Source organism: Triticum aestivum, chromosome 1A (assembly GCF_018294505.1).
Source record: "Triticum aestivum cultivar Chinese Spring chromosome 1A, IWGSC CS RefSeq v2.1, whole genome shotgun sequence".
NCBI classification, from domain to species: Eukaryota; Viridiplantae; Streptophyta; class Magnoliopsida; order Poales; family Poaceae; genus Triticum; species Triticum aestivum.
Genome location: NC_057794.1, coordinates 83,782,502 through 83,854,590, shown reverse-complemented (window position 1 = coordinate 83,854,590; position 72,089 = coordinate 83,782,502).

Sequence of the window (72,089 nt, the reverse complement as noted above, 5' to 3'; positions counted from 1 at the left end):
TCTGACTAGAAATTTCGGGATAAAAATATTTTGGATCCCATCAAAATGTGGGAAATTTTATTGAGTTCTGTTTTGAACGGTTGGTTGAAATGGGCTATACTTCTAACAAACTCTAAATGGGCTGTAGTAAATTCCATTAGAATTCAAAAATGGGCTACACATTCTTACAAATCTCAAATGGGCTATAAGTTCTACGCCACACACTTCTAGCCTTACTAAGTTGACGCGTCCCCTAAAAAAACAGAGTTGACGTGTATGCAAGGCTTTGTCAACTTATAGTCAACACACGGTTCTAGCAGCAGTGGCCGTTGGATGTCCATCCAACGGATGCTGTGCTTTTTCTTCAATCTCAGATATTCTAGCTTCACCCGCCCAAAAAATGATTCCTCCCCCTGACATCTGGGCGCACCGTTTCGGAAGCAGACCTATGGGCCTACTAAGTTGATGTACCAAGGGCTTTGTCAACTTAGTCAATATAAACGATTCTAGCTGTAGTGACCGTACGATGTCCATCTAACGGCCGTCGTGCTTCTTCAACCTCTGGTCTTCTTGCTCCAGCCGCCCAAAGCAGCGCTGGCCGTGCCGCCTGCTCCTGCCTCCCGTGGCCGGCTGTGCTGCCGCGGAGGCCTCACCGCCCCTACAACTCCCACCGCTGGCCAGGCCATCCCTCCACTCACCCACACCCCCTGTTATTCAACGGCGACGGCAGCGCAGCCGAACCAGTGAACCATCGTACTCCTCTCTGCGTGTGCATCCACTGCTGCATCTTCCCCGGCTCCGCGTCGTCCCCTTCCTAGGCCTTGCCGTCGTCCACCGCCCTGGTGCTCTCAGCGCGGCGTGGTCAACGCGGTCAAGGAACGACTTCCATCGGACGTGGACTATACGTGGAGAGGCTGACAGCTGGGTCCACGACAGCCGCAAGGAAGTGCCTCATTATTACACGCAAAATAATTATTCCTCCACTTGACAGCGGGGACCCACCGGACGGGCCACCGTATTTCGCAAAAAAATGATTTGCCCCCTCACTACTGGGACCCACGAGCTATATCTTCAAACGCAAGGAAGTGCGTCCGGAAAAAACGATTTGCCCCCCTGACTGTTGGGACCCACCAGCTACATCTTCGCACACAAGAAAGTGCGTCCAAAAAAAACGATTCGCCCCTCGACAGCTGGGACCCACCAGCTACACCTTCGCACGCAAGGAAGTGTTGTCTGGGCAAAATAACGATTCGCCCCCCTGACTGCTGGGACCCAACAGCCACACCTTCGCAAGCAAGGAAGTGCGTACGGGCAAAAAAAATGATTCGCCCCCTGACTACTGGGACCCACCAGCTACATCTTCGCAGGCAACGAAGTGCCTGACAGTCGGGACCCACCTGGTCGAAGCGTACGTAGCGTTGTCATTCTAGTCGCGAACGTGTACGTACATACTGGTCAATGTAGAGGCGCGCACGTGGCATGTACACGTACGTACACGTGCAAGAAAGAAAATACGGCCACGTATGTGTACATACGGGCAGGGTCTCGAACACCTACTCGCGCATACGTATAGCAAGGGCTCGTGTACATGGATGGGTTGGAACGGAGAAACAACATCGTCATTGTGTTCATGGGGAGACAACGGAATGCGTCGTGTTCATGGGGAGGCAATGGAATGCGTCGTGTTTATGGGGACGCAACAGAATGCCTCGTGTTCATCCGGAGGCAACGGATTGCGTCGTGTTCATCGAGAGGCAACGGAACGCGTGGGAGCCAACCGGCCGGGTCGGAACAAAATGTGTAGTTGTGTTCATCGGGAGGGCTTGGATGGAACAGGCGATGGAAACGAGGCCTGGCTGTCACAGCCCTAGATCTTTCTTCTAATTAATTGCATTTGTGAGCATCCATGCATCTTTTTAAATTCAAGGAATTTGAATTGAGGGAATTTTCAAAGCCTCAGAAATATTTTAAAAATGATCAACATTAAAATTTTCTCAAATAAGTCCAAGAAAATGTTCCTGTTATTCTGTGAAAATATTGGCAAGAGGTAAAATTCAAACCAGTATTTTTGGAATGTCAGAAATATTTATTTTGGAAATTTGAGTTAATCTAATAATTATTTGCATTGGACTTATATTTGTTATATATAAAATATGGGTCCAATAATTTCGAAAGTTTGTATGTGGCTCTAGACTAGTTCCCTAAGTCCACATATTGAATTTCAGAAGTTTATCAAGTGATTTGGTAGTTAAACCAAATCAAACAAATAGAACAAAATAGGAAACAAAACAGAAATAGGAAAAGAAAGGGAGAAAACCACCTGGGCCACTTACCTATAGTGGCAGCCCCACTTACCTAGCGCTCACCAGCCGGCCTGCTAATTTTGCTGGCGGCCCAGCCCATCAGCGCCGTCGTCCTCCTGGCGCTAGTCGGCCAGGCGTGTGGCCGGCATGCTTCCCCAGGCCACGTCGACGCCGCTTCGGCCTCCCCCGCTGTCATCTGGATTGGGCCGACATCGTCACTCCCCCCTGCTCTTCTCTGTCGCCTCTCCCCACCATGGCTGACGCACCCGCGTCGCCGTAAAGCCGCAGCCACCGTGCTTCCCTCGTCTCCCCGTACTGTCCACGGGCTCCGCCTCCATCTCCCGTGCCTCTCCGTCAACTCACGCGACGCCGGACGCCCTGCATCACCCTCTGCACCGCCATCTTCGCCGCCTCTGCCCCAAGATCGCCGGCAACCTTCCGACGTCACCAGCCCCTCCCCGAGCTCGCCGAGGCCCCTGTTGCAACCGCTGTGAGCCCCCGGTCATTTCCCCCTAACCCTGCCTCCGTTTGATTGTCGTAGCCGCCGCCCCCTTGCTAATAGCAGCCACCGCCGCACGGGCTCGTCGCCGACGAAGCCCTGGTGACCATTTGGTCACGGGCGTGCACCCGTTGTGCTTACCACGACCCGTAGAGCACCCCCAGCGCCTCAGCTCGCTCGTTTGTGAGCAGCAGCGCCGAACCAGAACGCACCCGAGCTCCGGCCGCCGCTCACGAGCTCGCCGTCGTCGGTTCCGGCAACCACAGGCCCGGCCACCACCACCATTCGACGCGCGCTAGTGAGGGCTCTCCAATGAGCCTAAGCACACCTCGAACCGAGCCCTGTGGGCGATTCCCGAGCACCTCCGTCGCGTCTGTCCATGGCCGGTGGCCTAACTCCAGCGAAAACGCCATTGGGCACTAACCTAATGACCCCTTGGGTCCATGACAGGTGGGGCCAGCCCCTGTTAAGTTTTGGATTAGTTTAAATCTAAACCTAATCAGCACCATGACATGGAATGTGGGACCCACGACTCAGGTTTGACCCCGGTCAGCTGTGTTGACCTGATGACGTCATCTTGACGTCATGCTGACGCTGTAAGTATTTTCTGAAATTTGAATAAATCAGAAAAGGTTTAGAAAATTCCCGAAAATAGTTAAAACTTCCAAAAATCATAGAAAAATCCAATCTATCCATCTGTACCATTTTCATGCATGTTAGAATATTTTATAGCTACTGTTTAGGAAAAATCAAATGAATGGCATTTAAATAACCATATGTGGAGTTTGAATTTGAACCTTGGGTTCTAACCAACTACACTTAATTGTGTTGCTACTTGCATTAGGCCAAATCACATCATATTGCCATGTCATGATCATGCATCATATTGTTGCATTGCATTGATTGTGTTCCCTCTTGTTTGTCGGTGGTCGTTCCCCCTCGGTAGGTGTATGTTTCGGCGATGAGTTTGATCACACCGATGAAGAGCTATATCATCTTCAGAAGTGCCAGGCAAGCAAAACCCCCATGGTAATTCCGATACAATCCCACCCTCTCACTCCTACTCTCTTTTACTGCATTAGGACAACAACGATTCAATTGTTACATGCTGCGGTAGTTGACCCCCTTTCCTTTGCATGACCTGTCATTGCCACAGTAAATAGATGAAACCCACTAGCATGAGTAGGAGTTGTTTGAGCCCTGGTGTGCCTACTCATTCATGCTTGTTTGTCGTGCCTGCTATTGCTTAGAGTTGAGTCAGGTCTGATTCATCGGGAATGAATTGGAATGGTGATGAACATGTCCTACTGTGTGTGAGCTAAGTGTGTGAACACGATTTGGTAAAGGCAGCGGTGAGAGGCCATGTAGGAGTACATGGTGGGTTGTCTCATTGTAGCCGTCCTCAGGAACCGAGTTTTGTGTTTGTGATCTGTGAACAGCTACTACCACGCATTGGAATGCTTAAGTGCCCCTCTCGACTTATTAATCAACATGATCTCTGTCCAGGAGTTGCAACTAGTTTCTGGTGTTTGTAGGTTGTGTTAGTAGTCTACCAAGTGGCACCCGGTACAGGTGGGCTTGGGACAGACTAGGCACAGTGGCATGGTGTACCAAGTGGCACCCGGATGGTGGGCTTGGGAACCCTGCACACATCGTTAGGGGCCGTGAGTGACACCCCGGCCGGATCTCCTTGCGGATGGAACCCGAATAGGCGATAAACCTGGACTAGAGACTTGTTGGTTAGTCAGGTCATGGCCGACTCCCTCGCTAGGCTTCCGCTTGAAGGTTGCCGAGATACACGATGTGTACATGGTGGTAAGTGGCGAGAGCGTGCATGAAGAAGTACACCCCTGCAGGGTTATCATTATCTATTCGAATAGCTGGATTCCTCGGATATGGAAACTTGGACCCCTTGCATAGTTCATAGACAAGTGAAAGTGGATACTCTAAAATGCGCAAGATAAGTGTGAGTGCTATGGATGGCATTCTCGCAGGGAGGCAGGAGCGGATCCATAGTGGAGTATTGATATAGTGAATATGTGGACTCGTGTGCGCCACCTCAAGAGTTACTTGCAGTCGTAGTTCAGGTTAGCCACTAAGTCAAAGTTGGCTTGCTGCAGTTAAACTCCACCACCCCTTTGTTGATACTGATGCATATGTAGATAGTTCTGATGTAAGTCTTGCTGGGTACATTTGTACTCACGTTTGCTTATTCTATGTTTTGCAGAGAGACGTCAGTCTCACTAATAGTTCTGTGTGGACTTTGACGTTTAGCTTGTTACCTCAGCTACGATCTTGTACCCTTCGGAGGGTCTTGTAGATAGTGAGGCTTCTGAGCCTTCTTCATTTGTAGTTGTCTATACTCAGACAAGTTAAGATTCCGCATGTGCTTGTTGGTTGTATGCTCTGAATGTTGGGTCATGAGACCCATGTTTGTAATATCTTGGTCCTCGGAGCCTAATGAATAAATACTGGAGTCATAGAGTTATGTTGTGATGCCATGTTGTATTTACACATATCGAGCATATTGAGTGTATATTGAAATGCTTGCTATGTGTGGGATCCGACAATCTAGTTGTTATCCTTGGCAGCCTCTCCTATGGGGAAATGTAGTCTAGTGCCTCCTTGAGCCATAGTAGTCCGCTACAGCCCGGTTCACCGGAGTCCTGCTAGCCCAGCACTACTACTCAGGATGCTTGACTGGCCGGCATGTGTTTCACTTCGTTCCTATGTCTGTCCCTTCGAGGAAATGTCACGCGGTGACATCTGGAGTCTTGCCTAGCCTGCTACAGCCCGGTTCACCGGAGTCCTGTTAGCCCGGTGCTACAACCCGGATTCACACGCTGCTGACCGACATGCTCGAGGTTGATTCATGTATGCATGTCCCCATAGGTTAGTGCCGCTTTGGGTTCACGACTAGCCATGTCGGCCCGGGTTCTCTATCATATGGATGCTAGCGACACTATCATACACGTGAGCCAAAAGGCGCAAACGGTCCCGGGCCATGGTAAGGCGACACCCGTGGGAATACCGTGCGTGAGGCCGGAAAGTGATATGAGGTGTTACTAGCTAGATCGATGTGACTTGGAATTGGGGTCCTGACAGCTTCGGTATCAGAGCCTGACTGCCTGTAGAATTACCAAGCCAAGCTGGTCGAAGTTGAGTATAGAAATGCTTAGTTATATAAGGGAATTGATTGTGGAAGGGAATGTAAGGCTCTTTTTACTTCTTATACCCTATGCCCTTCTCATCTGAGTCATCTTATCTTTTCTACGGGATTAAGAACTAGGTTTCTCTTCTATCTCTCAGGATGACGTGGTACTAAACCATAGTTGCCTAGGATTGTTGAGTTCAAGCCTCAGTTCAGTTTGTACTACCTCCATATGTTCATAGCTGGCCTCAGAACCTTGAGTTTGTGATGTTGAGTAGCTATGCCACCATTTTTGCAGGTTGTCTCAAATCGTTTTGAGCAATTACAGCCGTTATGCTGCCCGAGTCATCCCAGGTCTCTAAATAGTCTGATGCATCTGCAAATCCCTTCCTCCCGTTCCTGATGTCCTTTGGGCCAGATTAACCACACTGACCAGTGGGTTGAGGTACTCCGTTGCCTTGACATGTATGTTGGAGTTAGTATTATGACCCTAGGTGTCCTCGAGAATTTAGCAATGCTTCCGTATCCCCAGTGTGATGATTCTGGCCATCATTCTTGAAAGCATCCCGTGATGCCATTTAGTAGTAGGTATTCTATTCCTGGGTTCTTGAACCCGAGATTCACCCTACTTACTTCATGTTGATAGTGTTTGCTAGTTCCTTTAGGATATTAGTAACCTTTGCGATAGTCCTCGAGGTCTGTGGTATATCATTCTTCCAAATACCATGAACCATTCATGGCAGAAGTTCCTCGTTGAACCGAAAGATCACAACCAGAGTGCTCTTGACGAGCTCTTGATTCTATGCTGTGACTCTGCTAGTCCTACCTTTCTGCATGGATTATCTGGAAGAAATGTGTTGAACTTGGTTTGACATACTAATCTATGCATCCACAACTCAGAAGGTTATACATTTCTTGAGTTGACCCTCCTCAGCCTGTATTCCGACCCTAGTCTATCACTTGATAGTCAGGAATAGTTGTGCATTTGTGTTCATCGATGTCTATTATTCTTGTGGTCCGTCAAGCCATTATATTCCGGAATGACTAGGAGAAACAAACTCCAGTACCTCATCCATTTCTTAGACTGGTCAAAGTAGTTGTATTCCGCAGATCAAAATGCCAATCCTGCTTTTGTTGTGCTCTACCTCGGAGTATTATCCCTTTATGTCAAGATTGCCATTAGAATTGCACCACCTCTTATGAATTCTTGACGAAGTGATACTTCTCGCCATCATTATCCCTTCCTCGATCATGTGTTGTTGTAACCGGAATGCCGACAAGTGTACTGTGATGTGCGAAATCAATACTCCTGGCAACCCTGTTGCTTGGTAGTTAATGGACAAAACGCTCATTCTTAGTGTGCTGGTTACTAAATCATCATCCTAAGATTGATCGTGCTACCTAGTCCTTATTTCTGGTGCACTGGTCGATCAATGAGTTAGGATTTTGTCAAACCCTTGCTCTATTGATCATATCGTCTTGCCCTGAAAAGCAAGATTGTTCTCGAGCTTAGTAACATATCGGTGGTTCGTGATTTTCCGGATATCTTCTCGGAGGTATCACCAGGTTGTCACCTGACCGCTATGTTGAGTTCGGGATCAAGTTGGTTTCCTGTAGCCACCCTTTTCTCCAAGACTCTGTGTTGGATACCCTGAGCTAGTTGGTTAAGCTTAACAAACAACTTGGAGAGTTGGAAGATAAAAGCTTGTCCGACCATGCTCATCCCTAAAGGATATCTTGTATCAGTGTTGAAGAAACATGATATCTTCATCGATTGACCCACGTGATCAATTGTCGGTGCTATCATCTTATCCAATCTTTGATTCAAGTATGGGCTATCCTCAAATCAAATCAGAACCAACGATATTCATAATGTTGTCTTACTCGTGGTTGTTTCCTCGAGCATACATCATTATATCTTTTGGGTCTGACCAATGCTATAACCTTGTTCACATAGTTGTGGAACTCCATCTTCATGGAAATCTCGATGATTGTTGTTGAGCTCATCATCAACATTTCATCTTGTCCATGATTCATGTTGAACATCTAAGCTAGTGTTGGAAACTTTTGAAAGCATTTCTTCATCTCCCGTTCATGAAGTATATGTTTTGGTGAAAGAAGTGACTTTTTCTGAGTTCACGTGCATTAGGTGTAAGTTGCCGCCAAGAATTGAGAAAGGTTTGTTTTGTTTCCTCTAGAACCATCCCAAATCAGTCATGCATACATGCGAAGTATTACATGGTTTGGTAGATTAATTACCTCCACTCCATATGTATTCCCTAGTACACCAAGCCACTAATTGATTTGTTCAAGGAGAATAAGTTCCTTCCTAAGAGCTAATCCGGACTTGTGTAAGGACTTCGATATCCTCGATGATGGTTCCTCACCTGAACTTTGGTAGTGTTTTATTGTAAGACTACTCTGTGGTCATGCTTGTCTTGGACAACATGTTCACAAGTGTGTAGCAGAACCAGCTCATGTTTTGGAGCTTACTACCATAGTCCATTTCCCGAGAATCTCGCAACACCATCTTGTCGATTTGTGTTGCAAAATTTCTTTCCAGACACATTGTCTGAATTATCCTGTTACCAACCAGATTTGAATCTCAGGCAGATATGATGGTTGGAACTTCTTGCGAGAACTATGATATAGGTTCCAGTGGAGTGGACACACCTAGCTGGAAGCACTGTTGTTGTACTATCTTGATTAAGCCGTTTGGTCACCTCCCATGAGGATTTCGCATGACTTATTCTTGAAGTTGTTCCTTAAGGATCCTTCTGCTCTCAGTTTCTTCGATGACTCTATAACCATTGGAACGTTCGAAACACTCTCGACTGTTGAGTTCTTCTCCAGTTACCAGAATCATTCCCAACATTTGCATTTTGTTCCCAGCTTGCACCTCAGTAGTTGTTGTTCAGGATCATCTTCAAAAGTGGACTTACCATGGGTCCCATCCATTTTCGATGATAAGCAAAATCATCCATTGCGTTGTCTTCAACAAGGTAGTCCACATCATCCATTCTAGTCCGAGTATGTCATTCTTTTGAACTCCTTCGAATGGTCGGTTGTGATTTCCTTAGGCTGGTATGAAGAGTTTCAATGATCTATGGATCAAAAGTAATTCTTTTTGCACTTAAGGCAATAATTCTGTGAGTCACCTCCTCTAAGATGCCCTGTTATGGAATTGTGGTAATTATCTCCTTGCTACTTTGAACCCATCCGCCATCTTGTGGAATAGTTGCCTACCAAATCGAACTTCATCATCTGTTACTATCCATCCGTCTTGATGTATGTTTTGTGTCCCAACTCAAGAGATGTTTCTACGTCTCATTTCGTGAGTTGATCTTGTGATCATTGAGATGATCCTAAGTGGCTCGAACCTCAAGATGATCGTCCAAAATTCTCCCTTTCCTCTCGTTGCCGTGTTGGATGGAGTTCTCAGAGCAAGACATTGAGACAAAGATGGTGACGAATCAACGTTCTTATGAAGTGCAACATGGATCGTGAAGATTGTGTCAGTTCCATGTCCCCGCTGTCTTCTTACCTCACGTCTTGAATCTCGGGGCGAGATTCTTGTTTAGTGGGGGTGAGTTGTCACAGCCCTAGATATTTTTGGTAATTAATTGCATTTGTGAGCATTCATGCATCTTTTTAAATTCAAGGAATTTGAATTGAGGGAATTTAGAAAGCCTCAGAAACATTTTTAAAATGATCAACATTAAAATTTTCTCAAATAAGTCCAAGAAAATGTTCATGTTATTCTGTGAAAATATTGGCAAGAGGTAAAATTCAAACCAGTATTTTTGGAATGTCAGAAATATTTATTTCGGGAATTTGAGTTAATCTAATAATTATTTGCATTGGACATATTTGTTATATATTAAATATGGGTCCAATAATTTTGAAAGTTTGTATGTGGCTCTGGACTAGTTCCCTAAGTCCACATATTGAATTTCAGAAGTTTATAAAGTGATTTGGTAGTTAAACCAAACCAAAAAAACAGAACAAAATAGGAAACAAAACAGAAATAGGAAAAGAAAGGGAGAAAACCACCTGGGCCACTTACCTATAGCGGCAGCCCCACTTACCTGGCACTCACCAGCCGGCCTGCTAATTTTTCTGGCGGCCAAGCCCATCAGCGCCGTCGTCCTCCTGGCGCTAGTCGGCCAGGCGTGTGGCCGGCGCGCGCGCACTGCCGTGCCACCACGCCTCCTGCCTGCCTGCTTCCCCAGGCCACGTCAACGCCGCTTTGGCCTCCCCCGCTGCCGTCTGGATTGGGCCGACATCCTCACCCCCCTACTCCTCTCCCTCGCCTCTCCCCGCCATGGCTAACGTAGCCGCGCCGCCGTAAAGCCGCAACCACCGTGCTTCCCTCGTCTCCCCGTACTTTCCACGGACTCCGCCTCCATCTCTCGCGCCTCTCCGTCAACTCACGCGACACCGGACGCCCTGCATCACCCTCTGCACCGCCATCTTCGCCGCCTCTGCCCTGAGATCGTCGGCGACCTTCCGACGTCACCAGGCCCTCCCCGAGCTCGCCGAGGCCCCCGTTGCAACCGCTGTGAGCCCCCGGTCATTTCCCCCTAACCCCGCCTCCGTTTGATTGCCATAGCCGCCGCCCCCTTACTAATAGCAGCCACCGCCGCACGGCCTCGTCACCGGCGAAGCCCCGGTGACCATTTCGTCACGGGCGTGCACCCGTTGTGCTTGCCGCGACCTGTAGAGCACCCCCAGCGCCTCAGCTCGCTCGTTTGTGAGCAGCAGCGCCGATCCAGACCGCACCTGAGCTCCGGCCGCCGCTCACGAGCTCGCTGTCGTTGGTTCCGGCAACCACAGGCCCGGCCACCACCACCGTTCGACGCGCGCCAGCGAGGGCTCTCCAACGAGCCCAAGCACACCTCGACCAAGCCGTGTGGGCGATTCCCGAGCACCTCCGCCGCGTCTGTCCATGGCTGGCAGCCTAACTCCGGCGAAAACGCCATTAGGCACTAACCTAATGACCCCCTGGGTCCATGACAGGTGGGGCCAGCCCCTATTAAGTTTTGGATTAGTTTAAATCTAAACCTAATCAGTACAGTGACATGGAATGTGGGACCCACAACTCAGGTTTGACCCCGGTCAGCTGTGTTGACCTGAGGATGTCATCTTGATGTCATGCTGACTCTGTAACTATTTTATGAAATTTGAATAAATCAGAGAAGGTTTAGAAAATTCCAGAAAATAGTTAAAACTTCTAAAAATCATAGAAATTCAACTGTAACTCCAAATAAGATAAATTATATATAAAAATGATCAGAAAAATCCAATCTATCCATATGTACCATTTTCATGCATGTTAGAACAACTCATAGCTACTGTTTAGGACAAATCAAATGTATGTCATTTCAATAACCATATGTGGAGTTTGAATTTGAACCTTGGGTTCAAACCAACTACACTTAATTGTGTTGCCACTTGCATTAGGCCAAATCACATCATATTGCCATGTCATGATCATGCATCATATTGTTGTATTGCATTGATTGTGTTCCCTCTTGTTTGCCGGTGGTTGTTACCCCTCGGTAGGTGTATGTTTCGGCGATGAGTTCGATCACACCGATGAAGAGCTATATCATCTTCAGAAGTGCCAGGGAAGCAAAACCCCCTTGGTCATTCCGATACAATCCCACTCTCTCGCTCCTGCTCTCTTTTACTACATTAGGATAACAACGATTCAACTGTTACATGCTACGGTAGGTGAACCCCTTTCCTTTGCATGACCTGTCATTGCCATAGTAAATAGATGAAACCCACTAGCATGAGTAGGCATTGTTTGAGCCCTAGTGTGCCTACTCATTCAAGCTTGTTTGTCATGCCTACTATTGCTTAGAGTTGAGTCAGGTCTGATTCATCGGGAATGAATTGGAATGGTGATGAACATGTCCTACTGTGTCTGAGGTAAGTGTGTGAACACGATTTGGTAAAGGTAGCGGTGAGAGGCCATGTAGGAGTACATGGTGGGTTGTCTCATTGCAGCCGTCCTCCGGAACTGAGTTCTGTGTTTGTGATCCATGAACAACTACTACCATGCATTGGAATGCTTAAGTGCCCCTCTTGACTTATTAATCAACATGATCTTTGTCAGGAGTTGCAACTAGTTTCTGGTGTTTGTAGGTTGTGTTAGTAGTCTACCAAGTGGCACCCGGTACAGGTGGGCTTGGGACAGACTAGGCACAGTGGCACGGTGTACCAAGTGGCACCCGGATGGTGGGCTTGGGAACCCTGCACACATCGTTTGGGGCCGTGAGCGACACCCCGTTTGGTTAGTGAGGTCGTGGTCGACTCCCTCACCAGGCTTCTGCTTGAAGGTTGCCGAGATACACGATGTGTACATGGTGGTAAGTGGCGAGAGCGTGCATGAAGAAGTACACCCCTGCAGGGTTATCATTATCTATTCGAATAGTCGGATTCCTCGGATATGGAAACTTGGACCCCTTGCATAGTTCATAGACAAGTGAAATTGGATACTTTAAAATGCGCAAGATAAGTGTGAGTGCTATGGATGGCATTCTCGCAGGGAGGTGGGAGCGGATCCACAGTGGAGTATTGATATGGTGAATATGTGGACTCGTGTGTGCCACCTCAAGAGTTACTTACAGTCGTAGTTCAGGTTAGCCACCGAGTCAAAGCTGGATTGCTGCAGTTAAACTTCACCACCCCTTTGTTGATACTGATGCATATGTAGATAGTTCTGATGTAAGTCTTGCTGGGTACATTTGTACTCACATTTTCTTATTCTATGTTTTGCAGAGAGACGTCAGTCTCGCTAGTAGTTCCGTGTGGACTTCGACGTTTAGCTTGTTACCTCAGCTACGATCTTGTACCCTTGGGAGGGTCTTGTAGATAGTCAGGCTTCTAAGCCTTCTTCATTTGTAGTTGTCTGTACTCAGACAAGTTAAGCTTCCGCATGTGGTTGTTGCTTGTATGCTCTGAATGTTGGGTCATGAGACCCATGTTTGTAATATCTCACTCCTCGGAGCCTAATGAATAAATACTAGAGTCGTAGAGTTATGTTGTGATGCCATGTTGTATTTACACATATCGAGCATATTGTGTCTATGATTGAAATGCTTGCTATGTGTGGGATCCGACAATCTAGTTGTTATCCTTGGCAACCTCTCCTATGGGGAAATGTAGTCTAGTGCCTCCTTGAGCCATAGTAGTCCGCTACAGCCCGGTTCACCGGAGTCCTGCTAGCCCAGCACTACTGCTCAGGACACTTGACTGGCCGGCATGTGTTTCACTTTGTTCCTGTGTCTGTCCCTTCGGGGAAATGTCATGCGGTGACATCCGGAGTCCTGCCTAGCCTACTACAGCCCGGTTCACCGGAGTCCTGTTAGCCCAGTGCTACAGCCCGGATTCACACGCTGCTGACCGACATGCTCGAGGTTGATTCATGTATGCCTGTCCCCATAGGTTAGTGCCGCTTTGGGTTCACAACTAGCCATGTCGTCCTGGGTCCTCTGTCATATGGATGCTAGCGACACTATCATATACGTGAGCCAAAAGGCGCAAACGGTCCCGGGCCATGGTAAGGCGACACCCGTGGGAATACCGTGCGTGAGGACGCAAAGTGATATGGGGTGTTACCGGCAAGATCGATGTGACTTGGAATCGGGGTCCTGACACTGGCGTACCACAGAACAGAGGAAACGGACCTCATACGGTCGAAACTGGGGTCCTGTTGATCAGGAGGGGTGTGGCGTATCGTAAAAAGGAGGAAACGGACCTCCTATGGTCGAAACGGGGGTCCTGTTGATTGGGAAGGGTGTGGCGTACCGCAAAACAGACGAAACGGACCTCCTACGGTCGAAACGGGGGTCCTGTTCATCGGGAGGGGTGTGGCGTACTGCAAAACGGGACTCCACGGGATACTGTTCATCTCCACCGTCGACCTCCTCGAGCCTCCACGGGCTCCTGTTCATCCAGCCTCCACCGCGCGCTACTCCACCGGCTAGTGTTCAACCACCCCTCCACCATCTACTATTCATCCAGCCCTCCACACCACGGGGTCCTGTTCAACCACCCCTCCACGGGCACCCCTCCACCGTCTACTGTTCATCCAGCCCTCCACACCACGGGGTCCTGTTCATCCAAAGGCAACGCCACCGCTCACTGTTCATCCAAACCCCCCGCAGCGCTCACTGTTCATCCCAGAGGCAGCATCGATCGGCTTTAGTTAGCAGCAGTAGCGAAGGAATCACTCGATCGGATTCAGTTAACAACCATCGATTGATCGCTCGTGTTCAGTAATGCGTAGCCTGCAGTGCAATCGCTCGGGTTCAGTTAGATCCCAACGCCTCGCTCGGGTTCAGTTAGAGCCAACGCCTCGCACACACGCACGTACGTGTACGAGAGAAACACGCATCGCTCGGCCCCCGACCTCCCACCGTAACCGGGAACTATCAGGACCCCGATCCTAAGTCACACCGATCTAGCATGTAACACATCATATCACTTTGCGGCCTCACGCACGGTATTCCCACGGGTGCCACCTTACCTGGCCCGGGACCGTTTGCGCCTTTTGGCTCACGTATATGATAGTGTCGCTAGCATCCATATGACAAAGAACCCGGGCCGACATGGCTAGTCGTGAACCCAAGCGGCACTAACCCATGGGGACAGGCATACATGAATCAACTTCGAGCATGTCGGTCAACAGCGTGTGAATCCGGGCTGTAGCACTGGTCTAACAGGACTCCGGATGTCACCGCGTGACATTTCCCCGAAGGGGACAGACACAGGAACAAAGTGAAACACATGCCGGCCAGTCAAGTGTCCTTAGCAGTAGTGGTGGGCTAGCAGGACTCTGGTGAACCGGGCTGTAGCGGACTACTATGGATCAAGGAAGCACTAGACTACATTTCCCCGTAAGAGAGGCTGCCAAGGATAAACAACTAGATTGTCGGATCCCACACATACCCAGCATTTCAATCATCCACACAATATGCTCGATATGTGTAAATACAACATGGCATCACAACATAACTCTACGACTCAAAGTATTTATTCATTAGGCTCCGAGGAGCGAGTTATTACAAACATGGGTCTTATGACCCAACAATCATAGCATACAAATCAAGCACATGCGGAAGCTTAACATGTCTAAGTACAGACATCTACAAATGAAAAAGGCTAAGAAGCCTGACTATCTACCAGATCCTGCCGAGGGCACAAGATCGTAGCTGAGGAATCAAGCTAACGTCGAAGTCCACGCGAAACTACTAGCGAGACTGGAGTCTCTCTGCAAAACATAAATTAAGCAAACGTGAGTACAAAAGTACTCAGCAAGACTTACATCAGAACTAGCTACATATGCATCGGTATCAACAAAGGGGGGGTGGAGTTTAACTGCAGCAAGCCAGCTTTGACTCAGTGGCTAACCTGAACTACGACTGCAAGCAACTCTTTTGAGGTGGCGCACATGAGTCCACAGGTTCACCATTCAATACACCACTATGGATCCGCTCTCGTCTCCCTATGAGAAGGCCATCCATAGCACTCACACTTATCTTGCGAGTTTTAGAGTATCCACTTTCACTTGTCTATGAACTATTATAGGAAACCCAGAAGTCCATTACCATGGACATGGCTATTCGAATAGATGATGTTAACCCTGCAGGGGTGTACTTCTTCACACACGCTCTCACCACTTACCGCCGTTTACACGACATGTACTCGACAACCTTCAAGCGGAAGCCCAACGAGGGTGTCGGCCACAGCCTACCTAAACACTCAAGTCTCTAGTCCAGGTTTATCGCCTATCCAGGTTTCATCCACAGGGAGTCCGGCCGAGGTTTCCACATACGGCCCCGGACAATGTGTACAGGGTTCCGAGACACCAAACGGGCTCCCGGCATGCCCGGCCACGGTGTATCTACCGCATCATAGCCCACCCCTAGGATCAGCGCTACGCACGGCCGCCAACACATATCCTATAAACACCAGAAACTAGTTGCAACTCCTAGACAGAGGACAAGGGTGATCAAGAAGCCGAGAGGGTCCATTGGTTTCGGGCCCAATGCGTGGTAGTAACTGTTTCATGGATCACAAACACAGAACTCAGTTCCTAAGGACGGTTTCAATGAGACAACCCACCATGTACTCCTACATGGCCTCTCACCGATACCTTTACCAAATCGTGTTCACACACAGTAGGACATGTTCATCACTATTCCAATTCATCCCCGATGAATCAGACCTGACTCAACTCTAAGCAGTAGCAGGCATGACAAATAAGCATGAATGAGTAGGCACATCAGGGCTCAAACAACTCCTACTCATGCTAGTGGATTTCATCTATTTACTGTGGCAATGATAGGTCATGCAGAGGAAAGGGGTTCAGCTACCGCAACATGTAACAGTTGAATCATTGTTGTCCTAATGCAGTAAAAGAGAGCAGGAGCGAGAGAGTGGGATTGTATCGGAATGAACAAGGGGGTTTTGCTTGCCTGGCACTTGTGAAGATAACATTGAGTCTTCATCAGTGTCAATGATCACAGCGTCGGAGCAGCGTCTACGGAGAGGGGACAATTACCGGCAAACAGGGAAGAACACAATCAATGCGATGCAACAATATGATGCATGATGATGACATGGCAATATGCTGTTGATTGAGCTAATGCAACTAGCAACAAGTTAAATGGAGTTGGTTTGAACACTAGGTTCAAAATCAAATTCAAACTATGAATTCAAATAGTGCATTATCATGTTTTGGACTAAACAATGAGATTAAGTTGTTAAAACATGCATGAAAATGCCATAATCAGATTCCTTGGATTTTTCTAATAATTTTTCATATATAATTTATTGCATTTGGAGTTATAGATTATTTTCTATGATTTTTAGAAGTTTTAGCTATTTTCTGAAATAAATAAATCATTTCTGATTTATTTAAAATCCTAGAAAAGCTTTACTGCATCAGCATTGCGCAAGGGTGATGTCAGCGGTCAACTGGTCGGCCAGGTCAAACCTGACCAGTGGGACCCACTGGTCAGTGACCCAGTCAACTAACCAAGTTAGTTAGCCCTAACTAACTGGGTTGGGCCCACTGGTCAGCGACTAACCTAACTAACCTAAATAGGATTATCCCTAACTAACTTAGTTAGCCGGGCAGGGCCCGCATGTCAGTGGCTCATCTAATTAGCTAAGTTAATTAACACTAACTAAACCTAACACTAATTAAGTAGGCGCCTGGGCCCACACGTCAGGGGAGGTCAAACCCCTTGTCAACCGGGGCTAAACCACCGGCGTTTAGCTGCCGGCGATGACCAGACGCAGCGGAGGGCCGTGGGAACGGGCTCTGGGGCCCCGTTCGCAGCGTGGTTGGGCTCGTTCGAGAGCCCAAACCAGCGCGCGTCGGATGGTGGCGCCAGCCGGGCCTGGGACGGCCGGAGGCGATGGCGGGGAGCTCGGCCGCGGCGGCCGGAGCTCGAGCGTGCTCGGGTTCGGCGCTGGGATACACAACAGGAGCGTGGAGAGGGGCTACGGCCTCCTGGGAGTGTGGCAAACGCGGTGACACGCTCGGTTTCGACCCCGCGTGGCTGTGGCCATGACGACGGCGTCGCCGGCGGAGCCGAGTGCTCGGGCTCGGTGGAGATGGCGGCTAGGGGGCGCATCCGAGGCGTAGAGGAGGGGGGTTAGGGGCAGGGGCTTACGTTGAGTCTTCCGATGCAGACGGCGGGGCCGGGGAGGTGTCGGAGCGAGCGGGGCGGCGAGGCGAATCTCCGGCGACCCGAGGAGGATGAAGGGGTCGGGGATGGTGCTTCGAGGCGTCCGGCGTCATGTGGCTCGGCGGAAAGGACTGGGGCATCATGGTAGAGCTCGGGGACGCGTCGGAGAGGCTCGTAGGTGGCTCTGGCCGTGGGGGAGCTCGTCGGCGGCGACGGCTGCGTTTGGTCGCGCGCGTGAGAGAGAGACAGAGGAGGGGATGAGGGCGAGGGAGAGTGCGAGAGAGGTCGCGGGATGCGTGGGGTCGCGAGGGAGGGCCAGAGCGACAAGGAGGCAGGCAGGGAGGTAGGAGGTGGCCGGCGTGTGGCCGGCGCGCGGCGAGCACGCGCCCTTGCCTTCTGGCGCGAGGTAGGGGTGACTGGCGCTGGCCAGTCGGCTGGGCCGGCACAGTGTCGGGCCAGCAGTGGCCCAGGTAAGCTGTCTCTCTTCTCTGTTTTCTAAATTGTTTCTGTTTTCTATTTTTCTGCAATTGTTTTGGGTTTAGTTTTAACACCAAACCATTTTATGAAATCCTGAAAATAATTATGTGGCCAGAACTAAAATATCCAAAACCACATAAAATGTTCCCGAATTATTGGACATATATTAATTATATAAAGAATATATATCCAATGCAAATAGTTATTGAATTAATTCAAAGGACCAAAATAAATGTTTCTGAGATACCAAAAACATTGGTTTGAATTTTACCTCTTGCCAATATTTTCAGAGACTAAGAGGAACATTTTCTTGGACTTCTTTGAAGACATATTAATGTTGATTATTTTTGAACTTGTTTCTGAGGGTTTCAACAAACCTCAATTCAACTTTCAAAAAATTTAGACACGATGCATGAGTGCAGATGCAACAATTTCACTCAGGTACTCTAGGGCTGTGACAGGAACTCCCCGAAATTTTTCTCGCCCTCGCTTCTACCACGGTTTTTTCCATCATGGACGGCCCAAAGAATGTCATGCAGCTGTGTCTCCGGCCCGCCCAGGACAAAAAGCCCATTTTCTGTCATGATTTTTTGTCATAGAAGTAGGAGCCCACCACATCTATGATGATATCGGGTTTTGTCACAATTATCCTCATAGAAGTGTCATATGTATGATAGAAAATTTTTTCGTTCGGCCCAAATTGTCATGGATGTGTCTTTTTTTGTAGTGACTCATGCTTGCACTCAGTGTATAATAATTTCAATGCATGTTCATTATAGTTGTCGCTCTCTAGTTGGTCGCTTCACAGTCTTTTTCTAGCCTTCACTTGTACTAAGCGGGAATACTGCTTGTGCATCCAATTCCATAAACCCCAAAGTTATTCCATATGATTCCACCATACCTACCTATATGCGGTATTTACCTGTCGTTCCAAGTAAATTTGTATGTGCCAAACTATAAACCTTCAAATAAACATTTTGTTTTGTATGCTCGAATAGCTCATGTATCAACTAGGGCTGTCCCTATCTTCCATGTTAGGCGGGTTATTCTCAAGAGGAGTGGACTCCGGTCCTCACTCACGAGAAAATGGCTGGCCACCGGGATGCCCAGTCCCATGCTTTATGCAAATCAAATTAAAATAGTTGCAAACAAAACTCCCCCGAGACTGTTGTTAGTTGGAGGCACTCGTTGTTTCGAGCAAGCCATGGATTGATGCTTGTTGGTGGAGGGGGAGTATAACCTTTACCATTCTGTTTGGGAACCACCTATAATGTGTGTAGCATGGAAGATATTGCCATCTCTTGGTTGTTATGTTGACAATGGAAGTATACCACTCAAAATATTATTCATCTCTATTTCAAAATCGAGCTCTGGCACCTCTACAAATCCCTGCTTCCCTCTATGAAGGACCTATCTATTTACTTTTATGTTGAGTCATCACCCTCTTATTAAAAAGCACCAGCTGGAGAGCACCACAGTCGTTTGCATCCATTACTATTAATTTATATTGGGTATGACTATGGTTGGATCTCTTTTACCATGAATTACAATGTCTAGTCAGTCCTTGATCTTTAAAGGTGCTCTGCATTTATGTTTTGCGGTCTCAGAAAGGGCTAGCGAGATACCATCTTGTTATACCATATTATGATTGTTTTGAGAAAGTGTTTTCATCCGAGATTTATTATTATTGCTCGCTAGTTGATTATGCCATTGATATGAGTAAACATGAGACCTAAGAGTTATTGTGAATATGGTTAGTTCATAATCTTTGCTGAAAACTTGAATGTTGGCTTTACATATTTACAACAAGAACAGCAAACCGAGTTTGTAAAAGTTTTTCTTTATCACTAAGGACAAGCAAAGGTTTAAGCTTGGGGGAGTTGATACCTCTCCGTCGTATCTACTTTTCCAAACACATCTGCCCTTGTTTTGGACTCTAACTTGCATGATTTGAATGGAGCTAACCCGGACTGACGCTGTTTTCAACAGAATTGCCATGGTGTTATTTATGTGCAGAAACAAAAGTTCTCGGAATGACCTGAAACTCCACACAACTTATTTTTGGAAATAATAAAAAATACTGGCGAAAGAATCAAGGCCAGGGGGCCCACACCCTAGCCACGAGGGTGGGGGGCACGCCTGCCCCCCTAGGCGCGCCCCCTGCCTCGTGGGCCCCCTGGTGCTCCATCGGCCTCAACTCCACCTCCATATATTCGTGTTCAGGGAGAATAAAATCAGGGAGAAAGATTCATCATGTTTTGCGATACGGAGCCACCGCCAAGCCCTAAACTCTCTCGGGAGGGCTGATCCGGAGTCCGTTCGAGGCTCTGAAGAGGGGAATCCGTTGCTGTCGTCATCATCAACCATCCTCCATCACCAATTTCATGATGCTCACCATCGTGCGTGAGTAATTCCATCATAGGCTTGCTGGACGGTGATGGGTTGGATGAGACTTATCATGTAATCGAGTTAGTTTTGTTAAGGTTTGATCCCTAGTATCCACTATGTTCTGAGATTGATGTTGGTATGACTTTGCTATGCTTAATGCTTGTCACTTGGGACCGAGTGCCATGATTACAGATCTGAACCTATTATGTTTTCATGAATATATGTGAGTTCTTGATCCTATCTTACAATTCTATAGTCACCTACTATGTGTTATGATCCGGCTACCCCGAAGTGACAATAATCGACACCACTCCCGATGAGGACCATAGTTTGAGGAGTTCATGTATTCACCATGTGTTAATGCTTTGGTCCGGTACTCTATTAAAAGGATGCCTTAATATCCCTTATTTTCCGCTAGTACCCCGCTTCCACGGGAGGGTAGGACAAAAGATGTCATGCGAGTTCTTTTCCATAAGCACGTATGACTATATTCGGAATACATGCCTACACTATATTGATGAATTGGAGCTAGTTCTGTGTCACCCTATGTTATGATTGTTACATGATGAACCGCATTCGGCATAATTCTTCATCACCGATCCAATGCCTACGAGCTTTTCACATATTGTTCTCCACTTATTTACTTTTCCGTTGCTACTATTACAATTACTATAAAACCCAAAAATATTCCTTTTGTTATCATTAGCGTTACTTCCGTATTACTTTGCTACTAAATACTTTCCTGCAGATATTAAGTTACCCAGGTGTGGTTGAATTGACAACTCAACTGCTAATACTTGAGAATATTCTTTGGTTCCCCTTCTGTCGAATCAGTAAATTTGGGTTGAATACCCTACCCTCGAAAACTGTTGCGATCCCCTATACTTGTGGTTTATCAGGCACCAACATGTTGCAGTATATTTTTGGGACGAATTGGGACAAGCTTTGGTATAAGCTTCTTGCAAACCGGAACTTCCCTCAAGAAGACTGGTGGTTCCGAGAGGGAACGTGTCACCTCCGTGTGCGTAACAACATATGTACACTGCCTTCTCCTGCCTTAATTTTTTTACACAGGCAGATTAGACCAAATAGAAGTATCATGCTAACTTTTTGAATTATTATGAGTTCGTTTGGCCTTTTTTATACATTAATTGAGTTTCTAGGCATTTAATGTGCATAATTCAAATTTGAACTACAAGCACATGCTCCAGTGCACCAAAGTTGGTTGAAAAATTACAAGTGTGTCCTTGGGTGAATTTCTAGGTCCCGTGCGGGAAATGGGAATGAAATTCAAACAACAGGGCATCATGGCTCGGCCGGAAAGATTGTGAAACTTGGTTTTTTTAATTCATGTAAATCCAAAACAACCCTGAAAATCATGAAACTTGGCATGGTGTCATGACATGGCACCAACATGTTGTCGTAAATTTTTTGGCCGAATTGGGACAAACTTTGGTGTAAGCTTCTTGCAAACCGGAGCTTCCCTCAAGAAGGCTCATGGTTCTGAGAGGGAATGTGTCACCTTTGTGTGACAAACGACATACGTACACTGCCTTCTCCTGCCTTAATTTTTTTACAAAGGCAGAACAGACCAAATAGAAGTATCGTGCTAAATTTTGGAATTATTCCGGGTTCGTTTGGCCTTTTTCATAAAGTAATTGAATTTATGGGCATTTAATGTGCATAATTCAAAATTGAACTACAAACACATGCTCCAGTGCACCAAAGTTGGTCGAAAAATCACATGTGTGTCCTTGGGTGAGTATCTAGGTCCCATGCAAGAAATGGGAATGAAATTCAAACATCTGGGCATCGTGGCTCGGCCGGAAAGATTGAGAAACTTGGTTTTTTATTTCATGTAAATCCAAACCCCGCCTGAAAATCATGAAACTTGCCATGGTGTCATGACATGGCACCAACATGTTGCCGTAATTTTTTTGGCCGAATTGGTACACGCTTTGGTTTAAGCTTCTTGCAAGCCAGAGCTTCTCTCAGTAAGGCTTGTGGTTCCGAGTGGGAATGTGTCACCTCCGTATGCGAAACGACATGCATACACTACCTTCTCCCGCCTTAATTTTTTTCACATGCAGAGTATACCAAATAGAAGTATCGTGCAAAATTTTGGAATTATTCCGGGTTCGTTTGTCCTTTCTTATACGTTAATTGAATTTCTAGGCATTTAATGTGCATAATTCAAATTTGAACTACAAGCACATGCTCCAGTGCACCAAAGTTGGTTGAAAAATCACATGTGTGTCCGGGGGTGAAATTCTAGGTCCCATGCAACACATGGGAATGAAATTCAAAGATCTCAGTGTCGTGGCTCGGCCGGAAAGATTGAGAAACTTGGTTCTTTAATTCCTGTAAATCCAAAAAAAGCCTGAAAATCATGACACTTGGCATGGTGTCATGACATGGCACCAACATGCTGTGGTAATTTTTCTGTCAGATTTGCAAAGGTGCACACATTAACAATCAACACAGTCATTTTGGAACAAGGGTTGTCACGTTAAAAATCGTAAACACAAGTATTATTGAAACCGTGGGCGTTCTACTTACCAATTACGTGCGATCAGACCCCTGCGCGTGCTCATCGGGACGAGAGCCCTTTGACCTCTACCCGCCGCGCACCTCCCTCCCAACGTATCCATTAATGGCGCTTGAGCCCCTGTTCTACAGCGTGGCTATATGTCTCACTAGACTGTGATTTAAGAGAGAAAAATGAAAATCAGAAAAGAAAGTTTTGCACAAATCTTAATTTAAGATCTGACGGACCTATATAGCATCGACTGCGACTTATAGCAAGCATATATAAGGACGATGACAGTGGATAATAATTGTCTTGCATATTTAGGAACATAATTATAAAAAGCCACATGCAGCAACACCCGAAATACACATGGGCAAAAGAAGAAGGAAGATAATGATCTGGCTTGCTGATCTCTACTTTCTTGATGTGTTGCTGTAGGCCGCAGGAACTAGTCTCCATGGCGAGCTTCGATGAGCTCTTCCTTTTCCTCAAGATGCTGCTTGAGAGCATCCATGGATTCCTCCACCAGCCTTCTGTGCTTGATGCGCAGCATGGCATTCTTGTCCATAAGTTTCTCGCAATGACGCCGGTCCTCTTCAACAAGGCATTGGTCTCCTCCTGCTACTTCGAACTTCCAACAATCCTCGCCCTCAGCAGGTGATACGTCTCCAACGTATCTACTTTTCCAAACACTTTTACCCTTGTTTTGGACTCTAACTTGCATGATTTGAATAGAACTAACCCCGACTGACGCTGTTTTCAGTAGAATTACCATGGTGTTATTTATGTGCAGGAGCAAACGTTCTCAGAATGACCTGAAACTTCACGGAGCCACTTTTCAGAAAATATGAAAAATACCTGCAAAAGATGAAGGCTAGGGGGCCCACCACCTCTCCACGAGGGTGGAGGGCGCGCCCCCCTACCGCATGGACCCCCTGTTGCCTCTCCGACTCCAACTCCATATATTGAGTTTCGGGGAGAAAAAAATCAGAGAGAAGAAATCATCGCGTTTTACGATACGGAGCCGCCGCCAAGCCCTAAAACCTCTCGGGAGGGCTGATCTGGAGTCCGTTCGGGGCTCCGGAGAGGGAACCCGTCGCCATCGCCATCATCAACCATCCTCCATCACCAATTTCATGATGCTCACCGCCGTGCGTGAGTAATTCCATCGTAGGCTTGCTGGACTGTGATGGGTTGGATGGGATCTATCATGTAATCGAGTTAGTTTTGTTAGGGTTTGATCCCTAGTGTCCACTATGTTCTGAGATTGATGTTGCTATGACCTTGCTATGCTTAATGCTTGTCACTAGGGCCCAAGTGCCATGATTTCAGATCTGAACCTATTATGTTTTCATCAATATATGAGTGTTCTTGATCCTATATCGCAAGTCTATAGTCACCTATTATGTGTTATGATCCGTTAACCCCGAAGCGACAATAATCGGGATACTTACCAGTGACGACCGTAGTTTGAGGAGTTGATGTATTCACTATGTGTTAATGCTTTGTTCCGGTTCTCTATTAAAAGGAGGCCTTACTATCCCTTAGTTTCCGTAAGGACCCTGCTGCCACGGGAGGGTAGGACAAAAGATGTCATGCAAGTTCTTTTCCATAAGCACGTATGACTATATTCGGAATACATGCCCACATTATATCAATGAACTGGAGCTAGTTCTGTGTCACCCTAGGTTATCACTGTTACATGATGAACCGCATCCGGCATAATTCTACATCACCGATCCATTGCCTACGAGCTTTCCACATATTGTTCTTCACTTATTTACTTTCTCGTTGCTATTGTTATCATCACTGGAAAATACCAAAAACATTGCTTTTAATATCGTTACCTTTTGTTACCGTTATCACTACTATCATATTACTTTGCTACTAAATATTTTGCTGCAGATATTAGGTCTCCAGGTGTGGTTGAATTGACAACTTAGCTGCTAATACTTGAGAATATTCTTTGGCTCCCCTTGTGTCGAATCAACAAATTTGGGTTGAATACTCTACGCTCGAAAACTGTTGCGATCCCCTTTACTTGTGGGTTATCAAGACTATTTTCTGGCACCGTTGCCGGGGAGCATAGCTCTATTCTTTGAGTCACTTGGGATGTATATTTGCTTATCATTATGAAGAACTTGAGAGATCCAAAAACCAAGATCTATCCCTCAACTACGAGGGGAGGTAAGGAACTGCCATCTAGCTCTGCACTTGATTCACCTTCTGTTATGAGTAAGTTTGTGACACCTACACATGCTTCTGTTATTCATTCTGATATGTCGCATGTTATTGATGATGCCACTTCTGCTATGCATGATACTTATGATGAAAGTACCTCTATGCCTAGTACTACTGTGCCACTTAGTGATTTTCTTGATGAACAAATTGCTAGGGCTAGAGAAATTGAAAATATTGAATCTGATGATACTGATGAAAGTGATCATGAAGAATCACTTGTTATTGCTAACGGTTATGTTTTTGATCAAGAAGCTTCTTTCGCTATTTTAGCTTGAAAAAATAGAAATTAACTCAAAAGGTTATTAGCTAAATGGAGTAAGCAATCTCTAAATGCTAGAATGAAACATGACCCTGCTTTTGCTACTTCACCTATCTTTGTTATTGATAAGAATTATGAATTCTCTGTTGATCCTGATATAATTACTTTGGTTGAATCTGATCCTTTTCATGGTTATGAATCTGAAAATGTTGTGGCACATCTTACTAAGTTGAATGATATAGCCACCCTGTTCACTAAAGATGAGAGAACTCGTTACTTTTACATCCTTAAAATATTTCCGTTCTCACTAAAGGGTGATGCTAAGATATGGTTTAATTCTCTTGATCCTGGTTGTGTGTGTAGTCCCCAGGATATGATTTATTACTTTTTTGCTAAATATTTCCCTGCTCATAAGAAACAAGCTGCTTTAAGGGATATATATAATTTTGTGCAAATTGAAGAAGAGAGTCTCCCACAAGCTTGGGGGAGGCTTCTCCAATTACTTAATGCTTTGCATGATCATCCTCTTAAGAAAAATGAAATACTTGATATCTTATATAATGGACTAACCGATGCCTCCAGGGAAAGAACACCAGATGAAGTGAAATTCTATTGAACAATATGTTGACAAATGAAAATAATTGGACACCTCCGGAGCCAATTCATGAGCATATTCCTAAACCAACTCCGAAGAAGAGGGGCATTCTATTTCTCAGTCCTGAAGATATGCAAGAGGTAAAGAAATCTATGAAAGAAAAAGGTATTAAAGCTGAAGATGTTAAGAATTTACCTCCTATTGAAGAAATACATGGTCTTAATTTACCGCCTGTTGAAGAAAGATATAATCCAAATCCTTCTCCTATTGAAGAAACTCATGGTCTTGATAACCCGACATAGGTAGTAAAGGTAACTTCTCTCTATAGATATGATAAAGCTGAAATCCCATTTACTAAATTTGCTAGCCCATGCTTAGATGAGTTTGATAAATTTAAGGCTAAGCAAGAAGACTTTAATGCTTATTTTGGTAGACAATTGAAATACAATTCAAATATGCTTGAACACTTGGGTGATTATATGGCTAATCTTAAAGGTGAACTTAAACTTATTAGTAAACATGCTTCTATGGTTACCACTCAAGTAGAACAAGTACTTAAAGCTCAAAATGATTTTCTCAATGAATTGAATATTAAAGATAATTATAATGATGTTAGAGTGGCTACTAGAACTGGTAGAATGACTCAGGAACCTTTGTATCCTGAAGGCCATCCTAAGAGAATTGAGCAAGATTCTCAAAGAAATAATACAGATGTACCTAGTTCTTCTAAAAAGAAGAAAAAGAAAAATGATAGGACTTTGCATGCTTCTAGTGATCCTATTGTTGAAACACCCGAGAATCCCAATGATATTTCTATTTCTGATGCTGAAACTCAATCTGGTAATGAACCTAAAATTAATGATAATGTTAATGATAATGATAATAATGATGCTCAACCTAGTAATGATAATGATGTAGAAATTGAACCTGCTGTCGATCTTGATAACCCACAATCAAAAAATCACCGTTATCACTACTATCACATTACTTTGCTACTAAATACTTTGATGCAGATATTAAGTTTCCAGGTGTGGTTGAATTGACAACTCAGCTGCTAATACTTGAGAATATTCTTTGGCTCCCCTTGTGTCGAATCAACAAATTTGGGTTGAATACTTTACCCTCGAAAACTGTTGCGATCCCCTATACTTGTGGATTATCAGGAGGTCGCACTCGGCCTGTTGTTTTGCAATACTCTCATTTAGTTGCCGGATGACGCCAGTAGCCTGTTCAAAAGACGCTTTCATGTCGTCCTAAAACCTCGCCCAGCCAGAGATCTGATCCATCTGGCTATGGACGATCGCATGCATCTGCCTATAATAGCCCTCACCTGCCCGTGAGACATTGTCCTAGGCCGCCGCAGCGCGGGAGAACATCTCTGCTACATTCGCGGTCCGGTGGGACATCTCTTCTCCTTCTGCGGCGCGGCCAGACCAGTCTGCTGCATCGACGGTGCGGCGGGACCTCCGTGCTGCTTCGACGGTGCGGTGGGACCTCTGTGCTGCTATGGCCGCGCAGCGGGACATGCCAGCTGCTTTCGCGGCGAGGCGGGACATCTCTCGTGCTTCTGCTTCCATGCTCGCATCTCCCTAGTGGCAATCTCTCAACCCAGAACTCCCGTTCGCCATGGCAGACACAAAGGAACGATGATAAATGACTTGTTTGTTTTTGTGGATGAGGAGTTGAGGAGGAATGTGCAGTCATCTTGGAGTAGTAGTATTTATAAACGAGTACTAATACGCTCCTAAGTGTGAAACTGTTTAGGTTTTGATCGGTGTGAACAGGTTTGGAATTAAATATAGCATGACAGTAATTTGGAATGTGACGGGACGCAGGGTCAAAATTTATTGACGGTTATAAGTGCAACACTATTCTCGGAAGGCGTAATGTGGGCATGCCTTCTCGCCCGTGTACGTGGCGTTTGCACCATAGGGTGCATCCGCAATAGGCAATGTCAGCACAAGTCTTGTTCCAACAATCGTGCGCGCTCGTTATTACCCCCGCGCACGCTTCTTTTAATTAGAATGTGTGTGCCCGTCTAGAGCACACATGTTCATCGTGGGTTTGTGTGTCCCACCTTTCTGAAAATTTGTCTTGCTTCGGTGCCTGCGAGCAAGAGTAGTCTGGTCCCTTGTTCTCTTGCGGAAATCCTCCAAGCTGCGTCTCTCATTTTCCAAGGTAATGGCCTTATCCACTAGCGTTTTGAAATCTGAAAAAGTGTGCACAACCAGCTGGCATTTAAGCGCGGGCGCCAGACCGTCTAGGAATTTCTCCATCTTCTTGCTCTCAGTCATACGCTCTTCGTTGGTGTAGCGAGACAATAGAGTAAACTGACCGTTGTATTCTGACACCGTCATGGCCCTTTGTTTGAGGTCATCGAACTCTCTCTTCTCGATCTTCATAAGACTTTTAGGAATGTGTGCCCCGCGAAAACCTTCCTTGAAATCCTCCCAGGTTATATCATTTTCGTTGGGGTGCATGTGCATGAAATTCTCCCACCATGATGTAGCTGCTCCTGTGAGATAGTGCGGAGCATATAGTACTTTCTCGAGGTCTGAACATTGTGCAATAATTAATTTTCTTTCCATGTCTCGGAGCCAATCCTCGGCCTCAAGAGGTTTGTCAGTATGAGAAAATGTTTGGGGACGCGTCTTCTGTAGCTCAGATAACTTGGATTGCTGCTGATACTATCCACGGTGATTTCCCATATTAATGACTTGGTTCATCATTTCCTGGTGTTGTTGCTGACTTTGCTCATAAAGGCGGCACATTTGGGAAAATGCTGTTTCACTGTCCTGTTGACTCGACTGTCCCTGTGTGAAATTGTTGCCCGGTTGAGTGCCATAATTTTCCTCTGGCGGAGTTGGCATGGAGCGCATCCAAGGACGAGACATTTTTCACTCTGGGATATATTTTGTAAAACTCACAAGAAAGGGAAAAGAGTCACAAAAATCAATAAATGCACAAAGATGGGAAATAAATCAAATGCTCCAGGATGACTCAAGATAAAAGATCGATTGCGCATGGAGAAGGACTGCTCATTACATATCTTACACGCAGGCGGTAATTATACACTACATCACTCAGGATATGCGTACATATTCCTGACATGTTATTTAGGCTAGTGCACTTCTCTCAGTTCCTACATGATGCGCAAACAAGCTACTCCTCACAACCTATGTACATATAAACATATCGTACAAAGCGGTACATCGCATGGCGGCTAAGCGTACTCAGTCGGAGATGTTGACGATCTCCTTTGCCCTGCCGAGGGTGTGGCGCAGAGAGGCTGGGGACTCGACCTCCTCCTTACTAATAGGCTCCATATGTGAAGTGCTGCGCCGAGTAGATGGAGCGGGCGCCAGAGGTGGAGCAACACGAATTAGCTCTTATGCTAATAACCGATTAGCGATCGCACCTAGTGGCTTCCTACAGTCAGCCTGGCTCTGATACCAAGCTTGTCACAACCGGTTTTCCAATAAAAATGTTTATTGAGAAACCGACCTTTTGAGTCCAGTATGAGGAAAATCCTCCTTGCTGGTAGACAAAATCTTGATACAATAAGCCAGTAGCATATAATATATTACAAGGTCGAGCTAAGGCTGCTCAACAAATTATTACAAGCACGCCAATAATTATACATAATGGCGGATATGACACAATGGTGTGGTGGCATACTACTGACTCGAGATAAAAGTGGTGGTGGAATATCACAGTGGAGAGTGGATAATATGACTCCTAAACTGGCAGCTCATCGAGCATCGAGGTGAGGCTCGATGAATTTATTCGGGAAGCGGAAGCGGATATAATACAGTAACTAAATCCAGGATCACTCGAGACTGACTGGGACTCCTCTAGGCGTCGGACTCGCTATCGAACTCTTCATCCATGAGATCGCCTTCGTCAACATCTGGCCAAATCAACAAGCTAGGTGAGTACTTTGAAAGTACTCGCAAGACAGTTCGGACATAAGATATAACAAATGCATGCATGAATGCGTCATTAGTAATTGGTGTTGAACATTCAAATTAATAATTATTGGAACAACATGGTAAGTAAAAAAAAGGAGTTGGGCGGTAGTCTTCCCGAAATCCCAACAAATTAATTGAAAAGCCGATCGGGTGTTTGGAGCGACGCCTCGAAGGGTGAACAAATAAATAATCATGCCGCAGTCGGGCGTCTAAGCGACACCACGAAAAGGGCTTATATTGAGAAGAAAATGACATGCGTGCCACAGTCGGACGTCGGAGCGACATCGCAGAAAGGGCTTATATCGCAGGTAAATAACAAGCGTGCCACAGTCGGACGTCTGAGTGACATCACAGAAAGGGATTATAATGAAAAGTAAATAACAGGCGTGCCACAGTCGGACGTCTGAGTGACATCACAGAAAGGGCTTATACTGAAAAGTAAATAACAAGCGTGCCACAGTCAGACGTCTGAGCGACATCACAGAAAGGGCTTATATCAATAGTAAAGGACAATTGTGCCATAGTCGGACGTCTATGCGACATCACAGAAAGGGCTTAAATTTCATTATTCATAACTGTTAAGCTCACAACGATATAATACTCATAGGAAATATTCAACACATAATAATAAACGGGTTAGTCCATCCACAGGAATAAGCATTTAACCAGACTTAACACTCATGTGGTTCACCGGAGTTTCTGTCACTGAGACTGACACTGGACAAGATAAGTTGAACACAGTACTTGGACATGGATAAGATGATTCATGGATTTTTGACTCTGTAGAGTTTGTACTAAATTTCCCACAGCCAACGGATTTCCGTAGTCACGAAGGACTAGTTCCGTTTACGGTATTTCGGAAGAAACACATCTAACCAGTACACACGCATCCCACCTCACGATGCTAGGAATCACCCTAGACCGTGTTCAAGAAAAACTTTGAGACGGGGAGATCACAATCTCGAATAGCATGGGATCAAATTTATATACGCACGCTCTAAGGGGTGCCCCCCTCTCGGTCCCAACCGGAAACACCCATGCCCCCTGACCGGATTACTGGCTTTAATCCAGGGCCATGGAACCATCATCACGGCCTCTCGATTTAGTGTGTACCAGGAAAGCGGTTTGCAACTTACTAATCCATATCCCTTGCGGAAAACATGTGGTAGTACAGGAAGGGAAAACGGATGGGAACTGGACTGATTCATGTTGACACTGGAGTCAAATAGTCTGGCGTAAGACTGGCATGCAACAACACTGCCATCTTACCCATCCCCATGCCATCACATGGCCATGCAAACTCATATCCAACAACTTATGGATTTCCAAAACTCACTTGCCTCAACTTTGCATGTAATATGATATTCATTTATACACTCATAAATATGCCATGAAACTACTTAATGCAATCATGCCAAAGACACTCATCATATCAAAAGTTCAAACATGCTTGCCTGGTTCAGAGTAGTCGGAGCCTAGCTCGGTGAAGTTCGCGGTTCCGTCACCTCCTTTGGTATCAACGTGTTCACCGTGTCCTTCCGCACCTGTGGGTGGTGGAGTTGGTCGTCGGTGAGCACCACGTCGACGGCGGCCTCAACTCCGGCGGATGGTGGTTCGGGCGTTGATGGATCTCGCTGAGGAGGTCTGCAAGGATCGAATTGAAGCTCGGGTTAGCTCACTGGGTGCTCGAGGAGGTTACTGACGAGGCTTGGGCGCCAGGGATGGCCTCACCGGAGTGGATCAAGTTGGAGGCCGAGGCTGAGCGGTGTCTGGTGAGGTGGTGGAGATGTGCGGGGTTGAGAGCGAGCTCGGGGGCGCTATTTATAGCCGGCCCGAGGCGGTTGTCGTGAACGGGATAAGTCCGACGAGTGATTACGGCGGCGCAGTGGCTGGACGGTTGGTTTAGGGCTTGAGCAACGTCTAGACCGAGCACTTACTCCATCCTGGTGCCTAACTCCGCAAGGCAGGGGCGGTTATGGCCTGTCCCCAACGGAACGGCCGTGCGGCACGTCGGCGGCAGAGAGCGCGCCCTGTGCGTGCGAGGCCACAGCGACGGTGCAGTGAGGTGTGCTGGTGTGCATGAGGCCACGCGGAGGGCAGGGGTGCGTTGGGCGGCGCCGAACGGCGTTGCGAGCTGGCGCTGTATTCTGTTGGCCGCCACGGGTGGTGCTGCCACCGCAGAAGCCGCCAACTCCGGCGATGCTTGCCGCCACCGACGCCTGGAACCAGCCAAGTGCGCGTGCGGCGCTCTGGACAGGGAGGAGGGGCCGTGCACAACGTGCCAGGCGCACAGTTGACAGGTGACCGAACACTGACGAAGAAACGACACTGAAATCTTCTGAAACTCTGAATTTTTTTGAAAGTGCATAGTAACAGTGCTGGCCAGGTGTTCGACAGAATGATTTTGGTATGTGGGAGGCTCTCCTTGAGCTGAATTTTGGTGGGGTGGCTCTCCTGGGGGCTGCCTGAATTTTGGTGGAATTTTTGGAGAAGAGAAGATATGAATTTCATCAAATTTGACAAATCTGGTCCAAACTTGCAAAGGCTGAAATTTGAAAAATTCGAAAAGAAGAAGAGTGGATCTTGATGGTTCTAGGTTGTGGGTGCTAAGGATTATCCAGAGGAGTTGTTTTGAGATCAAAACTCAACGGCAATTAGGTACTTGCTTTGAAAATCACCTAGGCTCAAAATAAATGACAGAATTGATTTGGGAGATAAAATAAATGAAATAAAATCCAAAAAATGGTTTGGACTTGTTGGAACAGAAAGTTTTGATTGCCCGAAAATGGAGGGAGGGGTTTTGGGACGTTTTATCACATGAGGCATGGTAAAACCATGGGTGGTTTCAAAATGAGAGAAGTCCCAAAACTCCTAGGGTTTCTTTTTGAAGAAATAAATAAATCCCAAGAATTTATTTGAGAAGGGAATAATTAGAAGGAAGTTTTCATAATTCAAACACCAGAGTTGAAGAAGATACAAAGTAAAAAAAATAAAATCCTTGCCAAGGAAAATAAAAAGTTTTGAGAGAGAGGTTTTAGGAAGAATTTAAATGACCTTCTTCAAATCCAACAAGGTTTTTGCTGAAAACCAAATGAAAATTTTTGGAGTGTCACAACAACTTGTAACGCCCTAGACACAGCCACGGGTGGTCGTTACTCCTGGCGGGATCTAGACTGGCCCCACAGATCAATACTAGTCTTTTCTGCGCAGTTTGTCCTCACTCGTGCGCACCCGGGAGCAACTTCCCGGTCGGTCACCCATCCTGACACTACTCCAAGCTGAGCACGCTTAACTTTGGAGTTCTATCCGAATGGGCTCCCGGAAAAGAAGGAATTCCTTATTGATATGAGTAGTCTATCATCCCTAATAAGCCAGGTCATCACATACACCCCCACTCAAAGGAACCGACGTCCTTGTTGGGCCATAGGAACGTTCCCTCTTGGCACATACGTCTGTGCATCCAGTCCGGTACATGTACCATGCCGTGTGCCATGACGGGTCATAAACGTCATGAGCAACATGACCACGCACCTTTCCACAAACATCCATGTAACTGCGAGGGTCGGCTCTGATACCAACTTGTAATGCCCCAGACACACCCGCCGGTGGTCGTTACTCCTGGCGGGATCTAGACTGGCCCCACAGATCAATAGTAGTCTTTTCTGCGCACTTTGTCCTCACTCGTGCGCACCCGGGAGCAACTTCCCGGTCGGTCACCCATCCTGACACTACTCCAAGCTGAGCATGCTTAACTTTGGAGTTCTATCCGAATGGGCTCCCGAAAAAGAAGGAATTCCTTATTGATATGAGTAGTCTATCATCCCTAATAATCCAGGTCATCACAGTGTTTTTGTTTGTTGTGGCTAACCGCAAACAGTTCATCCATGTGAAGTGTATGCCATCACTCGCAGACACTTTGATCTGGCTGACCCGTTTCTGTTCTGTTGCCTAATGTAGCGACCAGACCTCAAACGGTCGAGTCTCTATGCATCAGTGTCATCCCTGGATCGGTAATGCTGACACGCACAATACTTGAGGATTTATAACAGAGTAGCAATCGCACACTTATTACATCGAATGTCTCAAAAGAGAACTTATTACAATAAATATGGCTTAAGGCCATCTAATACGATAACAGCAGAAGGCCTGGTACATAAAGTGAGTCCATCAACTCCAGTGTCATCACTGAGTGAAGGACCACGACCTAAGGCTCCTTACTCATCGTCTGAAAAGTCTGCAACATGATACGTTGCAGCCCGAAAACGGGTCAGCACATGGAATATGCTGGCAATCTAACACAAGAGAGTATTGAACAGAATAATGCAATCACTACATGCATATATGGCTGGTGGAGGCTATATGGTTAATAGCTTTTGCGAAAAGCCAATTTTTCCCTACTGCAAAGGAATATATTTTATTTAACTACAAAGTTGGTTGAAAACATTGAGAATGGTAAACCCCATCTCAATCCCAATTAAAGTTAATTAATAACCCAACAAAATTAATTTGGAGTGATGATATCAACATGATAATCCAAGAACCAGATACTCAAGATGTCCATAAACGGGGACACGGCTAACCATGATTAGTTTGTACAATCCGCAGAGGTTTGTGCACTTTTCCCCACAAGACTCGATCTCCTCCGTTGGATTTCTCGCACTACATGATTTTTGAGAAACGGAATACCGAGACATAGTCTTTCAGAAGCGTTAGCACCTTACGATGGGTAGACAGTACTACCTACATCCCCTACATCTTCTAGTCTACCACTATAAGAGTTCACACTACTTAATCAACTATGCCAGAGCCCATAATGGCATGTGGCTGCACACGGAAGTTTCTAGTATGAATAATGTCATGATCCCTTTGAGCCTGGGTGGCGGTCCATAGGAAAAATCACACGGTACCCCGGGATTTCCAAAAAAATACAGGCAATCACTGGATACCCCAGGTGCCTCAATCCACCCAGATGTGTATTTAAGTTTCCATCTTACGTTAAACCATTAATTAACAATTTCACATCTATCATGGATACACTCAAACCCAAACCACGTCTACGAGCATAGCACGGCAATATAAGCAACATAGAAGTAACTCCCAAAGGTTTGATAATAAATAGGACAATAGGTTCTACCTCATAAACTACTTCCCAACCCACAATTTATCAATCCTACTCATGCAATGTGTGAGGGTTGAAGCTAATGCATAAAAACTGGGTAATGAAAAGCATGATCAAAGTGTTACTTGCCTTGCTGATGACCCATGAAACCTAAAGACTCGATGTAGCATGCTGCGCACTCCGGGTACTCTATCGCAAACAAGCAAACATACAATAAGCAATCAAGCAAGAGCATGGGCAAAACTCAATAAGAGATCTAACCAAAAATTTCAACTTAAGAACTCCGGTTGGTAAAAAGAATCAAATCAAACGAAGCAACAAAACTTAAACGGCGAAAGAAAACAAGCTCCGATTACTAATCTGGACTAAAGTCAAATTTTACAGTAGCAAAATCTTGTTCAAGTTGATTAAACAGAAAGAGGGTTTTGAGATGAAACTCTAGGCGCTTAAATCACCTGATTTCGATAAACGAGCGGAAATTTATACTAGAACGAATATCGGATCAGAAATCGCGATCGAAAATAATCGTGGAAAATCCGAGAAAAAGAAAAACTGACGAACAGGCTAACGAATGAACGTTCATTGTCTGCGACTAAACGGTGAAAACTGTTCGTTAAAACGAACGTACGGACGGGAGTTCACTAAATAAATAAACCAGAAAAAAATATAAACCGAACCGGATCTAAAAAACGGATCTAGGGTTTTCTAAAAAAGCCGACGGTTTTCTAATGAAAACCGCGGCGACAGCGGCTACCTCGACGACTCCGGCGAGGGCGGCGGCGGGTCCGGCAGTGGTGGTCGGCGGCGATGGGCGGCGGGGCGATGGCGGGCGGCGGCTAGGGCTAGGGTTTGGGGCGGGGCATAGCTGGTGGGCTCGGGGTGCGGGGCGGCGGCTTATAAGAGGGCCGGCCCGAAGTCGGTTTGACTTTATTTTAAATAATTCTGACGTGCAGACAAAGAAAGAAAAGAAATACTAAACGGACACTAAAAATCCCTAAATAAATTTTCTCCGTCCTCGAAAAATAGGCCGGACAAGGCGAACATTTATTTGGGCCTAAAATGCAATTTTGAAAAATGCATATTTTTCCTAATTCAAATAAAATAGCAATAAAACTCCGAATAAAAATCTTATTTGATTTTAATATTAAATCTCCAATATTTCTTTATTTTGAGGAAGTCATTTTATCCTCTCTCTTTTATTTTTATAGAAGAAATACTTGAATATAAAATAATTAAAATCAAATGATCCTCTTTTCAAAATTTGAGAAAAACTCAAATATGAAAATAACGAAATTCCCAACTCTCTCTGTGGGTCCTTGAGTTGCGTAGAATTTCTAGGATCTAGCCAAAATGCAATAAAATATGATATGCAATGATGATCTAATGTATAACATTCCAAATTGAAAATTTGGGATGTTACACCTAATAGCAAACAGTTGATTCTTCTGAATCGTATGCCCTCAATCGCACACACCTTTATCTAGCTGCCCGTTTCTATTGTTCCTCCTCATCATGAACAGTTCATCCGAGTGAACCGTATGCTGTATATCGCACACACCTTCATCTGGCTGCCCATTTATTTTGTTTCGTATCATTGCAAATAGTTCATTGAACTGAACCGTATGCCCTGCATCGCACACACAATTAAAATCAGAACCGTGTTTGATGCATCCAGCATCGCAAACATTTTGCACCTTTTTTGACGGTTCTTTTACACGACCGTTTGCAATTATTGCATCGCACATAGTTTCGTCGGAGGGTCTCTGATCGTAGTGTCGCGTCAGCAGCAACCTGCAGTAGTGCACATATATGAGGAAATCGTCTACATACGCCACTACAAGGCTAGTGAGGACAGAAAGATGTTGGCCTTATTCTAGCTTTTGGAATCTTTGGAAGCGTTTAGAAGCACATCAACCTGCCCACGAAAGCCACTGCTACTTAGCCGCTATTTGGTTGGCCGGTGCCCTGGGTCGAGGAGGTCGACGTCGTCGATGGATGCATCTCTCTTCTTGCCTCTTGTAAGCAGCACTACATCGCCCCATGGCCTTAATGTTTTATTAGTGTATGGCATTTTTATTCCAGTCGTAGCATTTTTACTGTGAGGTGGGGCCACAGTTGAGCAAACCAACCATGACCAAATCCCGACCCCGCCCATCGTACATCGGTTGAATTTAGAATTAGAAGATAGAAATGAGGGAGAAGAGCTAGCTTTAGCACAGACGCTGTCGTCAGATGGGACCCGTGTTGATAGAATAGGAGAACTAAGCACTCATACCTCTTTTTTAGTGGAAATGTAGTCGTACGTCTAGTACCACTAGTTGGGTGCGTGCGACCTATTTGGGTCATCACTTTAGGTCTCCTTTTCGAACCGTAGCTACACTTCATAGTACATATTTTTCACACATTTATCCTCCTATATGTACTCCTAGGCTATTTCCACGTGCTCTCTTTCACCGACAGGTGGGACATAGAGCATCTGGGTCGTAGTCCATGCTCGACTCGAAGCATACGCAACCATGCAGGCATACTTTACATTTCAGACCTCACGAATTACATGCAAACCCCCGCAAAAGAATAAACAAATAAATGAATTAGTACATGAAACCGAATTATTTTCGTAAAAACCGGAGCACGTTCATTATATTTTGGACATAACACGTTTATAAAAACAACCAGGCCTAAACCAGTCTAAGGGCCTCTTTGATTCCCAGGATACTGAAAACACAGGAATGGGGAAAGTATGATGGCGATGAACCGAGATGAGGAGTAGTACTGTACATGCTACAGACTGGACTGTAGCACTTTGTTTTTTATGGCCATATCACCACATTGTTTTCTATGGCCTATCGCCTGCCGGTTCACTGGGCTGACGTGGTTCGCACTCCTCTGATGTGAGTAGTAGTACTAGTATATACAGTATATATACCGCATGATTCTTTGCTCCTTCTTACGTACTTCACCGACATGTGGGAGAGCCTGCATCCGGGTCGACGTGTCATGCACCAGATTAGAGTGGGGAATGGAAGGGGGGCATCACCCTGGTCGTAGCGCCAGTAATTCATGACTATAGTGAGTAGTCATATCACAAGACCCCGTCTCTCTAGCAGTAACACGCCGTCAAATCACACAGCCCTACCTTTCCAGCAGTAAGTTGAATCCGCTACTCCTTCACCCTCCTCGCCTCTCTGTCAAAGCACCTACACGAAAACTGCCACACATACCGCCCGGGAAAAGCCCCGCCCTCAAATTTTAACTACACGAAAATAGTTCGAGCTTGTTCGTTCTATATAAATACTAGTACTGTATGTTTATTCACCCGTGGGGTTGTTCAATGAATGGAGGGCCGGGGAGCACACGTGAACAATACTACTACTAGTAAGTAGGAGTCGTACAGTTAGTCACGTTAAATACTCCCTCCTTTCCGGTTTATAGGGCTGAAATCTGAAATCTCATCAACCAAGGCATTTTGTGAATGGAGGAATGTATCTTGTACTTTACAAAACTACTCAAATTAAACTCATGCATTAATTTGGATTAATTGAAGTGCATGCATGCTTGGCCACTAGACGAGTAGGAACATTACATGCATTGGTGTTTTCCTGTTTAATTTTTCCATGCAAAGATTTAATGTGCCTCGAAAACAAAAAATGAGATGAGGATGAGCCCTTTAAATTGGAAAAACAAAAAAGTTGACGTAAGCCCTATAAACTGAAAATGGAGGGAGTAGATAGTTTCTTTTCTTTAATGCCACATACACAAATTGAAACACTTTTTGTGGAGAGAAAAAGATAATCAATCCACTATATATATAGGTAGGGGCGTGAGCGCTTGCTTTACTAGGGTCGCTCTCTTCATTCTCTCATCCTCATCAGATCTAAACAAGACAGCGGTAGCGACATTTTCTGTTTGCTCACCGCTCATCACAGATCCGGCCAGATCCCTTCGGGCGGTGTGTGTAGAGGACTAGGTGCCACTACAAAAAAAAGACACATCTATGACATTTTGGGCCGAACGAATTTTTTCCTATCATGCTTATGACACTTCTATGATGATAATTATGACAAAACCTGGTATCATCATAGATGTGGTGGGCTCCTACTTCTATGACAAAAAATCATGACAAAAATGGGCCTTTTTCATCCTGGGCGGGCCGGAGACGCAGCTGCATGACATTCTTTTGGCCATGCATGACGGAAAAAACCATGGTAGAAGCGAGGGCGAGGAATATAGGGGTGTTCCCGGTTACAGTGGGTGGTCTGGGGCCGAGCGATGCACATTTCTCTCATACACATACGCGCGTGGGTGCGAGGCATTGGGCTTTAACTGAACCCGAGCGAGGCGTTCGCCTACTGAACCCGAGCGATTGCACTGTAGGCTACGCGTTACTGAACCTGAGCGGTCGATCGATCCGGCTGTTACCTGAACCCGATCGAGTGGTTCTTTCGCTACTGCTGCTAACTAAGGCCGATCGAAACCTGCTGCCTCTTGATGAACAGTGAGAGTTGTTGCGGGTGGGGGGGGGGGTTGGATGAACAGTTCCCAGTGGGGGTTGGATGAACAGGACCTCTTGGTAGTAGAGGTCATTGCTGCTGGATAAACAGGAGCCCAATCGATCGAGCCGGTTGGGGTGGATGAACAGTACCCCATGGAGGGCTGCGTGAATAGGGCGACCCTGTGGAGGGCTGGTTGATCAATAGCTGGTGGAGGGCTGGGTGAATAGTAGCCCGTGGAGGGGTTGTTGAATAGGACCCGATGGAGAGGGTTGGTTGAATAGTAGCCGGTGGAGGAGCGGTGGAGGCTGGATGAACATGAGCTCGTGGATGAACAGTCATAGGTGGAGGCTGGAGGAGGTCGACGGTGGATGAACAATAGCCCGTGGAGGCTAGTGGAGGTCGACGGTGGAGATGAACAGTAGCCTGTGGAGTCCCGTTTTGCGGTACGCCACACCCCTCCCGATGAATAGGACCCCCATTTTGACCGTAGCGCCTCCAACAGAAGTCCGTTTCCTCCGTTTTGCGGTACGCCACACCCCTTCCGATCAATAGGACCCCGTTTCAATCGTAGGAGGAAGAAGAAAAGTTTGTTTCCTCCATTTTCCGGTATGCCACACCCGTCCCAATGAAAAGGATCCCATTTCGATCATGGGCGGTCGAACACAAGGCCATTTCCTCCGTTCAGCGGTATGCCAGGCCTCGTTTCGATCGGCTGTTCCGCCCAAGCCGGTTGGCTCCCGATGAACACGACGCATTCCGTTGCCTCCCGATGAACACGATGACCCAGTTTCTCCATTCCGACCCAGCTGGTTGGCTGCCGATGAATAGGACACCATCGCTGCCTCTCCATGTACAAGAGCCCTCCTTACGTATGCGCGAGTAGGCATTCCAGAACGCCCGTATGTATGTACGTGTCCGTATTTACTTTCTTGCACCCTGGTCGTATGTACGTGTACATGCTATGTCTGCGCCTCTACTACAACATGTGCCCTTCCTTACTTGGCCACGTTTCATCACTTCAGCCTACAGACAGACCGATCGACCAGTATGTACATACACGTACGCGACCAGAATGACAACGCTATGTATGCTTCGACCAGGTGGGTCCAGACTGTCAGGGAGGATAAGGAGGCACTTCCTTACATGCGAAGATGTAGCTGGTCGGTCCTAGCAGTCATGGGGGAAATGTTTTTTTATGAAATACGGTGGCGCATCCGGTGGGTCCTTGCTGTCAGGTGGAGGAATCATTATTTTGCGCGTAACAAGGAGGCACTTCCTTGCTGCGGTCGAGGACCCAGCTGTCAGCCTCTCCATGTATAGTACTCTTCCGATGGAAGTCGTTCCTTGACCACATTAACCACGCCGCACCGAGAGCACCAAGGCGGTGGACGACGGCGAGGCCTAGGAAGGGGATGACATAGAGCCGGGGAAGACGCGACAGTGGATGCCCGCACGGAGAGGAGTACGAGGGTTCACTGGTCCGGCTGCGGTGTGAGGTTGTCGTCACCGCAGAATAACAGGGGGTGTGGGTGAGTAGAGGGATAGCCTGGCCAGCGGTGGGAGTAATAGGGGGCAGTGAAGCCTCTGCGGTAGCACAGCCGTCCATGGGAGGCAGGAGCAAGCGGCACGACTGGCGCTGGTTTGGGCGGCTGGAGCAAGAAGACCAGTGGTTGAAGAAGCACTACGGCCATTGGATGTACATCATACGGTCACTGGAGCTAGAATCGTTCATATTGACTAAGTAGACAAAGCCCTCCGTCTACGTCAGTAGGCCCACAAGTCAGCCTCCAACTACGGTGGGTCCTAGCTAGCAGGGGAGTATTCATATTTTTGTGTGTAATAAGGAGGCACTTCCTTGCGTGCGAAGATATAGCTGGTGGGTCCGAGCTGTCAGTTGGGGCAATGTTTTTTTGCGAAATACAGAGGCCCTTCTGGTGGGTCCTAGTTTTCAGGTGGAGGAATCATTATTTTGCGCGTAATAATGAGGCATTTCCTTGCGTGCGGTCGTGGACCCAGCTGATAGCCTCTCCACATATAGTCCACTTCCGATCGATGTCATTCATTAACCATGTTGACCATGCCACGCCGAGAGCACTATGGCGGTGGACGGAGATGCCTAGGAAGGGAACGACATGGAGCCAGCGAAGACTCGACAGTTGTTTCCCACGCGGAGGGGAGTACGAGGGTTTACTGGTTCGCCTGCCGTCGCCGGAGAATAATAGGAGGTGTGGGTGAGTAGAGGGATGACTAGGCCAGCGATGGGAGTACGGTGGGGCGGGGAGGCCCGCACGGCAGCACAGTCGATCATGGGAAGAGGGAGCAGGCAGTCTCGCAGGCGCTTGTTTGAGTGGCGGGAGCAGGAAGAGCAGAGATTGAAGAAGCACGGTGGCCGTTGGATGGACATCCAATAGTCACTGCTCTCGTGTGTTGACTATGTTGACACGGCGTTGCATGTGCATCAACCTATAGTAGGCGCACAAGTCAGCCTCAAATGTGTGGGAAACAACATACATCTCATCCGCCATTATTTCTAATAATTTACAACCCATTTGCTAATTCGTAAGGATTTTTTTGGATCCCATCTTCTTTTTGTTAGCATTACAGTCCATATTGTGGCCATGGATAAAAAATTTACAATTTTTTTCATATTTCGATGCGTTCAACTGTTTTTAATCTCGAAATTTTGAGTCACATTCAATATAATTTGAAATATAAATTCATATCAATATAAAATCCAAATAATAGTCCATGCATAAAAATCTATGGAATTTAAAATCTCGAAATGAAAAAAAAGAAATTTGAAACTAATTGCGGGTTTGATTTGTATTAAAAATGTACAACCCATTTCTCATTACTAATAGCCCATTTTCTCATCTTGAAAGACTTCCAGCCCAGCAGGACTAACAAAGCAAGTATGCCTCGGTTGGTTATTCGGCATAAGAACAAAAAAACTAGGCTAGCCATTTTCAGAAAGAAAAAAACTAATGGGTTGGTCTTGTGGTAAACATAAAACAAAAGGTTGGCTAGACAGGCTAAAGTGCCTAGCACAGCCCAGTTCACACCCTGCTTCCATCTCAAAAACAAAGATAACTGGGCAAGCTACTTTCATAAAAAAACTAGGCAAGCTACTGGGTCCCTCGTGTTAGCCGCTTGTTGTTTAATTCTCTCGTTTATTGACTACATTGACAATGGCATGGGTCCCAGATGTTAGAAATCCATTAGGAGGAACCATTTTCCAGATTGAAATAAGGAGGCACTTGCTTGTGTGCTGCCATGACCCTGGTGGGTCCCTACTGTCATCCTCTCAACGTATAATCATCTCCTGATTGTGTACGCGTCAACCTAGTAGGCTCAGAAGTCAGCCTCTAAACCCGTGGCGGACAAATACAGCCCATTTTAAAAAAATAACAGCCCATTCCATATGTTCACATGGAAAGTTCAACATACAGAGCAAAGTAATAGGTCTGACCAGATATAGAGTACTGAATTTCCACGTTGACAACCATCGTAGCCAAGTTAACTATCTACTCCCACTAATACTCTAGTGAAAAGTACTAACTTACTCCTAGCTAACTAGACGATGTCGGCCGCCATCTGCGGTACACGCTAAATGCCGGCACCGACGTCCTCCTCCTCGCCTTGAACTTGCCGGATGTGCGATATAGGGCACGTTGCTCGCGTGCGTTGTCCCTTTCCATGCCGGCGTGGTCCACTGAAGCTTCGGCTTCTAAGAAGGAAACCCACTTGACGAGGTGGTAGTAAAATTCGGCGTCACACACGCGTGCGTGCCCTTCAGCCTCTAGGGCTATTTACCGGGCTCCGGCCTCCACGTAGTCGGCCCAGTGGAGGGCACTCTGCTCGTGACTCAAAGCGGCGGTGCGCTGCTGCTCCATGCCGCGTTGGCGGCGCAAAGCGGTGATATGCTACACCTCCACCAGGCGGCTGATGAACCACAAATATAGGGGATCTATCATAGTCGTCTCGATAAGTAAGAGTGTCGAACCAAACGAGGAGCAGAAGGAAATGACAAGCGGTTTTCAGTAAGGTATTCTCTGGAAGCACTGAAATTATTAGTAACAGATAGTTTTGTGATAAGGTAATTTGTAACGGGTAGCAAGTAAAAAAAGTAAACTAGGTGCAACAAGGTGGCCCAATCCTTTGAGTAGCAAAGGACAAGCCTGGACAAACTCTTATATAAAGGAAAGTGCTCCCGAGGACACATGGGAATTATCGTCAAGCTCGTTTTCATCATGCTCATATGATTCACGTTCGTTACTTTGATAAGTTGATATGTGGGTGGACAGCTCCTTGGGTACTGCCCTTCCTTGGACAAGCATCCCACTTATGATTAACCCCTCTCACAAGCATCCGCAACTACGAAAGAAGAATTAAGCTAAACCTAAGCATAGCATGAAACATATGGATCCAAACCAGCCCCTTACGAAGCAATGCATAAACTAGGGTTTAAGCTTCTGTCACTCTAGCAACCCATCATCTACTTATTACTTCTCAATGCCTTCCCCTAGGCCCAAACAATGGTGAAGTGTCATGTAGTCGACATTCACATAACACCACTAGAAGAAAGACAATATACATCTCATCAAAATGTCGAACGAATACCAAATTCCCATGACTACACATAGCAAGAATTCTCCCGTGTCCTCAGGAACAAATGTAACTACTCACAAATCATATTCATGTTCATCATCTGAGGGGTATTAATATGCATAAAGGATCTGAACATATAATCTTCCACCGAATAAACCAACTAGCATCAACTACAAGGAGTAATCAACACTACTAGCAACCCACAGGTACCAATCTGAGGTTTTGAGACAAAGATCCGATACAAGAGATGAACTAGGGTTTGAGAGGAGATGGTTCTGGTGAAGATGTTGATGGAGATTGACCCCCTCCCAATGAGAGGATTAATGGTGATGATGATGGTGGTGATTTCCCCCTCCCGGAGGGATGTTTCCCCGGCAGAACAGCTCCACCAGAGCCCTAGATTGCTTCCGCCAAGGTTCCGCCTCGAGACGGCAACGCTTCATCCCGAAAGCTTCCTTCTGATTTTTTCCAGGGAAAAAGACACCTTATACCAGAAGATGGGCATCGGAGGCCTGCCAGGTGGCCCACGAGGCAGGGGGCGCGCCCCCACCCTCGTGGACGGTGGCTGGCCCGCCTCTAGTGCTTTATTCACCCAATATTTTTAATATATTCCAAAACTGACTTTCGTGGAGTTTTGGGACTTTTTGAGTTGTGCAGAATAGGTCTCTAATATTTTCTCCTTTTCCAGCCCAGAATTCCAGCTGCCGGCATTCTCCCTCTTTATGTAAACCTTGTAAAATAAGAGAGAAAAAGCATAAGTATTGTGACATAATGTGTAATAATATCCCATAATGCAATAAATATCGATATAAAAGCATGATGCAAAATGGAAGTATCAACTCCCCCAAGCTTAGACCTTGCTTGTCCTCAAGCGCAGGCCGATATCGAAAAATATGTCCACAAGTTTAGAGATAGAGGTGTCGATAAAATAAAATACGGACATGAGGGCATCATGACCATTCTTAGAATATATAGTCATATGGTTTCTTATGCTAAGTAACAATCTATTCACAATGTAAAGTATGAATCAGAAACTTCACTGAAAAACTAACAAATTATAATCTCAGTCATTGAAGCAATTGCAATTTATCATAACATCGGAAAGAGTCAATATAAGAGATTTTCAGCAAGTCCACATACTCAACTATCATTTAGTCTTTCTCAATTGCTAACACTCACGCAATACTTATGGGTATGAAGTTTTAATCGGACATCGAGAAAGATAGGGGCTTATAGTTTTGCCTCCCAACCCTTTACCTCAAGGGTAACATCAACAATAATGCTTTACGAAAACCCACATCCAATTTGATCTTTCCAACACATAGACTCTTGTATAAGGTATATATATCAGGATCTTTCCAACACATAGTTCTTGCCAAAGGATAAAGTGTAAAAAGGAAATGTGAAGTTCACCATGACTCTTGTATAAGGTATAAGACAAAAAATAAAAGATAGGCCCTTCGCGGAGGGAAGCAGTGGTTGCCATGTGCTTTTATGGTTGGATGCACAAAATCTTAATACAAAAAACGTCACTTTATATTGCCACTTGTGATAAGGACCTTTATTATGCAGTCTGTCGCTTTTATTTCTTCCATATCACAAGCTCCTATAAAGCTTATTTTCTCCACACTAATAGATCATACATATTTAGAGATCAATTTTTATTGCTTGCAACAATGACAACTTACTTGAAGGATCTTATTCAATCCATAGGTAGATATGGTGTACTCTCATGGCAAAACTGGGTTTAAGGATATTTGGAAGCATAAGTAGTATCTCTACTTGGTGCAAAGAATTTGACTAGCATGAGGGGGAAAGGCAAGCTCAACATGTTGGATGATCCATGACAATATAATTTATTTCAGATATAAGAAAACATAACCCATTATGTTGTCTTCCTTGTGCAACATCAACTTTTTAGCATGTCATATTTTAATGAGTGCTCACAATCATAAAATATGTCCAAGATAGTATATTTATATGTGAAAACCTCTCTTTCTTTATTACTTCCTATTAATTGCAACATGACCAAAACTATGTTTGTCAACTCTCAACAACTTTTATTCATCATACTCTTTATATGTGACGTCATTACTCTCCATAAGATCAATATGATCTCTTTATTTATTTTTATTCTTTCTCCCCCTTTTTTATTTTATTCCCCCAAGATCATAGCAAGATAACCAAGCCCTTGACTCAACACTAATCTTTATTATATATAGCTCACGGACTCGATTACATAGATAAGGATCAACACAAAACTCAAAGCTAGATCATACTAAACTTTGTTCTACTAGATCAAGATATAACCAAAAGGATTGAACTAAGAAAAGTGGTAAAGATAGAAGTGTGATGGTGATACGATACCAGGGCACTCTCCCAAGCTTAGCAGTTGGCAAGGGGAGTGCCCATACCCATGTGTTTATGTATCTTTCTTCGGAGGTGGTGATGATGGAGTTGCTGATGATGTAGGCTTGTCATCCATCTTCCAAGGCATAGGCTCACCATCATAGAAAGATGATCAAGTCTCAGGGATCCTCAAATCTGCAGCCAAACTCATCATCTTGAATCTATATTCATACTCACAGTTTTGGTTTTGAAGGTCATAGATGTGGGCTTGGAGGTACTCAATTTTCTCATGAAGCTTGAGGATGGTCTCCCCAATGTTCTTGGCATCCAGCTTGTGGTTGTTGGTCAACTCTGCGATCATCATGTGGTTGGTGTCGAGTCCGCGTTCCACCATCCCTAGCACTTGAAAACTTGTTGCTCCATTGCTTCGAGTCTTGTCTCCATGCTTCCGGTCCTCCTTGGTCCCTCAACATCGCAGATGTGCAGCACCCCCTAACGCATCTCAATGGTTTGAGGGTGTTGCAGAACCTCCACGAGGTAGGGGTTGATGACACTCTCAAAAAACTTGTCCTTGGAGGCGCTTGAAGATGTCATGGTGATCTAGATCTGTGAGAAAAATAGCTCGGAACAAAAACAGGAGATATTTGTGTGGTACGATGGTCAAGACCTTCGGGAGATTATATAATGAATTTTTACCAACCAAAAGAAGTATCGTGCAAGAAATCGGGGTCCGGAGGGCCCACGAGGTGCTCACGAGGCAGGGGGCACGCCCAGGGGGTAGGGCGTGCCCGCCACCCTCATGGATGCCTCGTGTCCTTTCCGGACTACTACTTATTTTCCTATTTTCTTAAATATTCCAAAACATAGAGAAATTGCCATTAGAACTGTTTTGGAGTCGGTTTACTTACTGTACCACATACCTATTCCCTTTCGGAGTCTGAAATGTTCTAGAGAGTGTCTGTTATGTACTCCTCCGGGGTTACGGTGTCAATAACATTGGTTTCAACATTTATGGGGTTACCTGAGATATAATGTTTCATTCTTTGACCGTTCACCACCCTCGGATTTGTGCCTTCGAAGTTGTTGATTTTTATGGCACCAGAACGATAGACCTCCTCAATAACATAAGGACCTTCCCATTTAGAGAGGAGTTTTCCTGCAAAAAATCTTAAACGAGAGTTGTATAACAGAACATAATCACCTACATTAAACTCACGCTTTTGTATCCTTTTGTCATGCCATCTTTTAACTTTTTCTTTAAATAGTTTGGCATTCTCATAGGCTTGGGTGCTCCACTCATCAAGCGAGCTAATCTCAAATAGTCTCTTTTCACCGGCAAGTTTGAAATCATAATTGAGCTCTTTAATGTTCCAATATGCCATATGTTCTAGTTTGAGAGGTAAGTGACATGCTTTTCCATAAACCATTTTATATAGAGACATACCCATAGGATTTTTTTATATGCAGTTCTATAGGCCCATAATGTGTCATCAAGTTTCTTGGAACAATTCTTTCTAGATCTATTAACAGTCTTTTGCAAAATTAATTTAATCTCCATGTTACTCAGTTCTACTTGACCACTAGACTGTGGGTGGTATGGAGATGCAATTCTATGATTAACATCAAACTTAGCAAGCATTTTATGACAAGCACCATGAATAAAATGTGAATCACCATCAGTCATTAAATATCTAGGGACTCCAAACCTCGGAAAAATAATTTCTTTAAGCATCTTAATATAGGTGTTATGATCAGCACTACTAGTTGGAATAGCTTCTACCCACTTAGTAACGTAATCAACAACAACTAAAATATGTGTATACCCATTAGAGGAAGGAAACGGTCCCATATAATCAAAGCCCCAAACATGAAATGGTTCAATAATGAGTGAATAATTCATAGGCATTTCTTGACGTCTACTAATATTACCAATTCTTTGACATTCATCACAAGACAAGAAAAACTTACAGGCATCTTTGAAAAGAGTAGGCCAATAAAAACTGGATTGCAATACCTTATGTGCAGTTCTATCTCTAGTGTGGTGTCCTCCATAAGCCTCGGAGTGACACTGCATAGGATATGTTCCTGTTCATGCTTAGGTACACAACATCTAATAACACCATCTACTCCTTCTTATAAAGGTGCGGGTCATCCCAGAAGTAATGTCTTAAATCATAGAAAAACTTTTTCTTTTGCTGGTATGTGAAACTAGGTGGTATAAATTTAGCAACAATGTAATTAGCATAATCAGCATACCATGGAGCCGTACAAGAAGCATTTATGACAGCTAATTGTTCATCAGGAAAGCTATCATCTATAGGTAGCGGGTCATCAAGAGCATTTTCTAACCTAGACAAGTTGTTTGCAACGGGGTTCTCAGCTCCCTTTCTACCAATAATATGCAAATCAAATACTTGTAGCAAGAGAACCCATCTAAGAAGTCTAGGTTTAGCATCTTTCTTTTTCCATAAGGTATTTAATAGCAGCATGATCAGTGTGAACAGTTACTTTAGAATCAACAATATAAGGTCTGAACTTATCACAAGCAAATACAACTGCTAAAAATTCCATTTCAGTAGTAGCATAGTTTCTCTAGGCACTGTCTAGAGTTTTACTAGCATATTGGATAACATTTAATTTCCTATCAACTCTTTGTCCTAGAACAGCACCTACAGCATAATCACTAGCATCACACATAATTTCAACGGGTAAATTCCAATCAGGTGGCTGAACAATAGGTGCAGAAATCAAGGCTTTCTTAAGTATTTCAAATGCTTCTACACAATCATCATCAAAGACAAAAGGAACATCTTTTTGTAAGAGATTAGTCAGAGGCCTAGAATTTTTTGAGAAGTCTATAATGAACCTCCTATAAAAACCGGCATGACCAAGGAAACTTCTTATACCTTTAATGTCCTTTGGACATGACATCTTTTCAATAGCATCACTTTAGCTTTATAAACTTCAATACCTCTTTTAGAAACTTTATGCCCCAAGACAATACCTTCATTAGCCATAAAGTGGCACTTCTCCCAATTCAAGACAACATCAGTTTCTTCACATCTCAGCAAAACTCGATCAAGGTTGCTTAAGAAATCATCAAAAGAAGTTCCATACATGGAGAAATCGTCCATGAATACCTCAACAATATTTTCACAAAAGTCAGAGAATATAGCAGCCATACATCTTTGAAAGGTAGCAGGTGCATTACATAAACCAAAAGGCATACGTCTATAAGAAAAGGTACTGAAAGGGCAAGTAAAAGTTGTCTTTACCTGATCCTCTTTCGACACAAGTATTTGAGAGAAACCAGAATAACCGTCTAGAAAGCAAAAATGTGTATGTTTGGATAATCTTTCTAGCATTTGATCAATAAAAGGTAAAGGGTAATGATCCTTTCAAATAGCCTTATTTAATTTGCGGAAATCAATTACCATTCTATAACCTATAACAATTCTTTGTGGGATCAATTCATCTTTATCATTAGGAACAACAGTAATACCTCCCTTCTTGGGGACACAATGGACAGGACTTACCCACTGACTGTCAGCAACATGATAAATTATACCTGCCTCTAGAAGCTTTAGTATTTCATTTCTTACCACTTCTTTCATCTTAGGATTTAAATGTTGTTGGTGATCAACAACCGGTTTAGCGTCTTTCTCCAATTTTATTTTGTGCTGGCATAGAGTGGGACTAATGCCCTTAAGATCATCAAGAGTATATCCAATAGCAGCATGGTGCTTCTTTAGAGTTTTCAATAATTTCTCTTCTTCCTGCTCTGAAAGGTTACCACTAATAATAACATGATATATCTTATTTTCATCAATATAAGCATATTTAAGAGTATCAGGTAATGGTTTAAGCTCAAACACAGGATCACCCTTGGGTGGAGGAGGATCCCCTAGCATTACAACAGGCAAGTTGTGCTTCAAAATAGGTCCCTGTTTAAAGAATACTTCATCTATTTCCCTTCTTTCATTCATAAACATATCATTTTCATGGTCTAGCAAATATTGTTCTAAAGGATCATTAGGAGGCACAACAATAGAAGAAAGACCAATAATTTCATATTTACGAGGAAATTCTTTATCAAGGGCTTGTCTACAAAATTTAGAAAAAATAAAACCATGAGACATATGCTCTAAACCGATTGAAACAATATCCTTTTTGCAGTCTATCTTGGCATTAACAGTATTCAAGAAGGGTCTACCAAATATAATGGGACAAAAGTCATCTTGTGGGGAACCAAGAACAAGAAAATCAGCAGGATATTTAATTTTCCCACACAAGACTTCAACATCTCTAACAATCCCAACTGGTGAAATAGTATCTCTATTGGCAAGCTTAATTGTAACATTAATACCTTCTATCTCAGCAGGTGCAATATCATGCATAATTTCTTCATATAAAGACTGAGGTATTGCACTCGCACTAGCACCCATGTCACATAAGCCATGATAACAATGATCCCCTGTTTTAACAGAAACAACAGGCATGCCTACAACAGGTCTATGTTTATTTTTAGTATCGGGTCTAGCAATTCTAGCAGCTTCATCACAGAAGTAAATAACATGCCCATCAATATTATTGACCATGAGATCTTTAACCATAGCAATACTAGGTTCAGCTTTAATTTGCTCAGAGAGTGTAGGTGTTCTAGCATTACTCTTACGAACCACAGTTGAAGGTTTAGCATGATCCTTTATTCTAACAGGGAAAGGTGGTTTCTCAATATAAGCGGTAGGAACAATAGGATCAACATTATAAGTGATAGTGTTTTCTTCAACTTTAATAGGTTCAACTACATTTACTTCAATGGGAGGATGATATTTAAACCAATTCTCCTTAGGGAGATCAACATGAGTAGCAAATGATTCACAGAAAGAAGCTACTATCTCAGAGTCAAGTCCATATTTAGTGCTAAATTCACGAAAAGCATCGGTATTCATAAAATATTTAACACAATCAAACTTAGGTGTTATACCTGACTCCTTACCTTCATCGAGTTCCCAATCTTCAGAGTTGCGTTTAATTCTTTCGAATAAATCCCATCTGAATTCAATAGTCTTCATCATAAAATAACTAGTGCAAGAAGTATCGAGCATGGAGCGATTATTGAGAGAAAGCCGAGCATAAAAATTTTGAATAATAATTTCTCTAGAGAGCTCATGATTGGGTCATAAATATAACATTGACTTAAGCCTCCCCCAAGCTTGAGCGATACTTTCTCCTTCGCGAGGCCAAAAATTATGTATATATAATTACAATCATGATGAACCAGATGCATAGGATAAAACTTCTGATGAAATTCCAATTTCAATCGGTTGTAGTTCCAAGATCCAATATCATCACATAGCCCAAACCATGTCAATGCCTTTCCCTTCAAAGATAAAGTGAAGACCTTCTTTTTGATAACATCGTCGCGCATACCTGCAAGCTTAAATAATCCACAAACTTCATCCACATAGATTAGGTGCATATTGGGATGTAATGTTCCATCTCTTGTAAAAGGATTAGCTAGCAGTTTCTCTATCATACCCGACGGAATTTCGAAGTAAACATTTTCAGTAGGTTCAGTAGGTTGAGGAGAAACCCTTTGCTCTACTGTTCGGGGTGAAGATACCCCGAACAAGACCCTCAAAGGATTATTTTCCAGAGTAACAAGTGATAGTAAATTTCAGCACACTATATAAATTTTTCCTTACCAAATTCCACTTACCAAAGGCGCTTCACTCCTTGGCAACGACGCCAGAAAAGAGTCTTGATGACCCACAAGTATAGGGGATCTATCGTAGTCCTTTCGATAAGTAAGAGTGTCAAACCCAACGAGGAGCAGAGGGAAATGACAATCGGTTTTCAGTAAGGTATTCTCTGCAAGCACTGAAATTATCGGTAACAGATAGTTTTCTGATAAGGTAATTCATAACGGGTAGCAAGTAACAAAAGTAAACAAGGTGCCGCAAGGTGGCCTAATCCTTTTTGTAGCAAAGGACAAGCCTGGACAAACTCTTATATAAAGGAAAGCGCTCCCGAGGACACATCAGAATTATTGTCAAGCTAGTTTACATCATGCTCATATGATTCGCGTTCGTTACTTTGATAATTTGATATGTAGGTGGACCGGTGCTTTGGTACTTCCCTTCCTTGGACAAGCATCCCACTTATTATTAATCCCTCTCGCAAGCATCCGCAACTATGAAAGAAGAATTAAGGTAAACCTAACCATAGCATGAAACATATGGATCCAAATCAACCCCTTACGAAGCAACGCATAAACTAGGATTTAAGCTTCTGTCACTCTAGCAACCCATCATCTACTTATTAGTTCCCAATGCCTTGCCCTAGGCCCAAAAAATGATGAAGTGTCATGTAGTCGACGTTCACATAACACCACTAGAGGAAAGACAACATACATCTCATCAAAATATCGAAACAATACCAAATTCACATGACTACTCATAGCAAGACTTCTCCCATGTCCTCAGGAACAAATGTAACTACTCACAAGTCTTATTCATGTTGGATCTGAACATATACTCTTCCACCAAATAAACAACCTAGCATCAACCACAAGGAGTAATCAACAGTAATTGCAACCCACAGGTACCAATCTGAGATTTTGAGACAAACATCAGATACAAAAGATGAACTAGCATTTGAGAGGTGATGGTGCTGCTGAAGATGTTGATGGAGATTGACCCCCTCCCGATAAGAGGATTGATGGTGATGCCGATGGTGACGATTCCCCCTCCTGGAGGGATGTTTCCCCGGCAGAACAGCTCCGCCGGAGCCCTAGATTGCTTCCGCCAAGGTTCCGCCTCGAGACGGCGAACGTTCTTCCCGAAAGCTACCTTTTGTTTTTTTCCAGGGCAAAAGACAACTTATACCATAAGATGGGCATCGGGGGCCTGCCAGGTGGCCCACAAGGCAGGGGGTGCCCAGAGGGGTAGGGCGCGCCCCCACCCTCGTGCATGGTGGCTGGCCCCCCTCTGGTGCTTTCTTCGCCCAATATTTTTAATATATTCCAAAACCGACTTTCGTGGAGTTTCAGGGCTTTTGGAGTTGTGTAGAACAGGTCTCTATTATTTGCTCCTTTTCCAGCCCAGAATTCCAGCTGCCGGCATTCTCTCTCTTCATGTAAACCTTGTAAAATTAGAGAGAAAAGGCATAAGTATTGTGACATAATGTGTAATAACATCCCATAATGCAATAAATATCAATATAAAAGCATGATGCAAAATGGACGTATCAGCAGCCATGCTCCAACAAGTCTTTGTAGTCCGCATTGCCATCTAAATACCGAAAGAATGCCTCCTCCCTCCATCTTCCTTCCGGTGAATAACCGAACACTAGTTTCGGTGGTGAGCGCCTCTAGCATCACCTATTGCGGACGGTCGGGGGCATGACAGATGTGGCAAGAGTGAGGGTAAGTGGCGAGGGACGTCAAGCCGGTGGGGGTTGTGAGGGGAGCCGATAGGGCGAGTTGGGTGACGGTGCTACCGGAGAACGCTGGGAACTAGTAATTATAGGCGGAAGATAGTTGGAGCAGCATGTCGCAGGAAATGTGACGGTCATCGGAATTCAATGCATAAGCAGGCATGGCTTAGCGCACCAACTTATCGTGGAAAACTGGAAAAACTGATGTGCCATCCCATCCCATAAGTGGTGCATCCCATCTGTGTTGGATCGCACATCGGCATGACAGTTAAACGAGTGCCCTCGAATCATCCAGATGAGGTACTCCCTCCTTGTCAAAAATGATTCCACCACTCATCATCTACCTTGGTTGGTGAGATTTTTGAATTGAGCCCTGCAAACCAGAAAGGAGGTAGTATGTGCATGATCCACTATTTATTCATGTAGGATCGAGTAGGTCGAATAGTGTACGTGTAGGATCGAGTAGGTCGGATACTGTAATTGTATTAGCTGGGAGATAAGGCATTTGCGAACAATTTTGCTGGTAGTTTCTTCAGATTCGCATGGCATTTTCTTCAAAACAACTTGTCATTTTCTTCAAATGTAGGCATTTTTATTCAGAAAACTGCCACCTTTGGATCTTGCGTCACAACTAAAACTGCCAGTAGCATATTAGTAGGCTAGCTAGTGATCACTAAGTAACTTGCAAACACTGGGCGAACAGAAATGAGGAACTGCTAGTAACTTGTAAACACTAAGAACATAGAAATCAGGATCATACTGTGCATAGTAGTAAGAGCCGATCTGTTCGAAATGTTCACACGAGAGTCACAGGCCTGGTATTATAATATGTTCACATTAGTAGCCCAAATTCACAACCAACTAGTAACTTGTTAATGCATCTAAATGATTCATAGGTCATATACAAATATGTAGCTCCAAAAGCAAAGATCTAGAAAAAACATCTGTTCTTCCTACTAACATGGATGCTTCTCTGGGCCAACATTCAGTACAGAGTGGAAGACAAATTTGTTTGTGATGTCTACAATACCTCTTGCAACTGTAAGTGGTTTTACCAATAGTTGGAACCATGAGAATGAACCACACATGATGGAGGAGCAACCACTTCAATATGACTGGGTCTTCTCTTGATCACATGGTGAGACTATTTTCGGAATAAAAACTTTAACTTAGGCAAAATGATGTCCATTGTATAATTATACCAAAGCAATGAAGCACCTACCATTGGCCAATAAATAGTACAGTACTACTTTGTGCAGTCCCTCAAGTCACTATCCAGTCTTTCTATGTCTATTTTCAAATGGCACTACATGTAGTGACTATACTATTCTTTTGTGCAGTTCCACCAAAATTGCCATCACTTTGTTTGTTCAGGCAGACATCTATCTGCATAAATATCAACCAGCTAGTAAACATATACCCCACCTTGTATTTTTGGTTTAAACATGCCTCTACCACTTAGCATCTGCCATCTTTTGCACTCGACAATGTGATACTATCATGTTTTGCCCTGGACAATTTCATACTGAATTCATTTGCTGGTTCAGAGCAGAAATATAGCGCATATTCTTCATCAGACCAAGGATATCCATGTTCGCAGTGATGGAAGAGGTGAAATCGATAGAACCGAAATTGAGCATCCAATCATTGAATCATGTCCTGCACCTCCAATGTAGATACACCCTGCCAATAAATTCACATGCAAACCACTAATATTACTATCTAATGATAGTACAAAAAGAGTAGCAAGATAGTAGCAAACCATGTACCTTCGTAATGAACAACCCATAGTGCCACCAATTGGATATAGAGGTTTGGAGAAAACATGCTCCTAATGTTGAACCATTTGGACTTTTTGTGCAGTTCCACTAAAATCAAGCATCCCTGTTTGCATAGATATTGAAAGTGTGATTACTATAAAAGTGGCACTAGTTGAAGCATAGACTCACAAATATAAGCATTCCAATTTCTTAATGGGAAAAGGTAGCAAGACTGTTTCTAACCATCTATTTGAAGGAATAAATAAGGCAACAATGATTGATGTCAGGAAGGTGTACATAGTTTTTTCTGAAAAAGTGAACCATTCCTGACCTTTCCCCTTCTTTTAAGCATATTTTGTGCAGTTCAACTAAAATAAAATGCCATCACCGCCTTGACAATTCAGTGACACTGTACAAAAATAAATGACTTAACATTACATCATGATGTCAGGTATGTAATCGACAAGCATTAGAGACAAACATACAGACGTCCTCCGATAACATAATGAACATTAATTTTAACAAAGGTGTGACTAGCTTTACCGGGATAATTTGAGTGAACTCTACACCCTCTGTTCCTTAATATAAGACATTTTCGCAGTTCAATTTAAAGTACCCAAACGTCTAGTATTTAGAAAAACAGGTAGTAGTTTTCTTGAGCACCATTCGAATAGTACAAATATATACTAATCCAGTGGCTAGTGCAATAGTAGAGTATTTTTTTATTACGGGGTACAATACAATGGTTTTACTAAAAATATTTCCATAAGCTAGCACTGGAAGATTTCTATAAGCATTAACAATACAAATGTAAAGGTAACAAGTTTCAGCATTGGTATACTAGCTATGTAACAACATTAAACCAAATACAAAAGTCTGAATGTAACTAGCATTATTAACTAATGATACTATAGAAATGCAAACCATGTACCTTTAAGGTAAATATCATTTCAAACTCGAGGGTACTTGAAAAATTGCTATCCTAATGTTGATAATCGATCAAACATAAAAACTTGATCGAACGGATCAAGAGAACAGCCGTAGGAGGAGGTGCTCACTCTTGACCTTTCCTCTTCTCTTCATAATTTTTTGTGCAGTTCAACCAAAAAAATGACATCAGTGCCTTGGCATTTTGGTGACACTATACAAAAAATTGACTTATCTCATGAAAGTGAGGTATGTAATCTATAAGCATTAACAGTGTAAAAATCTAAAGGTAGTAACAAGTTTCATCGTTGGTATACTAGCTGTGCAACAACATTAGAATGCCTTAGCTGAAAAATCTTTAATACATCCACAATCAACAGCTAACCCTTAAATAATTCGATGACATTAAATGACATTGCTTAAATTTATCGGTGGCATTAGACTGAATGCGGCATTAGTTAAATGTGGCATCACTTTAGCAGTAGCATTGCTTGACTTTATCGCTGGCGTTATACTAACAGCAAAAAAGTGGCAATAAGAGCATGTGTCGTGGAATTGTCACGGCAGATGTCCTAGTGTGAGGACTTAGTCGTGGAACCATCGCATTGAGGTCAGCTTAAAGGGGTTAATCGGGACAAAGGACACGGGGAGTTTATACTGGTTTGGCCCCTTATGATGAAGGTAAAAGCCTAGTCTAGTTTGTAGTTGGTATTGCTAGGGTTTCGATGAACGGGGAGTGAGTACGCTTGACCCGGCTCTCGATATGTTGTTCTTGTCCTAAGCCGCCGCTAGGTCGTCCCCTTATATAGACGGGTAGAAGCCATGCGGCCCTCAGAGTCCCAACCGGCTTATACGACGTATCCGGCTCGGTGACCTTTTACATATGCCTTACTGTACAAGTTTACATACATGGCAGTTTATACTCATGGGCCTAGAGTCGCCTTTGGGTCTGGGCCCTCTACTAAGACTATCTATGAATCTCCATGTGACCTTGGGCTTCATTATGATGAATCTTCATAGGGTTGACCAGGCCCCTCCTGGGAGGGTCATACCTAATAGTTATATCCCCAACATTCCGCCCCAGGTTGATTGGGACTCGTTCATGTCAACCTTCAAGACTTAGAAAAATCCTTCAATTCCCACTGCAAAAACCTTGTAACCCACCATGACGTCATCTCCAAGATTTTCGGAAACCTACCACGACGTCATATTTAACGGATCTTTATCTTAATGTCTTTCCAAAAATTGAGGCATCCAATTAGCTGGATAACTATTATTTGGCCTCCTCGTCTTTCGCGCCTGCCTGTTTCCTGTTTCCTTGTAAATAGGACCCGAAAGCCATCTTCCATTCTTCTCCTTCTCCTTCCTTCCTCACAGCATGTCGTTCCTATACGAACCCTGCCGCCGTCGACCTTCGTCCTCGTCCTCGACTCCAGCCGCTGCATCGCCTTGAGAAGACCAGAGAACTGCGGTGCAACTCCACTGCTCTTACAGCTCCAGTAAGTCTTCCTTTGTTCATCACTAATCTGCCATTAGGGTTTCATCGGTGTTCTTCGATGTTCTTTGGTGTTCCTCATCGTCCTTCTTTTCCTCTATTTAGATCCCCGTATTAGATCCAAAAGATATGCAAAGCTTGCGCGGTGACAATTTTAGAACTTGTTTTAATACGAGATCACATCCCCACCATGATAGATCTCCTCTAGGGCTTCTCTGTTTTCCACTGTCGCCTTTTATAGATGAATTTTCCCTTTTTCTGAATGATGGTAGATCCAAATTTGTAACCTCCATCTGTGGAACTTGTTTGTCTCAGTACTTATCCAATTTTGTTTTTGGTCATTGTTGAATATCTTAGTCATGGCGGGTTACTCCACCGGCTTACCTGTACCTCATATATAATTAGCCCTCGCTTAAGACGCCATTATAAACCTGCTCTATAGTTGTTATTTGCAATCCCATCAACTAACTTGATCCGGAAAATTATTTCTTTCTAGATCGTCCTTTCATCATGCCTCCAAAGACGATGACCACTTGCAACTGGGTCACTTCCACAGTCACCGAAAGTACCTCGAAAGACTTTTCCACTATTGGATACTTACCGAAGAAAGTGTCATGTCTTACCATGCTCCTGACCCGGCTAAAGTGAAACCTCAGCCGAAGGATGGTGAAATTATTGTTTTCACTGACCAGATGAACCAGGGCTTCTCACCTCCCGGCTCAAAATTCTTTAGAGATGTTCTGCATTTTTTCAAGCTTCATCTGCAAGATATCGGACCCAATTCCATATCAAATATCTGCAACTTCCAAGTTTTCTGCGAGGTTTATCTTCAAGAAGAACCTATTGTGGAGATTTTCAGAGAATATTTCTACCTGAACCGCCAAAATGAATACACCAACGGTCCCAGCTTAGAACTTGGCGGGATCTCGATTCAACGCAGATGAGATGCCGTCTTCCCTCTAGTAGTTCTGCCAAGCCATCCCAAAGACTGGAACCAAACATGGTTTTACTGTAAAGATACCACGCCGTCTGATGAAAATCCGATGGCGGGTTCTCGAGCTGATCGTCTTGACACAAAGCACCCACTCCTTGACAAACTTACGACCACCGAACATAAGAAACTTGTCCCAAAAATCAGAAAAGTCCAAGCTTTATTAGGAAACGACTTAACTGGAGTTGATTTGATCCGCTGTTCGATCGCATGGCGGGTCATCCATCTGAGCCGCCGATCCGGTTTGATGGGTAACTACACCGGAGGAACAGATGATCCATTACGTCATAGTTCCCTGCGTCTGAACGAAGAAGCCATTGTAGAAATGGCAACCACTCTTGTCAATAGCAAGTATGAAGACTGCAGCATAGTAGGATTGAATCCTTTCTACAAGGTTAACCCAGCGCCAGAGGTAAATCCTTTGACTTCTTTTTCTTTAGTAGTTTTAAATATTTGCATGAATTTCGACATGTTATCCCTCCACAGGCTAAATCTGACTTTTGGAAAGTCAAGTATGATCATGAGGCTGCCAAGAAAGCTAGAGCAGCTGCGATAGCCGCCAATTAAACCGTCAGAAAATCGAAGAAGAAGCCAACCGCCTCTGAGTTACTCAAGCTGGATGACACCTCTGAGTCGGAGGTAGTCCTTGACTCTCTTGGTATATTTTTTAACCACCTTATTGACACTAACTATTACCAAGATGACACGGGGGCCAGCCAGGCAGTTGAAGAAGAGGTAAATATCATTTCCTCCGACTCACAACCTTTACGAAGGCAGAAACTTCGGTGAGTAACCCGGAAAGTAAGGTTTTCACACCGCTTGGCTTATTTAGATCCCCATTTTCTTTTGCAACAACAGCAACATGAGAGTCGCCGGCAGACCCGGTCTGGTGGAGATGACGATTTACCCTCTGGCTTACTGAGGGAGTCCTGGATTAGCGGGTCTCCGGACAGCCGGACTATATCATTTGGCTGGACTGTTGGACTATGAAGATACAAGATTGAAGACTTCGTCTCTTGTCCGGATGGGACTCTGCTTGGCGTGGAAGGCAAGCTAGGCAATACGGATATGCATATCTCCTCCTTTGTAACTGACCTTGTGTAACCCTAGCCTCCTCCGGTGTCTATATAAACCGGAGGGTTTTAGTCCGTAGGACAACATACAATCATACCATAGGCTAGCTTCTAGGGTTTAGCCTCTCCGATCTCGTGGTAGATCTACTATTGTAATACTCATATCATCAAGAACAATCAAGCAGGACGTAGGGTTTTACCTCTATCAAGAGCGCCCGAACCTAGGTAAAACATCGTGTCCCCTGCCTCCTGTTACCATCCGCCTTAGACGCACAGTTTGGGACCCCCTACCTGAGATCCGCCGGTTTTGACACCGACATTGGTGCTTTCATTGAGAGTTCCACTGTGTGTCACCGTAAGGCTTGATGTCTCCTTCGATCATCGCTAGCGATGTGGTCCAGGGTGAGGCTTTCCTCCCCGGACAAATCTTCATATTCGGCGGCTTTGCACTGCAGGCCAATTCGCTTGGCCATCTGGAGTAGATTGAGAGCTACGCCCCTGGCCATCAGGTCAGATTTGGAAACTTGAACTACATGGCCGACATCCGCGGAGACTTGATCTTCAATGGATTCGAGCCCATGTCGGACGCGCCATACAGTCTTGACGAGCATGACGTAACTTTGTCGTCGGACGGTATTCGGGAGATCGCAGCTGCAGCCACTCCGTCCATCGATCCGGAGCAAGTCGCGCCATCCGAGAGCGGAGGGATGGACCCCGCCGTGGAGGCCGCACTCTCAGTGGCGATAGATCCGGATACTGACTTCACCCCTTACGAGAGTCGTGTCGCCAAACCACTGGATTCATCTCCAGCCACGGACTCCGAGCCGCTCATATCCGTGCCCGTCGAGTCCGACTGGGCGCCGATCATGGAGTTCACCTCCGCGGACATCTTTTAGCACTCACCCTTGGAGGATGTGCTAAATTCATTAAGGTCACTCTCCCTATCAGGAGAACCTTGTCCGAACTATGTCCGGCTAGAGTGGGATGCGGGCGACGAAGAAATTCGCTACCCACCCACCACCCACTTAGTAGCTACTGTCGACGACTTAACCGACATGCTCGACTTCGGCTCCGAAGACTTCGACGGTATGGACGACGAAGCCGGAGACGAACAGGATCCACCGCCCTCGGGGCACTGGACCGCCACCTCCTCATATGATATATACATGATGGACACCCCCAAAGAAGCCAATGGCGACGAGAAAGCGGAGGATGACCCCTCCAAAAAGCAACCCAAGCGCCGACGTCAGCGGCGCCGCTCTAAGTCCCGCCACAGCAAGAGCAGTGATACCGGCACAGGAGATAATAACACTCCGGATAGCGCCGAAGACAACAACAATCCCCTCCAACACGGTGCAGAGCTAGAGGACGAACAAGCTAGCTCGCCAGAGTAGGCAGCAGATGGAGAACCGGAACCGGAAGAGGACAATGACATGCCTCTCTCCGAAGACGAGGCAAGCCTCGGCGACGATGAGTTTGTTGTGCCTGAGGACCCCGTCGAGCAAGAGCATTTCAAGTGCTGGCTTATGGCCACGGCAAGTGGCCTAAAGAAGAAATAGCAACAGCTTCAAGCTGATCAAGACTTGCTAGCAGACAGATGGACCGAAGTCCTTGCGGCCAAGGAGCATGAATTTGAGCGCCCGTCCAAGAGTTACCCCAAACGCAGGTTGCTACCTCACCTCGAGGAGGAAGCATTGCAACCTCATTCACCAGTGTACGATGCGGGTGACCGGCCACTACGCGGCCGAGCTAGAGAGGCATTTCAACCTAAAATCCAGACCGCACCCCGTCGCCACTCACTCAAAAATACTAAGGCCTGGGGCAACATAGAGGACGTGCGCGACATCTTCGACAGTAAGGAAAAAATCGCAAGGTCAATATACAGGACACGAGCACGTGCGGCCACACGAGACGATGATCGTCGCATCGGATACACCAAGAGTAAATCCGGCCGGGCCGAATACAACAGCTAAGACTCAGACGAACTACGTCGGGATATAGCCCGGCACAGAGGCGCCGCACACCCCCTATGCTTCACTGATGAAGTTATGAATCATGAATTCCCGGAGGGTTTCAAACCCGTAAATATTGAATCATACGACGGCACAACATATCCCACTGTATGGATTGAGGATTTCCTCCTTCACATCCACATGGCTCACGGTGACGATCTACATGCCATCAAGTACCTCCCACTAAAACTCAAAGGACCAGCTCAACATTGGCCGAATAGCTTGCCAGCAGATTTTGTTGGCAGTTGGGAGGATTTAGAAGATGCATTTATTGACAACTTCTAGGGCACTTATGTGCGGCCATCGGATGTTGATGACCTGAGCCACATAACCCAGGAGCTAGGGGAATCGGCCAGACAATTCTGGACACGGTTCCTGACTAAGAAAAATCAAATTGTCGATTGTCCAGATGCAGAAGCCCTAGCGGAATTCAAGCACAACATCTGCGAAGAGTGGCTCGCCCGCCACCTCGGCTAGGAGAAGCCGAAATCTATGGCAACCCTCACAACACTCATGACCCACTTTTGCGCAGGCGAGGACAGCTGGCTGGATCGCAGCAACAACACATCAAGGAATCCGGATACCTCGGATACCAAGGACGTTAACGGTAGGTAGCATCGTAATAGACCAAAGCGCTGCAATAATGGCTATAACACTGAAGATACGGCAGTCAATGCCGGATTCAGAGGCTCTAAATCCGGTCAGCGGAAGAAGCCATTTAAAAGAAATACTCCGGCGCCGTCCAGTCTGGATCGCATACTGGATCGCTCGTGTCAAATCCACGGCACCCTTGACAATCCAGCCAATCACACCAACAGAGAATGCTGGGTGTTCAAGCAGGCCAGCAAGTTAAATGCCGAAAACAAGTATAAGGGGCTGCATAGCGATGACGAGGAGGAGCCACGGCCGCCGAACCAAGGAGGACAGAAGGGGTTTCACCCACAAGTGAAGACAGTGAACATGATATACGCAACCCACATTCCCAAGAGGGAGCAGAAGCGTGCACTAAGGGACGTCTATGCGATGGAGCCCATCGCCCCGAAGTTCAACCCATGGTCCGCTTGTCCGATCACCTTTGATCGTAGGGACCACCCCACTAGCATCCGTCATGGCAGATCCGTCGCACTGGTCCTAGACCCCATCATTGACGGATTTCACCTCACTCGAGTCCTTATGGACGGCGGCAGCAGCCTGAACCTGCTTTATCAGGATACGGTGCGAAAAATGGGTATCGATCCCTCACGGATCAAACCTAGCAAAACCACCTTTAAAGGCGCGATCCCAGGTGTAGAGGCCCATTGCATAGGCTCAATCACACTGGAAGTGGTCTTTGGATCACCGGATAACTTCCAAAGCGAAGAGTTAATCTTTGACATCGTCCCGTTTCGAAGTGGCTATCATGCACTGCTCAGCTGGACAACATTTGCAAAATTCAACGCAGTGCTGCATTACGCATACCTCAAGCTCAAGATGCCAGGACCCCGTGGGGTCATAACAGTAAATGGAAACACAGAACGCTCGCTCCGTACAGAAGAGCACACTGCGGCTCTTGCAGTAGAGGCACAAAGCAGCCTGTTCAGGCAGACCACTCATTTGGCGTTACAGCCCCCGCACACCTTCAAGCGAGTTCGGAACAATCTGCAACAGGATCGCCTAGCGCGATCAACGCTCGCCTAGCAACCAGGCACCCGTCCCAGTCCCAGTTCAGCGATGAAATTCGTGCTGCGCGTACATAACTACGCATTAAAAATACCATGGACATAGGCGGGGGCACAATCAGGACACGGCCCGCATTGTGGCTTAACCACACCAGGGGTTGTATACCTTTGACATTCCTTTTCTCTTTCAGGGTGTAACTTTATGGAAGCCCTTTCCGGCAGTCCGATTGCCGAACACATTCCAGAAGCAACAACCAAGGCGGCAAGAAGCTAGGATGAACACGGGAACCGCCAGGTGGTCTCTAGTAATATTTGATATACCCACTTTTCACTATTTATGCGTAGCTTGCCTTGGGATAGGACATTTCGAATTGTCCTACTTTATGCTTATTGCACTACTTGTACCAGTACGCTTGGACGTATTATTCAAATAACAATGCACCTTATTACTCTTTCATTGAATTATTTAAGCTTTCCTCTTTCTCTTATATGTCCATTTACGACATTCCGCACCTGCACGCTCGGGTGCGGTCAGTACGCCAGGTACTCTCATTTACCCCGTAATACAGCGCAAGAAGTCCGGACACTTTCGATAGTGTGGCACCCCGAACTTATAGCATTATATGCATGAGCTTTGAATCATGTCTTGGGTCAAATGTTGGGTTACCCGGCTCCCATGCTTTGGTACCTTACGTTTCGCTATATCGGCTAAGGTAGCGGTGGGAGAACTACTGTGATTGTGTCCCGGTTCTTCCGGATGAGCACCTCAGTAGAGAAAGCCAAAAACTGACTGTCATGATAAGGCGAGAGACTGGTTGTTGTTCGAGAGGTCTCAAGTCCTTAAAGACTTTTTCTGCTTCGGGAGAGGAGTCGGCCTTGTCCGGCTTGGCGTGTATAGCGCCCCAAATTCAGCCCTCCGAATACCAGGGGCTTCGCCAAAAATTTAAAATCATAGACTTCTATGGCTAAGTGAGAGTGATAAAGCATTATAGTCCGATTGCCTGGTTCGTTGCACTGAGCACCACCCTTGAAGGACCCAAAATTGGGGTAAAGAGTGTTCATATTTACCCCGAACACCCCAGTACTAGTTACATGGGGGCGGAAGCCGACGACTGGACAACTCTCAGATTTTATAAAAGGCCGCACAAAAGGTAATATTTTAAATTAAGAAAGTGTCGCATGGCACAAAAGAACTCGTTTCATATGACAGGATCACATGGGCATGTTCATTCAAAAATTACATCCTTGGCACACTCATCTGCCACTAAGGGGGAACCCTTCAGGACGCTCTCATAGTAATTCTCGGGGCAGCGATGCTCCTTGCCCTCGGGCGGCCCCTCCTTCACAAGCTTCACCGGGTCCAGCTTCGCCCAGTGGACCTTCGCCCGGGCAAAAGCTCTGTGTGCACCTTCGTTGCAGACGGATCGCTTGATGACTTCAAGCCATGGGCAGGCTTCCACCAGCCGCCTCACCAGACCAAAGTAGCTGCCAGACAGGGGCTCGCCAGGCCACATCCGGACTATAAGGCCCCTCATGGCCTGTTCGGCCGCCTTGTGAAGTTCAACCAACTGCTTCAGTTGGTCGCTCAAGGACACGGGGTGTTCGGTCCCAAAATACTGAGACCAGAACAACTTCTCTGTTGAGCTCCCCTCCTCAGCCCAGAAAAACTCTGCGGCATCTAGCACACTGCGGGGAAGATCTGCAAACACTTCTGGAGAGTTCCGAACTCAGGTAAGAAAAAGGAAAGTCTCCTTCACATGCTTGCTTTGCATATTGAATGCCTTACCCGCTGCTATCTTCTTCGCCGCATCAATCTCCTGGAGGGCCTTGTGTGCTTCGGCCTTGGCGCTCCGGACGCTTTCAAGCACCTGCGTGAGCTCGGACTCCCGTGTCTTGTAGTCAAGCTCCAAGGACTCGTGCTTCTGGGCGAGAGCCTCGAGCCGTTGCTGCACCTCGCCCACTCGGGCTTCTTGTTTCTCCCGTTCAATGCGTTCTTTGTCCGCTTTGTCTTTGGCCGCGGACAACGCCTTCCTCAGGATCTCCACCTCGGTCGTGACCCCTGACAAATTCATGGGAAAACTTTGTTTTTGCCACTCTAACTTTTGTCAATTTTGCTTATGTCACTCTAGAATTTGACATATCACTTTTGCCACTCTTAGCTTTTGACAATGTATCACTTTTGTCATTCCATGGCAAAAGCAAAATTTTCATAGTGGCAATTGTGATACGTTGTCAAAAGCTAACAGTGGCAAAAGTGAAATGAAAAATTATTGTTTTTGCCATGGAATGGCATTTGTGATGTATTGTCAAAAGTTAAGAGTGAAAAAAGTGAGATGTCAAACTCAAGAGTGGCATAAGCAAAATTGGCAAAAGATAGAGTAGCAAAAACAAAGTTTTCCCCAAATTCATGATGATCATATTACTTTACACCAAACTTCTTTTTAACTATATAAACTGGGGTATATCTTATCTTTGCTCTCTTCGAGCTACCCCTTGGTAAGGATGAGCTCATCCTCGGATCGCTTTAGGGCCTACTTCAGCGCAGAGACCTCCATAGTACATGCGGCAGCGGCCAGTAGGGAAGCCTGCACATACACATAGACATACTCTAATTAGACTCCTGGGTTATCATTTGATACTCTATTCGGCTTTTCTTCGCAAACGCCGAACAGAGCATCAGGGGCTACTATCTATGCGGTAATATTTTTATATTTTGAATGCTGACCTCAAAGCCTGTTAGGAGGCTGGCGCAAGCTTCGGTCAGTCCGTTCTTGGCGGACTGAACCTTCTTAACCATCGCACTCATCATAGTGCGGTGTTCTTCATCGATGGAAGCACTATGAAGCGCTTCCAGCAAGTTGTCCGGTGCCTCTGGTTGGACAGAGGACACCGGCACGGATGGCTGGCCCCCCTTAATGGGGGACCGCCTGCCGGAGTCCGGAACCCTCAAAGGTTCCGGCGAAGTATCCCGCTGGGGCCCGAACTCGAAGCCCGTAGGAGCCTCGCTCCCTTGGTATTCAGGGTCCAGGAGGTCGCCATGAGGCACCCCCAGGATCACCTCCCCATGGGTCGGTGCCTTTTGAGACACCACCTCGGCGTTGTCCGCAGGGCAAGGGGTGGAAGCTGTCGGAGGAGAACCGTTGTTCATATCTGACGAGCCCAAAGAGCCGCTCGACGAGGGTACGTCGAGATGAGCTTGGGCCGGACTTCATATTCATGTTCGGCATAAGCAAAGGCAGTACAATAAAACGTGCCATGAAGTACTATGGCATCCGGACACTTACGACTTCGGCAGGGGCTTGTCCCTAGGTAGCCACTCGTCGCCGCTATTGGCGACCGTCGTGGCACAGTCCGAAGGGAGGGTCTTTCCCTTCTTGGACCCTTCGGCCTCCCCGGATGGGTCGGCCTTCCTTTTCTTGTCTCCCCCGGCTGGGGTGAGAACTTTTCTCCTCCTCATTTCCGTGGGAGGAGTGCGCGTCGGACTCATCAGACGACGAGTCTGATAGAACCGTCTTGCGCCGAATACCCTTTTGTGTCCCCGCGGCCTTCTTCTTGGCCGTATTTTCCGGCACCTCGTAAGGCGCTGGAGTCAGCATCTTCGTTAGAAGAGCGTTTGTAGGATCTTCGCGCAGGGGGGCTAGGCAATCAAGCTGCTCCGCTGTCTTTATCCAGTCATGTTAATAACATGAAAGCTTAGATCCAGCACATAACCAAACCAGGGCACATAAATACCCGAAGAGATATAAAAGCCTACCGGGTGGGCGCGGCGCTTTGCGCTGAGTCCGCGGTCCTCGTTGAGGGAGGGAAGCATCCCGGCGCCCTTGAACAGCGCCCTCCAGACATCCTCGTGCATCGTGTCATAGAGCTCTCGTAGCATCTGGTGCTTGGCCAAGTCGAACTCCCACAAGACAAATGCCCGTCGCTGGCACAGAAGGATCCGACGGAGGAGCATGACCTGAACCACATTGACGAGCTTAATTTTTGTGTTTGTCATGTTCTGGATGCAGGTCTGGAGTCTAGTCAGCTCTACCGGAGAACCCCAGGACAGGCCCTTCTTTTTCTAGGAGGTGAGCTGCGTGGGGATTCCGGATCAAAATTTGGGGGATGCCACCCAGTTGGAGTCGCGCTGCTCGGTGATGTATAACCACCCCAATTGACACCCCTTTATGGTATCCACGTAGGTACCCTCGAGCCAGGTGACATTAGGCATCTTGCCCACCATGGCGCCTCCACACTTTGCTTGCTAGCCACCCACCACCTTCGGTTTTACATTGAAGGTTTTCAGCCATAGGCCGAAGTGGGGCCTGATGCGGAGGAAGGCCTCACACACGACGATAGAAGCCGAGATGTTGAGGATGAAGTTGGGGGCTAGATCATGAAAATCCAGCCCGTAGTAGAACATGAGCCCACAGACAAATAGGTGGAGAGGAAATCCCAGTTCGCGGACGAAATGGGTAAGAAAAACTACCCTCTCATGGGGTTCGGGCGTGGGGACGATCTGCCCCGCATTCGGTAGTCGGTGCGCGATATTCGCAGCTAGGTATCCGGCTTCCCGTAACTTTTTGATGTTTTCCTCCGTGACGGAGGAAGCCATCCACTTGCCTCCTGCTCCAGACATGCTTGGAGTGGTTTGAGAAGAAGAATGCGGGCTTGGGCACTAGAGCTCGAGTGTGCGGGAATGGGTAAGCGAGAAGGAAGAAGGCGTGGGTGTAAAAAGTAAATCTTTGTCCCTTTATAAGGGTGGAGGAGGCGATGAGTCTCCCCACTTGCCTGGCAAAACCGTTTATTCCCCAGGCGCCGTAATTGATGGCGCGGTTGGGTTACCCACATCCGTATTGATGAGAATCCCTTGATAAGGGGAACACGATCTCTGCTTTGACAAGACATATGAAGAAAACCGCCTCGCGATATGTGCGGAGCTGGTTGCGAAAAGCAGTTCGAATAATAACCGGGCCACGAAGTGATGTCATACTATCAAAACATGTCAGCAGATTAGATTTATGGAAGTATTATTCTCTCTACGGTGGTATGTGGAACTTATTTTGCAGGATCGGACACTATCCTTGCATTCAAACTCTTCCATGGTATATTCGGAGGAGGAACCTGCCTTGCAATGCCGAAGACAACACTGCGCGCGGGACTCATCGTCATTGAAGCCTGGTTCAGGGGCTACTGAGGGAGTCCTGGATTAGCGGGTCTGCGGACAGCCAGACTATATCCTTTCGCCGGACTGTTTGACTATGAATATACAAGATTGAAGACTTCGTCTCGTGTCCAGATGGGACTCTTCTTGGCGTGGAAGGCAAGCTAGGCAATATGGATATGCATATCTCCTCATTTGTAACTGACCTTGTGTAACCCTAGCCTCCTCCGGTGTCTATATAAACCAGAGGGTTTTAGTCCGTAGGACAACATACAATCATACCATAGGCTAGCTTCTAGGGTTTAGCCTCTCCGATCTCGTGGTAGATCTGCTATTGTAATGCTCATATCATCAAGAACAATCAAGCATGACGAAGGGTTTTACCTCTATCAAGAGGGCCCGAACTTGGGTAAAACATTGTGTCCCCTGCCTCCTGTTATCATCCGCCTTAGATGCACAGTTCGGGACCTCCTACCCGAGATGCGCCGGTTTTGACACCGACACTTACCAAAGACTCCTCGAAAACGCCAGAATGAGGTTCTCTTTGACCTTGAACCCTTGTATTTGTTCAATGAATTACTTTCATTACTCATTTTTGATTCTACCTTTGCAGGAGATTTCCCGATCCTCCTCTAGCGATTCATCACAAACTCAATTGCCGGCCTTCAAAACCGCCCCCGGGTTAAGGTAAATGCCCTTCTTATATATGTTTACATATGCATCATTATACTGACTTGTCTAAATCCTTTGTTAGCGGTCAAGCAAAGCCCAAGAAAGCAAAGGTGACTAAGCCGGCTAAGAATCCAAAAACCGCTGAACCGGAGCAGCCAAACCTTGTACCAGAACATCTTGAGGACCCGGAGCAGTCAACTTTTGTACCAGAACATGCTGAACCAGAGGACCCTGCCTTTAACGCTCAACCAGATGTGCCTGAACCGTCTGTGGACGAAACTACTATTGATCCATCAAGTATTGAGCCATCAAGCTTAGCTAACCCGCCGGAGAAACAAAATGATGATGTTTTAATCACTGGTACTATATTTGTTGAACCGGGGAACCCAACTGTTCTGGCCAGACACTCTGCCAAACAAGAAGTTATGGAAAGGCAGAAGGTGAGGTTTGATGTTTCCCACTATGCTCACCTGAGTATTAGTGAAGTTTTATCTGGTTATCTCAGTCAAGTGCACTCTAGCCGCGATTCAGAAATTGAGATGGTCAAGCAGATGCACCAAAAATATGAGGTACGTTCTCCGGCTTATATAAGTTATATACCCTGCTAGCCTCCAAGTATTCTGATTATGAAAATATTGAGTGATCTGTAGACTTAGATTACCTTAGAAACCTCTATCTTAGAGTCCCTCCAAGTCAGGTTTGCAACTAAACTGGATGCTTATAATATTTCAATTTGCATGTGTAGCCCCCAAGGGCTAGTTTAATCAGTATGAATGAGCCGTTCCTACTAATTATTGCTTAGAACTGAACCGTATAGCCCTCATGAACCGGCTGAGACTATTGACAACTTATCCGACTCATTCTAGAAAAAAGTCAAGCAATATGCATTAGCTCCCATGTGCCGAGTGTTGCTACCTGTATAACACTTGGGACTTTTTTTAGAAAGAGCTGTCCCCTTTGAAAAATTTGCGTTGATAGACATTAGCCCCCAAGTGCCAAGTGTTTATTGCTTGTAAAGCACTTGGGACTTGTCTTTTATAACCGGCCATGAAACTTAACAGAGTTATGCTATATGCAGGCTGCAACTGCAGAATTGGAATCCCAACTGTCTGAGGCCAAGACCCGGCTGGCTACTCAAGAGACATAGACAAAGAAAGCTGAATCCAAATTCCAGTTGAGCGTGTCTGAGGCCGAAAAGCTGAAGACCAGCTTCACGGCAGAGAAAGAGGCTTGGACCAATGAGAAGACTACCTTGACGCAGCGTGCTGAGAAGGCTGAGGCAGCTCTGGAAGAGGTTACCGCTGAACTCACCGATTTAAAAAACTGTGTGTCGCAGATGGTTTCTGCAATCTTCGGTAAATCACCTTGTTACGTACTCAAATTGAGTATTTTCCATTATAAACCGCTACTTAACTCATTGTGTAATCTTTAAAGTTCCCAAGAGCAGTAATCTGAGCCGAGATACCATAGTAAAGCTGAAGGCGGTTTACACTCTAGTTGAACAGCTGTACACCGGAGCCTAATGGACCCTTGCCACCATCTCCCCTATGAATCAAGGGCTGACTCTATTAAGTGACATCTTGAAGAAGTTGTCTATCTTGCCCGCTCGATTCCAAGAAATCAAGCGATCGTGCGCAAGAGCTGGAGTTGTAATAGCTTTAAGCCAAGCTAAAGCCTAGGTGCGAGAATTAGACTTGGCGGCTTGTGTGAAGGAAATTCGTCCTCATGCTACCATCATTGGTGAAGAAACCAACCTCACCAAGTATCAGCCGGGTTTTGATGCTGATAATAAGAAGATGGTGCCTCCTTCATATAAAGTGATGGAGTTAATCCTGCCAATTCGTAAGCACACTTTCGCCCCTGAGGTTGACCCGTCTGGTCTGATTGATGACAAGGTTGAATTCGTTGCCCTTCATGGCTTTGACTGGTCCAAACCTAACTTCCAGACAGTGGAGGAAGACAAACCGGCATGGGGTGAGGTGCAACCATCCAGTCAGCAAGGTCAGGATTCATGAGCCGGGGCCGGTTTATCAGCTGATATTTGCGAGACTAAAAAATAGTTATCTTTTGGGCTCGACATGCCTTGTAATAGGCTAGCTTCAAACTTTTTGCTTTGCCATGCCCTCGTGCATATTTGGCTATTTTATGATACTTCTTTATCCGTCATGAGAGGATACACAATGTATGCCTGATGATATTATCCATCCTGAAACTATTCCTTCATGCGACAAATAAAAAATGTCCT